Below are 70,291 nucleotides of genomic sequence, written 5' to 3'. Positions count from 1 at the left end.
CACACAGACATATTTTAGGGCTTGCTATACCACTCGTGTAGGAACTGATCTTTAAACCTTTGTTCAAGTTACCTGTTCTGTTAACAGCTATTTTCACATATCTGGTGTGAGAAAGACAAACCACTGTCCCTATTCTGCTTAACATGCAAGGACTGTGGTAACATACACGTCAGAGATGTACAAGATAATCAACAGCTATCTCCCTGAGTGTCTTTACTTTCTAGCAGTCTCCTTTTGACTTCCTCTCAATCACCAAAAGTAAGGTTTTACTGTCAGTGTAAATTACACATTAATATTGTAAAACATTCTCTCAGTCTCCGTACAGTCTACAGCCTTATCAAGCCAAATATATTATCTGACATTTAATTTTCTTTGCAGTTTCATTTTATCCAAAACAAAAATAATGCCATTTAAAACAAGTGTGGCAGCAGTAACAGAACTGTACTCTTCTCTAAAACCAAACTGATGTATACTTTGAATAGAATGTGTTAAGAGAAATTAAAAACCACTCTCACCATTCTGCTTAACATGCAAAGACTGTGGCAACAAACACACCAGAGATGTACAAGATAAGCAACAACTACCTCACTGAGTTTCTCTATTTTCTAGCAGTCTCCCTTAGAAGCCAGCGCTCTTCACTTTAACACTTGTATTATCAGAGCTTTCTCACCGGCCTTATAACTACAGGTTATTGTTGTTTTACCTTCAAGGTCAATCAATCTCAATTAGTCTTTATTTGTATAGTGCCAAATCACAACAAAGTCATCTCAAGGCTCTTTACACATAGAGCAGGTCTAAACCGTACTCTTCAGGTTTAATTTTAAAGAGACCCAACATTCCCACACGAGCAAGCACTTAGTGACAATGGCAAGAAAAAACTCCCTTTTAACAGAAACCTAAGGCAGAACCAGGCTCAAAGTGGGCGGCCATCTGCCTCGACCGGTTGGGGTAGAGAGGAGAGAGAGGAAGGATAGGAGAGAGAAGCACATTGAAAATCAACATTGAAGCTAGTAGGTACGGGACTAGAATCTGTCATCTGGACGTCTACAGGCCCAGATTACCTGTGAGACGAGAAAGCACAGACAACTCCAGGGAAGAAGTTTAGGTTATTGAATGCATTAGTGGTACATGAATGTTAATGGATATATATGGATGGATAGAGAGAGAGAGAGAGAGAGGAGCTCAGTGCATCATGGGAGTGGGAGTCCCCCGGCAGTCTAAGCCTATAGCAGCATAAACTAGGAGCTGGTCCAGGACACGCCTGGCCGGCCCAAACTATAAGCTTTATCAAAAAGGAAAGTTTTAAGCCTACTCTTAAACATAGAGAGGGTGTCTGCCCCCCAGACCGAATATGGGAGATGGTTCCATAGGAGAGGAGCCTGATAACTGAAGGCTCTGCCTCCCATTCTGCTTTTAGAGATACTAGGAACCACAAGTAAGCCTGCATGCTGGGAGCGCAGTGTTCTGGTAGGTACATAAGGTACTATAAGCTCTTTAAGATATGATGGAGCCTGATCATTAAGAGCTTTGAAAGTGATTTTTTTCAAACTCTCCCACTATATGTTAACAGCTGGTATGACAACACTATTAAAACAGTGAATTCAAAAAATCTACTGGCAAAACATGTCACTATATCAAATCACTATATTGGTACCATTGAGGTAGCTGAAGAAGAGGTGGCTGAAGAGTTCTTAAATGGCCAACCTGCCTACATTACATACAAATTCATAGCATGTCTGTATTATGGATTTTATTAATATACAGGTCCTCCAGTATGTATTGACCTCTTCTATCTGCCAGATAATCAGTAACCCTCTTTCTGCTGTCATCAATGAATTATGACACCTATGACACTTAGTATGATGTTGCCTTCATAAAATCATACATAGTAAAACATTTAAACTTTTGGAAAAGTATATGGTAACCTGAGCTGATGAAATATGGCCACATACTAAACTCTACAACCTTTAACCCCTGCTAAACCAGATGTGCAGCAGGTTTAAGTTACACCTCAGTTACAGTGACATCTGGTGGTATTGAGGTGATTTCTCCAGGACGCAACAGCAATAAGGGTTTCAGAGATGGTTTGTTCTAGACAGCACATGTTTAAACCCCTCTTTAACTACAGCCACCTAGTGAGTATGTCAACTGTAATTTTGTATTATTTTTTTTAACAACATAGCACATATTATGCCTGATTTAAAGTTTCACCTTGAAATAAGGAATAGACTATTACTGTCCGACTGATGTTTGAAGATATGGGTGCTGGTATTTTTAAGATATTGATCAGATAAATGCCATTAAATTGTCATCCCTCTGGATTTACTATTTTCAAGGGAAGCATCTCGGTAAGATTCATGCATCATGCATACACAACAACAGTGTTCCCACCACATCAAGACAGAGACATTACGCTTTATCACCAACAGGTGGCAGCATTAGTTTGTTAGATGTTCAACTCAGTCACGTTGTGCAGTCAGTTCAGTAAATGCAGGTTACATGCTCACTTTTTAAATTCTAAAATCTTTGTTTTATTCAGAATCATTAGCATACGTCTTGCTTTGTAAAATTCAAGGCAATAAAGCTGCACATTGTGATGGAGCGAGATCAGTTTATCAAACACCTGTTGTCTACAGATGACAAAGAGAGCTGTATTTTCACATTTAGTTAACACTTTCACTGAGGTCTAACATACTGTTTTCTTCACAGGCTGTATGGGAAGCCTGAGATCATCTCCAGGAGGAAAGCAGAGAGGGGGGACGTGCAAAGCGAAAGTGTCCTTTTCTATTTTATCAGCCTCACATAAATTAGCACCCACTCGATTGATTCAGTGAAGCCATCTTTTGTGAGCCACCCTTTCTACTGACCTGACCCCCATAAATGTAATTGGCAGGGTTACAATTAGTTTTTTTTCTGTTCACAAGCCCGTCATTGGCAAAATAGCACATATTCCTTGTGTTAAAGTGAAGATTTGTAGAAAGACCAAAATTTGGAACCAGTGTTCATATTTCTTTTATCTTAACCATTTCTGAAGAAGTATTCTGATCTTTTACTTAGGTAAAAGTACCATTACAACAATGTTAAAATACACTATTAAAAGTAAAAGCTTTTCATCTCAAATCCTATTTAAGTAAAAGTGCAGAAGTATAAGCAGTAATATATATTTAGAGTCCAAAGAAAAATGATAAATTCTTCTATAAAATGGTCCCTGTAATTGATATATTATTGTAGTTGACATGATTAGATTGTTAATACTGATGTACTAATATGTAAACAGTATTTTTCTATAATCTTAGTTTTTTTGTAAATCATTTATTTTACTTCCAGCCTAGCTATTTAAATGAAACCACCTAAGAAAGGACATCAGAAACAAGGACAAGAGGCCACAACTACACATTGGTTTTAAGGCGTCACAAGCCAAAATAGTTGTAATTAAGTATTGAATTTTATTAGCTCATCATAGTCCTTTGTTTGTTTATTTATTTTTATCCAAAAAGTGACTGAATGGTTGTCAAATAAATACATTGGAGTAAAAAAGTACAGAATTTCTTTCTGAAATGTGGTAGATCAGAACTTATAAAGTATCATTAAATGGAAATACTCAAGTAAAGTTAAAGTACTTCTGAGTTGTACTAAAATACAGTAGCCTATTTGAGTAAAGGTATTTATTAGCTTTTCATCACTGAAGGCCAGATGTTAAGATGTAGAGAAAACTGTCAATAGCCACATCAAAAGCAGGCGGTCGATTGTTACTTTCAGGGATCATCGTAAATTTGAGAAACTTCAGACGCGTGGGACGTTCATTAATACTTTTCATGTTCTTATTTAAACAGGCTTCTTTAAAAAAAATTAATAACGATGGTTGTATTTTATTTCGTTACTTTAGTACCTAATGGAGGGCATTTGTCGGGGCGAGACAGCTGTATACAACACTAAATCCAATCTACAAAATGTAATATGACAAATATTCCTTATTTACGTAATCTGCTAAATTATAATATCTTAATGAAATACATAATACATAATTTGATCGTCTTTAGTTGCAAGGGACTTTATCTGTCTCTATCGCACTGCAACCGCCCTTGTTGGGGAGCTCACCTGCACCGACCCTGCAGTTCCTATTTTTCCAAAAGTTAGTGAACGCAGCATAGCTAGCTCTTCGCCGCTCTTCAAAGATGCAGCAGTGTTTGCTGATTTGACTCAGTACGAGCTGGTGACCTGCACTGGGATGTGTGTGACCGTGTCCGGGCGACTTTTAACATGTGAAAAGAAGAAACTAAGCGGAGTTAACACATTGAGATACTCACCAAGAAACTACCGAGAAAAGTTTTACTTCTGACAAGGGTCGTTGGAGGGAAAATAAGTTGGCGACTTCGGTACGTGAACTGCTTTTTGACAACTTCACCAAATCGTGACTAACAACATTTAGCTAACAAATTACATGTCATAAAGATTTATCTTCAGTGGTTATTCTGCCGATATTAGTGTTGTGTTTCTAAGACAGGATGATGATGATAAACACAGGATTTTTAAAAACGCGTTGTTACCTCGCCTTGAGCTGTCGTTTAAAAAAAAGTGATTCAATTGATCAGATTAACGTTGCTCAATTTCAGCAAAATACATTAAACTAAGGCGTGTTGACGTTACTCAACATCTGCATGTGTGTGTGTGTGTTACTCCCATGTATTGAGCTAAGTATCCCCTCTGGAGTCATGTATTCCTGTGAAACACTGCAGCAAATTTCTCTGCTCCTCCGCATTTGACGTGCATTGCCTGCAGACATTGCATTGAGATGATTTTAGGTACATTTGTTTTATATCATTTCACAATCCCCGAGCATAGAAACGCTGGAGGGGGACGGGAGTTTCAGTAAGATAAGAGATGTTTGTCTTTGGAAGAAAACACTTTCAGTTGAGTGAACTTTGATCAGCTGCTTGCTGGTGTGTATATATTTTGTCTCTTTCCTTTTTCCCTCTTTAGCATTAACTTGTGAGAAAAAACTCACTTCCATGCTGCAACTGAATCATCTGCCATTTCTTCTTGCCCTGCATCCCAGTCCCCCCCCCCCCCCCATAGTACCCCTACTTGGCCCCAACAAACCCAATTGTTTTTTTCTAATGAGCACCCTAGTGAGGATTTAAATGCATGCTGTTCATAGGTCAATGACTTTCCCCACCAGCTGTTGAAGAAGAATGGAGCAAAATCAATCAATTATCAGTGGGAAGTTCCATCTTCTGCTTATTTGACCTCACTTGACCTCTCAGACAATAACGTCTCAACTTTATTTCAGATAAATGTTACCTCAATGCGATTACCAGCGCTCTCTTCCAGGTGGTCCAGACAGGAAACGTGTGTCTTGGATCTCAGAGTTGGCACTTAAGTCCTTCTCTTCGAGTCTCGGTATGCTGCAGCTGTGATTAAAAATTACCAGAGCTGCAGAATGCAAGGTTGGCTTCAACTATAACTTTTGACAACCTGCGTCTGAGCTTCTCATAATTCACCTTCTGTGTTATCGGTGCTTATTTGCTGCTGCTTTGATGAACCCGTGAGACCCTGAAGTTCCAGCTTTTTGCAAGTTCTAGCTAGGGTTACACCGTGAGAGTTAAAGGTCGACTTTAAATTAGACCTGACAACACAGTGTTTGTCTGAAAGCGGAGAGTGTGTGATATATGCGATAAAGCACCCCAGACACCCAAAGGAGGTCAGACTCTTTGTTTTCCTTGTTATGATGTTGACAAGCCCCCATGAGCGCACGAGGGAGCTGGTTGCCCACGAAGATGTGGTGTAATGCACCTTTAAATGGGCACCGTCCAATTCTATTTATTTCTAAACTTGCCATCTAATTTTAACCAGTAGCCCTTTCCTCCCCCTTCCGCACTCTGTAGGACATAATGGTGGACTGCGCACCCTCTTGTTGTCTACCGTTTATACATTTTAAGAACTGGAAGTCTTCACTTGTCATTTGCCAATTAAGATGGTGCTTGCCAACTCCACTTGCCAGGTATGCATTTCAAATCCTGCATTCTGCGGTTGTAGGTCGTCGGTTGGGAGGTGAAAATTGCTATTTCTCCTTTTTCACCACAGCAGGGAATGATTATTCTCCCATTTAAGGGCTATTTTGGCCAGGCTGTACGTGCACCATATGGGCAAAGCTCTTCATAGTGCTCTGTGGGTGTTCATCGGGATGGATCACTTATCGCCACATCTAAGCAGCATTGCTCAGAAATGCAGTGGACTAAAATAAAAGGCCAGTATGTTCTGTGTCTGTGGGGAGTCATGGGTTAGGACTGCGCTTTTGTAGAAGCTGCGGATTTGATTGAGGTGAAGGAGGACTGTCAGGGTTTATTGTTTCCCCCCACAGTGAATGAAGAGCTGTTAGTCTCTTAAGGCCTGTGTGTCAGGGGACAAACTGCAGGAGTAATGTGGGAAAGAGGGCACTCACAGAAAGGCTGTTTGTCAAGGGGTATTTTCTGCCGGGGGTAGACGGGGAAGAGGGTAAGAGAGAGGTCATGCCAGATAAACATTGCACCAATGCTGAAATAATAAAGGTTCTCTGTCTAAGTTAGCGAGTAGGAGCCTGGACCGCCGCCTGCCATGCCAGGTTGGATTTTTATTTGTTCTGAGCGTAAACATCCATCCTGACTGATGGTGGCTTAAAGAAACTCACACCACCATGTCTGACTGAAGACATCCCAGGGGACTTATGTCATACTTCCACATTCTCTCTGGGCCTTGTTGAGTGCAAACGGTGAATGCGACTGAATGCGGTAGGTCTCCGACTGTGAGAGGCAGCAGGAATCTTTTTAAACTATTTTTAGCTCCTCCTCCCATTAACTTGTTTTGGAAAAATCAGTTTGTGTTGTTAATTGTCGCACAAAAGGATGATTAAGTACTCGTTTGTATTCAGATGCCAGTCCAGCCTATATGTCATTAGTTGTCTGCTGTGTCAATTGGCCCACAGATTGGTAGCAATTTTGGTATCCAATTAGGGTCGCAACTAACAATTATTGTCATTATTGCTTTAATCGCCCTGATTATTTGATTTCTCCTTTAAGCTAGGAAATTGTGAAAAATGCTAATCACAGTTTCCTGGAGCCCGAGGTGATGCTATCAAATTGTTTGTTCTGTCCAAACAACCACTCAAGAAACTTCAGTTTACATCACATAATACAAATACTCAAAAAATGAGACGCTGTAACTAGGAAATATGTGGCTTTTTATCTTGAAAAATAACTTAATCTCGAGCTGTATATAAAACAGGCTGAATGTTTGTTTTTGTTTTTTTTGATGAAATATCATGTCCCTTCCTCACTGTCTTGTCTGTGCCCTCTTTAAGCCTTCCTGAAGAGACAGAGAAAGTGATTACAAAACTCTCATTTTCCTCATTTTCCTTCCTCCGTAGACATGTTCCCTGGTTTCACTTCTCTCATAATCTTGACAAGCTGTCAGTGGTAAAAAAAAAAAGAAATACTCCAGAGAGTGATCACCCCCCCAGGGATCTTCTTTCTTTAACACATCAGGTCCAGTGTCTTGGTTCAAGGTGTTAGTGTGCATTTTTTCAGAGTGAGGCTTTTGACACATTTGTGTTGATGACTCAGTATAAATTTCCTCTCTATTTGCATGAGTGCTGTATCTTGGCCAGCATCTGTCCCCCTTAATCATCTGTTTTGTTGTGCTTTAAAGAAAGGAATTCAGGCTTTGACTGCGTGGATCAGCATAAAGCCTGGCGATTAGAGGAACAAGGAAGTTTATCAGCCCATCTGAAGAAGTGATCCATTGCAGGTCTTTTTTTTAATAACCATCAGATTGGCTCTCATAGCATCTGTCTTCCATTAAGGGGCAAATTGCAGATTCCCATGTAGGGAGGTTCACGCTGCGGGTAATGCAGTCATCAGCTGTGGGAACCAAATGCTCTCCATTTGTGTGAAAGGGCAGCTAATTCAAGCACAGGTGGACAGCTTAGTATGAATGTTAGTCTGTATGTAGTGTTTTCTTTAGGATTTGAAATTTGGCTGTACCCCCTCCCTAGGAAAATACGATATGGAATTGCTATATGTCAGCAAACAGGAGGTCGACATTAACGAGTTACGATTGTTGAATTCTGTCCAGATGTGTTAAGATTGTGGGTTGCACTGGTTTACCATATCCTGTTAGATGTTTCCAAACATTTTTCACTTTCTCCACCAAAACCATCTCATTACACCCACAGACGGCTTTTAATGAGACATTAGAAAAATGTTCTTAACACCCATATTTGTGGAGTATATCTAGGTTTTGAGCCCATTAATTTCAGTCTAGCCTCTCATTGACGAAAAGGCAGATTAGCAGAGTTTTGGTCTGGTCATTAAGCAGGGTTAGCTCAGAGGTTGTAGTAGTTGGGATTATCAGAGGATTTTATTGGTTCGCTCTTCACTGAGACAAGTTCAAAGCCTGCCCCTCAACATGAACCCCACTCTGTCAAACTACCCCACCACTTCAAATTCAATTGGCCGAGCTTGAGTGTCTGAGGAGGCTTCATTCATGAAGAATGTCATTGTAGCGGCGCTGCATTGACTGAATGTACATCTTACAGCAGTTGTTATCATTTTTGCTCTCAAAGATTATTGATCCTCAAGCACAAAATGTTTTATATGGATAAAAGTTCAGGTTTCATTCAATGCCCACTGACTTTTGTAGTTTTTTTAATTGAAATATTTTCCAGGCTGGGTCAATTATATTTGGTATGTGAGTCCAAAATTGAACATACATTTCATTTTGGGATAGAAGAATTTATCCTCTTTTCATTTGTTGTGCTTTACAAAAAATAGTTTTATAGCCGCTGAATTATTTTCATGCCTAGTAAAATCTACGTCAGTCCAGGCTGCAGTTGCTGGGATTCTACTGTGAAGCAGTGATCTTAATGTGCGGATCCAGCGCTGTGACTTCTCTCCCTGCATTCCTGCACATCTTAATTGGCGAACCTCCGGGCAGTGGGCTCGGGTTTGGCCTCGGCTGGCCTGGCTGTCAGCTCGGCACAGCGGCCAGTAAATGCACAAGGAACAATGCCCATCCTAATCCCTGAATAATTCCTGCTCCTCTGATCTAGCTGGCCCAAGAATGCGATGTTTAAAAGGCCAGAGGCTCACCAGGAATCACAGGGAGTTCTCATGCACAGTCTTCCATGTTAATTTGCGGTAAGGAGCCAGAGAGGCAGCGATGTGAGAAACTGGCAGCACACTGGCTCGAAAGGGACACACCTCATCATTAAGAGCACCACTGCCTGGCATGAGGGATTAGAAAAATACATGCCACCAGGGGTGAACCTGTATTCTCAGTGGACAGTTATGCTGATAATGAGAGACGTGTTTTGATGTAACAAAGATTTACTTGCAACACTCCACTATTTGTTTCAAACAGGGCAGATTATATCAAATGTATTTGTTTGTGGTAGGCTCTCATCAGCTATTATACGTAACAAGCATTCATAATATCATATTTTTAAGGTAATTTACAATTAAAGAAGACCTACTCAGTATCATTGTAGTTCAAAATGTACTCGCAGAGGTTCACATTTGCTTTGCAGACTCCATTCTTGTCCCTCTTCTGCCCTCCTACCGATTAGCAAGAGCTCATATCACAGTCGCCTGTACATACCTCTACCCCGGCTACACTATACATTACCAAGTGGCTGACATGAGCTAACCCAGAGCAGCGAGCAGGGGAATGGGAGCTATTTCCATATTATATACAGAAAGACATGACTAGACTTTGGCGAGTTTGCCTTGCCTTAGTGAGCCAGCCCAGTGCAGAAGACATCAAGGGTTACTTGACAAAATAATAAGAGACTAACTTACAGTCAAAATGAAACTTAGTGTTTTATTATAAGAACAGTCCAAGGAGGATCAACATGTATATGCTTTTGTGTTTTGTTTTGCCAGTGCCATGCCAGAGGGGTCCCATTCTGCTCTCCACCAGGGCCCAATGGGGGAAGGTAAGATCAATGCAAAATTCTCCTAAAATTACTGGCTACGAACTGACCTGTCTTACAATATGGAGCTGTAATAAGTCGTTTATTCCTACTGGTATATCTGGTTACCCCGGACAGTGCTCTAACATAACACAGAAGAAGCAAATGGAAAAATGCTGGAAAGGGAAGAATAGAGGAAATGTAGAGGCTTTTGAGAGGCCGAGCCGAGAGAGCAATGAACTCCCCTCCTACAGTCCCGGCCTGGCAGAGAGGCTCTTTGTGTGGCTGTGGAGCTCAGCCAACCCACTTCATACAGCTTGAAACCTCTGTACGCTCACACATCAAATCGAGAGTCTGTCAAAATCACTGACAGCTAAGATGGTTGGTCTAGCCAGTGGTGCTGACCTTGTATGCTGGGGGGTTTGCTCAAATTACATATTATTTTAGTGTTCTTTATCTTCAGTCACATAGCCACAGCATTCACACAGGGCCTCTTTGTATCTGTTTGCCTGTTCTGTCCCTCCAGCCCGCACCACCCCCACGCCTCCTCTCCTCTTCGCTGAACACTTTTGGCACCGGGCTTCCACTTTGGCTAAAGAATACCAGTGTGTCAATGCTTCCCTTTTTTCTTCTGCGCCTGTCCCTTTGGTTCAGCCTTGGCCAGAGGAGGCTTTTGGCCTGGGGAAGATGTGTGCCGCCTTCATGAAAATTTGTCTCCTCATTTCCTCAAAAGGCCACTCTGCGCCGACTACACATACCCGCAGCTCATATTGCCGCTCAGATGTCTAGCACGAAATCACCTTGGCTTGACGGAACACCCACTCACAGTTGAAACATTTCCAGACGGATTTTTTGTTTGCGGACCAGTTGGAGTTAAAATGTGACTGACCTCGCTCCCACAGCTGTGGATGGATAGATGGTAATTAAGGGGCAGGCCAGCTGGTAATGTGTTATCTGTGTGAGGTGATGCTTGGATGCTTGTGGTTAACAGGCAGGAGGAATGCACATGGTGAAAGGAATCCCCCTCCACCTCCCCGTCTGGTCAAGGTAAACAACAAAAACATAGTGGTGATCATCCAGCTATAATTGTTCTGAAGGGTCAAAGGGGTTATGAAGTGAACAGAAGCTGATTATTTCACCACTAGTAGGCTTGAGATGGCATCAGCATAAAGACAAATATTTCGGCTCTGCTCCGAGGTGCACCCAGATGTTCTTTTTTAGTATTTGTTCTCAGTGCTTTCCTTTTGAAGTCTTTTTCCAGACGAATTGGATGACAGGAAGCCACAAAAGAGACCTCATAATTTCCACTGAACCAGAACTTTCATCACCGTGGTGGAACGTGAACCAGCATGGTTACAATCATTTTATCCCATAGATGAAATATCTTCCCTTTTTAAAAGCTAGCGTACGTCTAGCCTGTCAATCCAAAGGGCCGTGGCTCGTGGCTCAGGCTGGCATCAACAGGTCTGAGGCAGCATGGAGCAGCTCACTCTCAAAGATAAGGACTCTCTCTGACCTACTTAACCCCCTGGCAGGAATGTAGCTGTGTGTGCAGAATGTACAGCTTTAAAAGGGTTCTGGGGGGGGCGGACGGATCATCTCCATTCTCTGCAGCTTTTCCAGACCAGTGGGCATAGAGTTGTGGACATAGATAGATGATGGCAGGGATGGCTGCGTCTATGAGAGGGCTTGTTAATGGAGCTCCTGGCCTGGAACTCTTTCGCTGCTTAATTGCCTGTGGCGTTAAATCACAAGCAGCCTCAGGTGAGACTGCAACAACTCCTGTTCAGCAAAGTTTTTAAGTCACCGAAACCCCCCCCCCCCCCCCCCCTCATGTTTTGTACTCTAACTGTTTCATATGTTTATGTAAATCATTACATAACACCACTAGCATTGTACCAGATTGTATACAGCCCCACATTCACTGTATTTCATCCCATTGTTTGGCTCAGACTCCCGTACTCCTCACAAAATAATGTATTTTAATGTAAATCATTTTACAGCCCCCCTACAATAGCATTCCTCCTATAGAGCTCTTCCGCTGGATTACCCACATTAGTTACAGCCTTTCGACTCTCTGCTTTGGGTGTTCCTGTCGGATGGCCTCTTAGAAACTCATTTAAACCTATACAACTCTTTATCAGCTTCCTCCACATAACACTTAGCATTCACTTGTGGTTTGGTAAGCAAGAACGCATTCAAAGATTGTAATCTGTTTGCAGATACTGAGCTGAACTACAGTAATGACGTAGTAATGTTAAATGTAGTGCACTTAATACTGTTTCTAGTGATTTATTTAAGCATGAAAAAAACAAAGCTGCTCTGTATTTACTAATGTATGCACAAAAAAACAAGGTGCCAAAGCAGGATGTCAATTTCCTCATTTGAGTGCTGTGTACAGTAAATCTGAAAGTCTGAACTACAAGAAAAACAGCATCACGCCCTTTATAACGCTGCATGTGATAAACAGCTCGATGTGAAGTAAGCGGAGTCCTCCCTGAACTTCTCCCCTCCACACTTCACACAGCTGTTCCGCCACCAGCCTGTCCACCAGTGGACTCTGCAGAGAGGTGCTAAAAGGACAGCTGTGTGGTTGTAGACTGTCAAACTGTTGGTAAAGTTTACAATGGATTCACACCTCCGGGCCTCCGTTGGGCCCAGATGGCATGTGTGTGTTGTCCAGAGGAAATGGTAGATTTGTATAGATGGAGGGCTTGCTGTGTGCTAGTGCCTGACATGCTCTTTTGCTTAGAGGGGGGGCTTGTTGATGGAGGAGTTTCCAAAGTGGATCATCACATGCCTATGCACTGAGGTCAGCTGGCACGGTTGGATCCTTTAAGAGCCAGGGGAGGTTTACAAGATTAAATTTGAGGAGTTTTGTGCTGTTGTTACTTTGAGAAATCTATCTCTCTGAAACATGTCACTCTTAATTGCTGGCGAGGTAAATTCTATCTTTCTGAAACATGTCACACTTAAATGCTGGAGAGGTGACTTTTTTGACCTACCTCACATCTCGTTTTTTTCCTGCGTATTATAAGTGGTTCATCTACAAACATACACGTGTGGTTTTCTTTTTTTTTTCATTTGATATCAGGATTTATGAGAAACTGAAGTAAGATAACGCAGTATTTTGCAACAGCGCTAGCCACCTTCTTTATCATGTCTGAGCATTTCAGGAATCTAAAAAATCTTTTAAAGTTTACACAAGTATCAAGATGTTTAACGACACACAGTAATTGAATGAAAGCACAGTTAGTTTCATTTTTAAGAATCAGAATTCCCCCAAAGCTTCCCAGCACAACCTTTTCGACCTTGACTGTCATTGTGGTATGCAGGTTGAGTTTGCAAGTGTTTACTCAGCCTCTGTCATTCACTGCCGTTTATTTACCGACCTTCAGGCTAATTATTAACACAGCATTAAAAGCTCCTTTTGAATCCAAAGGCAGGTATAAATCAAACAAAATAGTTTGTGGGTAAAAGGCGGTTTAAAGCAGAAACACCTTGATTAGACTTAAATTCATCCCTCCATCAAGGGATAAGAAATCAATCTGGACTCAGTGTCTAATAACCAGTCTTCTGACTCATGCTGTTTGATAATGGTCTGTGAAGACTCCTGGAGGCCCCTCTCTATGCTTGTGCCTCCTGCCCTCCTGAGGGGCAGCCATTCACTGTTGCCAGGTGGGGAGGAGCTTTTCCCATGGGGATCAGTGCAAGACTACCTCCCTCTGTCTCCGAACAGCCACTGGGGGAGGAGGTGAATGCCAGAGGTTGTGGAGGGGTGTTGAAGAAGGAAGTTCTGAGTGGATCTTGAGGGGCGGAAGGACATTATTAACATGTAGCGCAATACATCATTCTCTCTTTATCCGCAAAGGAAAACAGGGTCACACACTGTGCCCTCGGCTTGGAAAGATAAGTTAGCAAATTAGCAGTCTGTTGTTGAGCTAGTTGTTGTAGGGTTTTTTTCTTCTTCCTTGCTCGTGAATGAACATATTCATCAGCCAATTAGGAAGTAAGGTTTTCCACCCTGTTGCATGCTTTAATTTGAGAGGTAAAAGTTGTCTTTATGGCCAGTGGGAATCTCCACAAAATAATTACTTTTTACAAGCACAGTAAAAGGAAACAGATGGAAAGACAGCAAGAATGTGATCCAAACTATGAGTTTTTTTTTTTTTCAAGGAAGGTATGTTCCAAGTTGCAGACTTCACTGAAAACACTTCGATTGATGTAGACTCATCCCAAATTACCGGCACTCGTTAAAGTCATTCATGTGTTAAGGGTATAGAAAAAAAGATATCACAAGACAGGAAATCAAACCGTATTTCATCATTTTATTGTCAATAATCAAGCTGTTGCCTGTGAGGTTGAGGTATTCTGGGGAGGAACATCACAAGGTGTGATTCATTGTCCTGCTCGGTTCAAATTCATCACTGTTTGGTACGTGAGTCACTATGAATCAAGCAGGAGCGGCCGTGTTACAGGTTACTAACAGAGCAGGCAGGGGCTTGCTTTTTGTCAGTGGGATGTCATGTCTACAGTGCTGTCAGTCTGACTCTTTTTGCTTGTTTTTGGTGCTTAGAAAAATGCTCAAAACTGATGCAAATGACAGACTTGCCATAGGCAGTGAATACTTTGAGGAGCTTAGGTGCTTCAGAGCGGCGTCTGTTACCCGCTATCAGTTTTCCAGTGGTAAGAGAGTCCTGTCTGGTGCAGCGTTTCAGCAGCTTTAGGGTGAGGATTTGCATGCTGAACATAGATATAGGCTGTGTTGTTCCTGTTTCTTTTCCCCCTAATTTGGTTAGAAAGCAAAAGGCTGCAAGCCAGACAGGATAGCACAGCAGCAACTTCAGCACAAAGACTAGGTTATTGATTTACAGCCAAACATTGAATTAAGTCCTACTTGGGGTCCTATGGAGTTTGGCAAAAATAGTCATCAAGGTGTGTCTCACTGGGAGACAGCGCCTTTTTTTACTGTGTAGTGCCCACTCATCGTACATCATATTAAGAGTGTGGTTACAGGAGTTACAGCGATCAGAGACAAACTTAAAGGAACAGATTTGGACTTTGACACCTTCTTCTTTCAGGCTTTTTGTTTTGGTGGATGAATCTCATCACTGCTGTCTCTTAAGGTATGCAAAGAATGAAGATAAGAACACGTATCAGTTACAACAGTCAGTGCGTTTGTTGTGATGCTTTATTTTAAACATATAATTAATACAACTTGACAGGGATTGTTAGTCTGTTGTTTTTTGTGTTGAAACCAGCATTATAATCTTTTGACTGACGTTATTATTACCCTTGTTTGTGTCTACTTTGTTTCCTAATACCTGAAGGCAAATAGACACTATGTTAGACAATGCACTACAAAGTTCTTTCCATCCTAGCGTGAGTACAAAACACATTAAAACAGACAGGTACATCGTAAAGTCAGTCTTAGATGTTGGAAAACATAAAACTGGACTATGTCCTCTGTAAGAATTTGCATGGTTATCTGCATAGGCGCTAGTTTGCATGAGCTGATGAGAAAATGCGAGTCACATCATCACAGGATTTTACAAGCAACAACTAACGTCATAGCTACATGCTGTGACTTATCATGTCCTCAGAGGAGGTGGTAATATTTAGCTGGAAATAATTGTTGCTTCGATACGCCAGATCATGTCAGTCTGTGCTATGTTTGGCATGTTAGTGACGACTCCTTAGGTGTGTCTGTTGTTAACTAAGCACTTTTAGGATTGTTTTTACGTAAGCTGGAAGATTTTCTATATAAAGGAACGCTTTGTGTCCCACAGACAACAACCACAGACAGATAAAGATAATTTCTGTCATTACTGTGACTGTTTCCTTTTAGAAAAGTTAATAACCAGGTGTTGGGGGTATTCATTTCAGTGTTCCTCTTCATCTCCGGAACCACCTTATTAGGTACTGCATGTCATTCATATAGCTGTGATGTCAGAGGCAGAGTAGTTCATGAAATGTCTACATTGTTAACCGTCTGCTAGGCAGACTGAAATGGAAACAAGTGTAGACTTTACATTATTAGCTGTAGACTGATTAGTCATCGAGCCCGTGTCAGTGAGTGAATGTCCTGACTGCTTTCAGCCATGAAACACGCATGATGAAATCCTTAAACACCTGCCATACTCGTCACACTCACTAATTTCTTATCAATCGGACAGTTTGCGTCAAAGATCTTGTTTTTATCATGGTTCAAAATCACCTTACGTTTACTTTAACTTTACACTTTAACTCGGTAACTGGTTGTATTAGTGTGCGGTGGAACTGCATTAAAGCAAACTACTGTCCAGGGGATTTGGGTTTAGGGAAGCAACAAAAGAAAGAGGAAGGTCATGCCTGTAGCATTAACACACCTTTGTCTGTAAATGTTAACCTCGGCTTAACAGCCAGGAAACTGGAATTCAAAGAATTACAATGAGGGATTTGGAGGTTTTTTGGGGGGGAATTTCAAGCATTTTTCTTTTGGTAGCAACATTAGTAATCTGTTCACACACAAGCAACTGCTCAAATGTAAACCATTAAGGATGACAGACTAGTTAATGAAACAGTGTTGCTAGTGTATTTGTTGAGTCTGAGTGGACTTTGGAAAACTGCTGGGAATCACTGAGGTTAGAGGGCTGTCTGAAATGTAGTCCAAATACTATACTATCTCTCCAGCCTTGACTCGGTTAATGGTTACATCTGTGAGTTAACAACTGTATTGATGCAGTGCTGAAACAAAGGAGAGCGCTGTGTTGTGTTGAGGTTGTTATACTGTGTGAAGATGTGGTGTGTGAATGAATTAACTGTGCCTTGACTTAAATGGAAATTTTGCTTTGGATCGTATATTTAACCGTGCAAAAGTGTCTCAGCAACTGTGCTGTATAAGTTATGATTTAATAGGTCGGTTCAACGAGCTGTTTAGAAGGAAGATGAAGGAGAGTGATTTGTTGTAAATAAATACAAAAATGGTAAAAAAATTTGAACTATGTATAACACCAGTCAAAGGTTTGAATACACACACTTTGATTGATACTGTAGGTGTGAAGGCATCATTCCCTCATGTATGACCTGTATGAACATTTTGTGGCAGTCTACTCATAACAAATATTGTAAATTAAGTCAAAATGTGAAGTACAGACCTTCACACTAGAATAACACTTACCTGCATGTGTTAAATCTCTCTGATCATATACTGCATTTAGCTGCTGTCAGTATGTGGATTTATGTGCATTTTCCAAAGATCTCCTATATCAGAAGTTTCAAACAACACTTTTCAAACACACAAGACCATTTGAAAGAGTGTGTCTGCTGATGTTATACATGATCGCTTTAGCCAGTTGGTGGTTGAGCAGAAAACAGATGGTTTAAACTAGTCTACACTGCACTCTGCGCCTGTTACGGTGGTTTCTTTTTATAGACCTTTCCCTGTGGTTATTGCCAAAACATCATTGACATTTGTGCTTTTAAAGTTTGAATTCCAAGAATTATTTTTCCTTCCAATAAAGTTAATGGCAACAAATTTGCTGTCAGAAAGCTGGGCATATCTTTTTGATCCATTTCTGTTGCTGAAGAGAGAAATGATGTATGCACGTATGTTGATTCTCTCCCAACAATTACTATTCATCATGGCAACAGCTATCAAAGTAGGAGATCAACAAGATGGAGCATAGAAATACAATCTGTAGATAGAGATCATATTAAATATGACCGTAGGAAAGACTGTGCATAGAACAAAAGTTCATTCCGTTTTTCTCAAGCAAAATCGTGTTATAGTTAAAAAATAAATTTAAAGATAACTGTGATACCAGGCAGTTTGCAGTTCTCCACATCTGACAACAGGGTGGCACAGTAATGGGTACGGCCTTGCCACTGTGGCTACAGATCCCTCAGAGATTAGTGATAAATGTTTGCAGATGCTGAAGAGACTCTGTGGCACCAAGTAAGACCAGACACTCTACTTTTACACTGTCTGTATGATAATGGTTGCTTACTATTTACTATATTAATAGGACTGCAGTATGACTGATGCACATTGGACTGTCTGTAAATGAGTCATAGGAGGATGTAGACTACAATGCAGATTGTGAGTCATCTTTTGTCCAGAGTGACAGGCAGAATGGAAACACTTTGCACTGGATTGCATCGTGAGCTGGGCTTATCGCAGACCTGCACGTTGACCAGGTCATTTGCATTCCTCTCCACGGTCTGTTTCAACAAAGTCACCCAGTGAGTGGTCCATCATGGCTGTTTTTCCCCTGAAACATGTGGTGTGTGGTATCAGACGCAGATAATGCCTGCCTACAGACTCCATATCTGAAGTGGCCAATCAAAGCTGAGCTGGTACTGGGGTCAAGTGTGTGCTCACGTCTTACAAGATTACAAGTCAAATGTTATTCCTACTACTATTCCTCCTGTCCTGTTCCAGCACATCTGCATTCAGTTGCAGGCAGGAATAAGCTATACTAACTATAAAAGTGAAAGTGTGCAAGGGTAGTGTTGATTTTTGGCTGTCTTTAGTCCTTATTGTGCCATTTGCCCCCTTTTCCTTTGACTTGGCACGGACTGCAGTCTGCACAGCAGCTTTATTATAAAGGGATATTGGGTGGGAGGAAGAGGAGGAAGGGAGTTTCGCATGCAGGACACAGCACAGCTCAAAAGTAAAAAAAGTAAGACAGAAGTGGCACAGTAGGCAGATGCCTCATTTTAATTCATTGTGGTGTAGTGAGTGTAATAGCCCACCACTACACTCCCTCTACACCATCAATCCTGTGATTTGTCACGGAGCGTAAACAGAGTTTTCTCTAGTGGTCAGCTCCTGCTTGCCAGCTCATCCGTCTCTCCCAGTGAGGTTTTTGCATGGGAACTGTGTTGTTGGGACAGCGCAGTGTGGATTGTGGAGCGAGCAGTGCAGTGTGAACGAGGCTCTCATGAGCTCAGTACTGACTCATGGAAAGTTTGAGGATGCCAGAAGGTGTGTTTGTATATGAGTGCGAGAGAGTGAATAAACTGGAAGGCAGTTTGATTCTTCATGTGAAGCCCATCATCCAACTGCCTGTCACCCTTTTTTTTCAGGGTCTCATAAATCAAAGACTTCAGGCACATCTCAGGCTCACACATGAAATATTTTTCTTGTTTAGCATAATTTATTCCAAAGAGAGCCATAAAAGGTTGTATGTTCTCTATAAAACTGTATATGGGAGGTAAGTCAAGAGAGTATGCTGGTTAGTAGTGAATCTGTCAACCTCGAACAGACTGCTGAAATACCTTTTCTGTGCAGCATCAGGTTTGTGTTATCAGCTGTGGGCAGCTGACCAATGATGCACATCTAATGATGAACATTATTTAAGTTTAAGCTTGTCAACACTGGAGTAGGGGAGTTTATTTCAGGCTCATGACATAAATTACATCTGTGGGCTCTCAACACCAAATTATGCTCTCCATCCCCACTTGGCAATATCACTTACCTTAGTCATTTCACTCAATGTTTTACTTAATGATGGTTTGTGCCTCATACAATCCAATTTATTAGTCTGAAGTCAATTTAAACAACAAAGCCTCATTTCTTCAGCTTGGCAAAATGGTTCTGACCCCTTTTGCCCTCCAGATATTTCAGGAAATGGAGTTCAGTGCACAGTGGCCACTCAGTGCCCCATTCTCACACTGCTATGACTTCATATATTTAGGAAACTTTTGTGAGGAAAATTCCCCCATCTGGCCAGGAAGGATGTGAAACTGAATATGGATTCAATTTCTCTTAAATTCAGACGTAGCCCAATAAAGACATATAAACAAACCTTCTGGTCACCCCCCCCACCCTCCCCCGCCCCCCCACCTTTTTTTTTCTTCTTCTCATCAGTTTTCCCTCTCTCTGTTTTTCCAAGGTTAGGCCTTCAGCAGTCAGGAGAACAAGAGGAAATGGCTGGGTTTTCCATAGAATACGCAGTGTTGTAATTGGGCAGTGTCAGTAATGATTTGACTATGGCCTTTTACTGTAAACCACTCCTCGTTGTCTGAGTAGAAATGCAGAGACTTGAGCTGTGTTTTATTGATTTCTGGATAATAGTCTATTGTTGCTTTCAGAATTACATTAATCTGACATTCACAGACCACAGACTTTTTCCCTTATAGAGCTGTATGTCATCAGCAAAGAAATACAAATATATAATTAACTAATAAAAATAGCAGTTGTTTGGAAGTGAAATTCAAACCGTGTATTTTAAAATATGAAACACTCTTGATGCTTGACAGGCTGCCACAATAAATTTGTAGTGTCTTTTTTCCAGATGTCAAAGTCAGTTAGATATACTGTTTTTCCTGACACCTCTCTTCTGTCTGTGTTCCCACCTGCACCAGAATCTCCTCAGCTGTCCTCCCCCCTCGCCACTGAAAATGAGTGTGCAAACGTTGACCTGGGACCAGACTGTTACAGCCAGCAATGCGTGGAGCCGCTGGACGGAGAGGGTGAACGTCCAGTGAGCCTAGTGTCCACCCTGTCCTCTGGCTCATCCCGTGATAGTCACAGCCTTTTTGGGAGCACCGTTGCCCTTCCTTCCTCCGGCACCCCGCCCGTCCCGAACAAGGAGGACATAGACTTGGAACTGAGCCCGGCCGTACAGCAAGCAGGGGACCACAGTCCCCTCCTTACTGGCTCCAGAAGCCACTGGCGGGAACATCTGGAGCCCAGGGCGATCAGCAACCAGTGGAACAACAACAACGCCTCCTCAAACAAGAAGGCAAGTGGCAAAATACTCCAAAACCCTGCCTCTCCTGTCGTCACGGACACCATGGCGCCCAACCCAAAGCTGACCTATGTGGACCGTGTTGTCATGGAGATCATTGAGACAGAGCGCATGTACGTCAAGGACCTGCGCAGCATTGTGGAGGTGAGTTGATGTCAGGGTTATGCTGACTGAATTTTCTGTTAGTGACAATTTTTCACTTTCAGCCAAGCATTCACTGCCAGCCAACCGTTTGATATTATAAAGAGTAAATCATTAGTATTCTGTGTATTTAAAGCACATGTTTGACTTGGATTCATATGAAACTGTGACTTAATGTCTGCAGCACACTGCAGAGGTGATTTACTGAATTTGGCTAGCAAGGAGCCAAAATAGGGGAATTGGACTCAATGGCTGTTGAGACCAAATAATGTCTCCTGTGTTCCAAGCAGCTGTCTGTGGTCACAAATGATTCTGGTACTTGTAAAATATCCAATGGATTTTTCTTTTACTTTACCCTTTCAGATCTCCTGCTTTCTAAACAAATAAGTCAGTTGACAAAATGCATGTCTGACATCTGGCAATTGTGCGTGTTGTTTATAGCTTTCTAGCTTATACAGATCAAGGCTGTGGAGCAGTTTATGATCTGGCCATAGTGTTGTATATAAACCATTTTGTGTATTTACAGAGCAGTGAAAGTTTACAGCCTGTAGCCTAGGAAAGCAGATTGTACTCATATCTGCAGTTCAAGCAAAGCATCATAAATGGAACACAGTGCAGGTCTTTCATGGCAGAAACCCCAAGCTTTGTGATCTTAGTTGGAGATAGTAGAAATCTCATCATAGAGATGTAAAGCATGGGAAATGGGCCAGGGATGATATCACCACTCACAGACCACTTTTCTGCCTATTGTGGTATAGAAACAACTTCCAGACAAAGAAACCTCCTCATCCCTCAATCTTCTTTGGTCTTGCATAGAAACTGGAGTACGCTGCTGTCAAACAGTCCCCACTGCACTGATGGTAATGTCTTTAACACGTGAGGTATTTCTGCGACAGACTGGCAGTAAACCAGATCGCACCTCTCCTCACCTTGTCTCTGACTTGCTGGCGTCTGGCAGTTGCTGTAGGAGGGAGGGAGTGCTCCCCTTGCCTCAGCTTGAATAACGGCTTGCTCCTGACAAACACTTCCAGGACTTCTAAGTATTTCAGTTGACAGACGCAGCAGCCCTGCCTGGTCTGGCCCCGGTCATACAGGCCCTGCAGCGAGCTCCAGCCTAGCCTGAGCTCTCAGGAAGCTCCCAGCCAACACAAACCCCTCCAACTTTGCGCCAACTGGAGAAATAACACAGATGAAAGGATAGCAATGGGTTTTTCCATAGAATACGGTGTGGGAACTTATTATAATACAGATGTATCTGTTATCCTTTGTGATTACAGTATGGCTTCAATAACATTGATTCCATATGACTTATTTTAATTTCACACTAAGGCTTGAATCTGACAGATATGTGTGAAACTGTTTCTTCAGCAAACTAATTCAAAGTTTCAGCTCGATATTGACACTGAGCCCACAAGCAGCTGTTGAAGCCGTGTCCATCCTTGCCTTTGGATGTATTTTATCACTCACTTGCAGATCTCTCTCTCTCTGTCTCTCTCTCAACTGTCTATCCATGGAATAAAGTTTTGAGAACAGCTGTTCGACCCAGTTGGTCTCACATGTCTAAAAACATCCCAAACACCTGGCCTGAACACACCCTGAACAATCATACTCAACATAGTTAAAGTAAGAATGCGGTCTGCACTTATGAGCTCAGAAGGAGCTGAGATAACATATTACTCTCAGTGTAATTCTTAAATCTTTAAAAATGTGTCCACTTTGTCCCACAACAGTCCTGCTTATTTTTTAATAAATCACAGCTTTTAGCACTATAAGCTAGGAGACATACACAGCAGTATATCTCTCACGCTATTCTAAAGGTCACGTGTGTGTATGGTGTTCACTCTTGTGACGAGCTTTTCTATAAGCGACTATGAGACTATGAGTCTCCATCGATGACCAACTGCAGTTCATTCACTAGAGTGATATGATGACTGCTCTCTTAATCTGGTGTCCTGCTAAGTGTGTATACAAGCTGTTTACTGATATACTCTTCATTTAGTCTCTGCTTGTGTCTGAGTTTGTCTCTCGTCAACATACTCCTCTGACTGTGCTGACTTGTTTGAAGTTGTTTGTATGACACGCGAGTGTGTAATTGGGCATGGTGATTAACCAGATGTTGGCATATTGGGCTTCTGTGTTTTTAGGATATTTTTATCTACTTCATAATACTCCTGAGACCAAGGAAAAGTCGGGTCCTGGGAGGGGAACAAACTGTGATGATGTTTATGGTCTGGGTACGACAGAACCTCTTCCAGAAGCACACATTGGCCCTTAGTAATAGAACAAATCCTTAAAAGGATTCTTTAAAGATCACATCACTAACATATGAAGTAATGGTCCTTCTTTTTTTGAAATCAGAAAAAGCTTTGAAGACTTGACTATTTATGTACATTAAATGAAAAGGATGTCAGACACTGTAGCAATCAGCTGGATAAATCAAATGTCACATGAAAACAGATTGCTCATCACAGAGAATATAAGGAGGGCACAAGGGGAAAATTGTCTCTCTATTATTATACTCCCTCTGTTGGTAAGAATGTGCAAGTGCTTTACACATGTTACCAAATACTGAAATTTTTTTAATATAACTTGATTACTGCTGTTTTTCCAGGACTATTTGGCTCACATTATCGATATGAGTAACCTTCCCATACGACCAGAGCAAGTGTGTGCTCTGTTTGGAAACATAGAGGACATCTATGAGTTCAACAGGTAAGTCTCCCCTCCCTAAAAAAACAGTGTTACTCAAACATATTTAGAGAAACAGTTAAGCTACTGATTACACTTGAAGAGACAGTGATTTATGGTAGCCTGGCACAGCAGATGAGACGGGCGTTGAGAAATTTTGACTCCCCCATACACTTACTTTGGGTGAGGAATACTTTCACACAATTTGAAGTGTTGAAAATAGGATATGAGGAATGCTATGAATGCATGACGCTTATTTCACTCGGTGCTCCACATTTCCTCCACTGACTCAGAACGGATGCAGTGAGCACAAAAGAGCAACACACACCACAGTAAACACACTTTTTTGCACATATGTGAGAGCCACAGAGATGGTGTTGCAGCCTAGCTTTACATTTAATCATCTTATGTCAGCAAGTGCTTATTGCTGACCACACTGTTTGCCAAAACACACATTAACATTCCTCTCTCCTCTCACAGTGAGGACCCTGCCTCTTAATGCCAAGGCTATCATACAGCACTGACAGCCATATAGGGAAGATTTGATTCTTATTGCTTTTTAATGAAATTCTAACCAGCTGTACAAAAGCAACAGAAAAGATTTTGGATTCGAAGGGCATGTAGTGCCATTTTGGTCAAAAGATTACACCACAGTTAGATGGTTGTGCTCTTTTTAATATATTGTTTAGAAATCAAGATGGTGATATTGTCTTTTTTAATGTCTTGTTTCAGTGAAGGCATGCACGTGTCAGCTTGTGAACAGATGCCACATGTTTACTTCATTTTGCAACACAGTTGTGTCAATTTGCAGGATGTTGCACAGGGGAAAGCAGACTTTTGTTGTGAGAGAGATTAGTCTCTCTACAGTGTTTTAAAAGTGTTGGTCACCCTGCCAGGAATCTCATAGTCCATCTATTGTACACGCTGTACAGTACAGCGTGTACAGTAGATGACCTACTAACAGTATGTTACCATACTATAATTCAAACCTTTGCAGAGCTTACATTAAACTATGTTTAACTGATGAAGTGCCTTGCTTTTATCCAGAACTTTCTGTACTTCATAGCACTTAACCCTCCTTCACAAACCTTTAATATTGTTAACAAAGTAATCATGCAGTATGAAACAATATTGACACTGTGCCCCATTTCAACACCAAGATTTCTGTCATTGTACCATAAACATGGTGACACAGTTGCTTATAGCCATAGTGTTTGATCTAAGTCATGGAACGTGGCGTGATGAATTGTGTTTGATCCTTTTTGTTAACGATAGCTTTCGTGCTAAGTACTATTTTTCCACGAATCCACCCTTCATTTGTATGGCGATGTCACACCATGTAAAAGATTAGAATACCGTATAAATACTGTATAACTCTCAAGATTCGGTTTTCCCAAGCTTGTCTTTGATGGAACTGTAAGCATGTTTAAATCCATGTCAAATGCATGTTTTTCACGCTCAGTCTTGACATGCAAGAAGGCTCATTTTTAACATGTATGTATGCTGCCCTCTAGTGGTGATATTTCTTAACAAGTGTCAAATCTCATCCAAAGCCAAACTTGAAGTCAGTTCCATAGAAAAGCATTAGTATTGATTTATTGATGGTAGCCGGTAGTCATTATTTATTCCTTCCTTTGTGGTTATTGTTTTCCCTTGGAGACATGGCTATAGGATTAACACATCCATTAACACCCAACTTTCTCTTTTTTTTCGTCAGTGAACTACTGCAGTCCTTGGACATGTGTGAGAATGATCCTGTCGCCATCGCCCGATGCTTTGTGGATAAGGTGAGTATGGCCATCTTTCTCACAGCAATATCGGCTCTGCAAGGACATAAACCTTACTAATGTGTTTGTCTTCATTTTGTTTACCCAGAGTGAATACTTTGAAATCTACACCCAGTACTGCACCAACTATCCCAAGTAAGTATCTAGGAAATATTATATTTAAGTAGCCTTTTGTTGATGTTACCAGAGGAAATGTGTCCCTAAATGTCATTCTCTGCTCCTCCAGTTCAGTAGCAGCACTGACCGATTGCATGAGAAGTAAAACTCTGGCCAAGTTTTTTAGGGATCGTCAGGCTGCTCTGAAGCGCTCTCTCCCACTGGGCTCCTACCTGCTCAAGCCAGTCCAGAGGATCCTGAAGTATCACCTACTGCTTCAGGTACTGAATGCCCACAGCGATCATTTTTGCTTCAATGCAGCATCCAGGGCTTAATAAAGTTATGATTCTGTCGTTCAGAATCAACTTGTACAGAAAGACTGATTTTCTTTGTTTCATTGTGCCTAATCTCTTTTAAAGGAAATTGCAAAGCACTTTGACCAATATGAGGAGGGGTATGACGTGATTCAGGAGGCCATAGACACTATGACAGGAGTGGCCTGGTACATCAACGATATGAAGAGGAAACATGAGCACGCAGTCAGAGTTCAGGTCAGCTGGAATCACCATACAAACACAGACCATAGAAAGTGAATGTATATTTGCATGCAGTTCTCTTTCTCTCTCTTCTTCCCTGTTTTCTCTCCTCACAGTCAAACATTCATCCTTTTTGCTCATTTTACCTCTGCTGTACTCTCGAACTCCCTCAGTGCCACTATAACTCTTTGGGAGCCTAGAGGGACCAAAGTTATTTCTTCCATTTGTTATTCCACGTATTTGTTTCTCTTAATAAAGCAGCCCTGTGAGACCCTGTGCGTACATATATATTTTAAAGCTCCAAATCTCAGAGCAGATATTGCCTAAAACTAATCCTCACAATTTGTCACAATTTGGCAATCAAAGCATTCTATCGAGTCTAGTTGAGTGTTCAAGTGAAGACTGAACTTTTTAATTTTTTAATGATATCTTTGGTTTAAGTCATTAACCTAGTGTCTGCTTCACCTTTCTGATTTTCTTTGCAGGGATTTTTTATAAAAATTACAAGTAAACGTTGGCATTTATTTTCTTTCATGCTGAAGGAACCTGGCTGAGAATGTGTATGTGAGGGGGTTTATGCTTTTATGTGCATCTGCAGGAGATACAGTCTCTTCTGATTAACTGGAAGGGTCCTGACCTGACCACCTATGGAGAGCTGGTGCTGGAGGGCACATTTCATGTCCTACGGGCAAAGAACACCCGTACACTCTTCCTCTTCGAAAGGATGCTCCTCATTACCAAGAAAAGAGGGGAACACTACGTCTACAAGATCCACATCTCAGTATGGTTTTTGACATTTTTATTTTTTATTGATCAGAGATTTGAAAAAAAGAATGTAGGCAAAGAGAAACGTGATCTGCGTGTAACAGAAAAATCATATTTTCTGTCTTTTTAAGTAAGATAGCAAATTAATAGCTAACTCAGCTGGGTTTAAACTCCCCTGCATCACTGCACTGATTGTGGTTTCAGTGCTCCACCCTAATGCTACTTGACAGTGCCAAGGATCCCCTGCTCTTCAGTGTCATCCACTTCAAGCATCCCAAGCAACCCCATACAGCGCAGGTAAATGTGAATTATAGTAAACCCGTAACCGTCCACCCTTTTCACCCCTGCAACACAGTTACAGTTACAGTCGCAAAACGGTAATTTAAACAAAGACTATTCATGTATTGTTCATATTTATATTATTGTTTTCAGATAATTGAAGAAAATACAGGCATTTGATGTTTGGGTTTGTCACAATATTTCATTCAAACACTTAAGTGCCACTGCTTTTGACTGTATTATGTCTCTATTCTGTATGCATGCGTGTATTTAGTGTATCTATCGTAAATGGCTCTTTCTAAATGACAAGTGCTTGTTTTTCCAGGCCAAGTCAGTAGAAGAAAAGCGTCTCTGGGCCCATCACATTAAGAGGCTCATTCTGGAGAACCACAACACCATCGTCCCAGCGAAGGTAAACAACCTCGTCGCCTCACACAGGATTTCTCTCCTTAGATACTGTAGAATTGCCTCGTGTTATTATCTCATCATTATCTCTTTTCTTTAAAGGCAAAAGAATCCATCCTGGACAATTCTAACTGTAAGTATTACAAATAGAGTAACTTTTCTTATGCTGAGAGCAATTTAACTGTTGCCGTAGCAACCAAAGATGCCGCTTACAAAAGGGAAGCTGGTTAATTTTCAGAGGAAAATATGGAATGCCCTTTAATTTACCAGGCGTAGCTCATAACCTGTCCATCTATGTGGAGAAAATAGTTTTTGTAATTGCACTTCTGAGTATAATGACATATCTTCTCGTTGCCTAGATCCTGGGAAGTACCACTACAGTCCTGAGAGGCTGAAGAGAGCCGAGTCCTGTCAAGCTGAAGACTTCCATCTTGCAGGACGAAATGGGAGGAGGAGATCAGGTAAAAGACCCACCCCACCCCCACACTCCATCTTGTATTTATAAACTCACAAACAAACATTTCTGTCTGTATCTATCTATCTATGTATACTAAAAAGGTTTCATGTTTAAAAAGCATTCATAATGGAAAATATTGTTTATTGTCCCATTTTCAATTTCTCTCTTTCTAGAGCCTGCAAAACAAATCATAAGGAGCACGAAAGGTTGGTACGTTGTTGTAACATTGGTTGGATTTTGGTAGACAAAAGGGCAGATTCATTAACAGTGGTTTAGTTGAGATCCACATTCTGGGCACCTTCTAGAGACCCAGCAGCCCCACAGCCCACTCCCAAGGTTATTTCCTATCTATCGAATGAAAGCTTGACATGTCTCCATTGCGCTTCTGCTTTGTTCCTCTACAAAGACACCTAAAAAAAAATCTAATCAAAAGCCTCCCACTCCACTGGCCTCACCCATAATGACGTTTAATTATATGCCACATTGGTCGAAGGCTTTGTCATACACAAGCTCTTTTCAATAGTCAAACTGAGCCTTGCCTTCAGATCTGGGCGTCTTCCTGCTCTCATCTTTTCTAATTGGCCATAATGAAAGAGAAAACCTCTGTATTCTTGTCCCCGGTTCTCCTCTGCTCCTGGTCCAGATCAATTTTTCGAACCAGTGTAATGAAGAAGCAATTTTCATGTCAACCTTCCCATCTCGGTGAGGGAGTAGGTCATCACATCCTGGCTAATTGCATCATGTCCAGTTTGAGTCTGTAAGAGGAAAATGTTTCTAATTGGAATTTATCTAATCACAAGGCCTCCCTTAAGTCTGGCCCAGACTAACTACTGCCTCAATCACTCCCTGCTTGTGGAGACAGAGATTATGTCCTGACTGTAATTGTACGAGATGCATATGGTCTTCAGGTTATTTCATCATATTGACTTGAGCATGCTTTTTTTCATAGTTATTGACACTGTCATTTGTTTTTGTTTTTATCATGTCCTCTTCTTTATCTTTCTATTTTTTCATTTCTATTCCAGCTGTTTTGAAGGTGAGTAAGAAATCCATTTGTTGTGTCTTTTTTTAAAACCATGATACGCTTTTTCATTTTGTTGTAGAAAAGCAGTTTATTTAGGTCAGTGTGTTGTGGTGAGATATGGTTTGAGCAATTTTGACTCAGCAGTTCAAACTTAACATTCTAATTGTGAAAGAACTCCAACCAAAAATGAGAGAGTGCAAAACTAATCTTCACAGAACATACTTTGACTTGCCCTGGATTACAAAACCATATCTCACCTAAAGCTAAAGCAGCTTTATGAATACTCCATCCCATGTACAGCCTTGCAATCACAAGATGGCTCTAGCACTGGCCTTGCAATAACAAACCACATGTCTATGACTTCACGCTACAGCATGCAGACAGTGAGGGTGCACTGCTGGGGGATATGTGCTCCCTTCAGCCAGCCACTAGTGTCAGTACGCTGGCCTCCAGTCTAGGCGAGCCCCAGGCTGAGAGGCCATGTGTGGACGATCTCATTCCTATAAGGGATTCTCTGGAGCAGCAAAGTCCTACTGACAGTGACCTGAAACTGGGCTCTACCGGTGATGGGGGGCTGGAGCTACAAAAGGCAGAGGAGGAGGAGGAGGAGGAGGAGGGAGAGAGTTACAAGGAAGATTTACTGATGGGAGAAGACCAGGTAGCCGACTTTGCCAGCTCAGTGCTGGCAGCCATCTCCTGCTGGCACTATAGAGCCAGGGCTTTGCTTTCTACTCACTTCACAACGGTGAGGGTTTCTGCCACCCACAGGTTTCCCATTTCCTGCTCTATTCCACCGGCTTGCCAATATTCTCTGCCACTCTTTCACCCACGCGGGCTCTCATCCCTATCCCGCTCCTTCTTCATAAACACAACCAACTAACACCTGCTACCTTTTGCACTGTGCACACTGAATGTCTATTCGTACTCATGCTATTGAAGCACATTGATTGAAGTTCTTCCAGACTGCTAACAGTGAACTCCAAAACTGTATGGGTAAAACCTAAAAGTCATAATTGGTGCATGTCTTTGATTGTGTTGTTTTCCTTTGGAGTTGAAGGTCATCCCACTGTGCATGCACTTTTGCATGTTCTCCTCATCTGTGTAGTTACAGTGTGCTGTGTTTCATCGTGTGTTTTTTTGGGAGGGGCATGATTGATAATGAAGCCTAAGCTGTTTGAACCATGCATGGATTTGCATTACAACCAGTGGTTTAGTATTCCCTGTAAAATGTTTGACTTCAAAGGTTAATGTGGCCATCTAATTAAATGATCATTATAATAGCAAGAGCTTAGCTCTTTGATAATCATATTTCCTAATCATATTTCCCCTTTTGTTTTTTCATAATTACAAAGTCTTTGTTAAGGTTAATTGTTATACCCCTATTGTTTCTGAATATGTATGAATACATGTCATTTCAATTGGTAGACTTTCATTATAACCATTATAGTGGGTTTTTCAAGGGTGACTTGAATACACAGTAATTATCTAGGAAATGTTTGTCTCCTGTGACAGATACTTCTGCTGCATGCTGCCTCAGTGTGGTCTCTAGGAGCATGGAGAATAAAAACTTGTGTCATGTTTTGTTCCATTAGGATGATCAGAGCAGAGATACAATTGACCTGAAAACAGCACCAAGAGAGGAGGAGGAATCTCACAGCCACGAGGAAAAACATGGGGATGAGGCTATGAAAGAAATTCTCAGCACACAGGTACATTTGTACACACAATCTTTCAGCCTCATTTCCAGGCTTTATTGACATGTCTGTGAGAGTACGTGACTTGTATTTACTGTGTCAGAAAATGCCTGTCTATACTCATGCCTCTAGGATTGCTTAGTTTGTTGCTAAGCCTATTTTCTAAGCTTAGTGTATTTTGTATGACATTCTTTCTGTGACTCGCTCTGTAAATGAGAGCAAGCTGATTCAATACTTCAATAGATAATAAAGTAAATTAAATATGTGCTCTTTGCCATGGGTACAACATCTGTCTGAGGCCATTTAAATCATGCCTGGAGCTATATTATTGCCTTCTGTATATTTGTAGGTCTGCAAATTAAAACTACACACACACACACACACACACACACACACACACACACACACACACACACACACACACACACACACACACACTACTGTCCAGTGGTCAGCACTCTCACTGAGAAAGGCAATATTTGATTTTAGGGGCCAGGTGCAGTTCTTACCTGATTCTTATGGTAACTTAGTGAAGAAGCTCCTGCATCTGAGCAGAGCACACAGCAGGTTGTTATTCTTCCTAACCTTATCTCCACCCCACAGCTCCAAGCCGCATGCTTTGCAAATGCAGGCACTCCACAAGCACAGGCAACACCTGGAAACAAATTTAGATTAATGGCTGACTAGGGTGACATCAGCACTATGAACACTGTTAGAGCCACAGACATCACCATGTTCACTATTTAATTCGCCATGGGGCACAGAAATGGTCCAATAAGGATTTATTATCAACCAAGCTGTGAATGCAATAACAGTGACGTCACATTTTTAATATTGGACATGAAATGGGTCAGTGTGATAAAGCTTAAGTGGGACTCATATTATTTAATGTACGCATCATAAATTGTGGATGCTTTAGAATAAACTGCCAAGTTGACTTTGAAAAGGTCCATTAAGTAAATGTCATACAGAGAGTGCTCGTCACCATAATGTCTCTTTTACTCATTACGTCCCACTTTGTAAACACGCCTATCATGTTTCAGGTGATTGTGGAGGAGCTGTGCCCTCTAGACTGTGTCCCTCAAGAAAAGAGCAGTGATCAACTGGAAACGCATTACTCCCAATGCACTGAGTCTCCTGTCTCCCCTTCCGAAATGCAAGAAGCAGTAACCCCAGAACCTGTGGATACTTATAGAGAAACTGAAGAGGAGGAAGGAGGGAGTGATTCTTCGGGTCTCCATGTGGAGGAGACGAGTGTACTGACAAATGGGGAGCTCTCAGAGGAGGAAGAGGAGGTGTTGTCGGACAATAAAAGCATCCTGCCTTCCTCTGTGTTGGACCAAGCAAGTGTGATTGCGGAGCGCTTCATTAGCAGCCTGTCCAGACGGAGCAGCCTGGTTTCAGAGGACCTGGGTTCCCTGGCCTGTCCTTCACCCCTAACAGACGAGGATGTCTTTAAAAGCCCCTCGGCCTGCATGGACTTGGAAAAAGAGACCCATGTGTTGGCCAGCTCTTCCCCAGAGCTACACGTGATCTCAGAGGTGAATCTGTCAACACCCGTACCTGAAACTGCACTCATCGAAGGGGAGCACAAGTCCACTCTGTCTAAACAGGATCGCCTCCTCATCCACAAGATCAGAAGATACTATGAGTATGCTGAACACCAAGATGCTAACTTTAGCATCAAGCGCAGGGAAAGCCTCTCCTATATTCCAGCAGGTCTGGTCAGGCACCTGAGCCGACAGCTCAACAGTATTCCTCAAGAGCAGGCTGTTCCCGCCAGCCGAAAAGGCCTCTCTCATAGCCGGCCCACTTCCTGGTCTGTGTTTGACCTTCCTGGCTTAGAAAAACGTCAAAAGACTGAAACAAATCAAAAGATTGCACCACAGAGATCAATAGAATCCAAAACAAGAGCTCAGAGTTTCACCGATTCCTCTGCCACAGATGAAGAGTTCAGACCCTCATCAGACATGCTCAAGGTTTGGCAAGACATGGAATTGGAGGAGGAGAGCCAGGAAGTCCAGCAGATTGTAGAGGAGAAAGAGAATGACTCAACAGTACAAGTGACACACGATATCAGCTTTGACACGCCTCAGATTTTAGAAGAGTCTGAAAGAAGCACTTTGTCAGATGGTTCCTCCGTCTCATCACCAACCTCAAACTTTCCACCAGTAGAAGACGAATCTGGTCTGGATTATAAGCCATGTAAACCCCCCATGTCTCAAGATACGAACATCCAGCTGCCTAGGATCATTAGCCTCAGAACGGGTGTGGATGAAGACCAGATCCTACAAGATATGGGAAAAATGAAAAACAAGGTGTTCCAGCTGGCACGTCAGTACAGCCAGCGCATCAAAAATAACAGACCTATGATCTGGCAGAGGACCCGAGAAACCGGAAGTCAACAAGGACTCAAGAATATGCCTGTTGTCCACGAGGAGAGGACACAAATGAGAAAAAAGGGTAAATAAATCACAGATGATTTTCACATTGCTTTCTTTTGCAGTAACTTGCCACTTTAACTAATGTAAGGAGAAAACTGAAAATCATTTTCTGAATGTTTGTCTGTTTTGTGTTTTGTATATATGCAGGTAAACCCAACCTGACATTGGCCTTGAACACTTGTGATCAGGCAGTTATTCATGAAGTGCGTTCCCCAAGTCCAGTACAGACCCCCAGCTCTGGAGCCAGCTCCCAGAGCACAGTAACTTGCCCACAAAGCCCAGAGTCAGACACCTTCCACTGGCCTGACGTACAAGAGCTGCGCTCCAAGTACAAAGCACCAAACAGGACGCTGGAATGCTGTACGAACAAGTGTACTGGTTGCTCACACATGTACAACAGCTGTACAACACTGACAGACTTACCTACATCACCATCTTCTATGACAGAGGACTGGACCGAGCCCCAGTCCAGGCCTCAGCTTCAACCCCTGCTGTGCAGGTGGAGCTCCTTGGACCACATGCTTGGGTCTCTTCCCCTCCACGAAGTACAGAACCTGCAGGACCCTGTGAGGAGCTGCTACACCTCCAGTCAGGTGTCTCTAATAACAAGAGAAACCGGCAAACTCCAAGATGGAGACACTGTCCTTCAGGAGAGCCTAGACTGTCCCACAAAATCAGCTGTCCTGAGCTCAGGGAAAGTTTCCGAAAGTAACCTAGTGAAGAGCTTACGGGAGAAGTTTCAGAGTTTAAGCACAAGCTCATGAACGTGAATTTTGTCAATTTTTATCAGGAACTATCACATGGAAAATATATCTGCCAGTTATCTGACCCTTTTAAACATCCCTTTATCCTGTTTTTTTACACTCAAACTACAAACTTGTCTGCACAATGTTTTCATTATAGGGGGCACTGGGTGATCATTTGTATAGTTACCACAAATTACACATAAAAGGGATATTATTGGTCATTATTTCAGGCTATGAGGGGAAAGTCTTTAAAAAGGTGCGTTGCAGTATTTGTACATTGGATATTTTCTGCACTGTATGATACAAAGTTGATGTAAATTTGTAAATAGTTCCCCATTATCAACTGAAGATGAGGTCTTACTTTATTATTATTAGCATCTATTTTGTTTCCACTTAGTTTTGCTATAATGACTGTAGCACTGTTATCATTTAATCATGTAAACTGTCAGCTGTAATTTCACAGGAAAGCAAAAAGGATCTAAACAAAACAGACTGCTTCTATCGCAGTGATTACAGGCATCTCATCGATGAGAGAGCTCCACTATCAGTAGTCTCTGATCGTATACCAAAGAGTTTCCTTTTAACATTTGTCGACTATTAATACAAATGGTCACAGCAATAATTTGCTTCCGCACCGTCTGTTGCTGCTTCTAAAACTGTTTTCACACATCACTGGAGCTTTATTTTTCTCAATATGTTGTATATTTTTCTTTAATGATATTTATGAAACTGTATATTTGGGAGAGATTGGCCTCATGTAAATACCGAGCAGTAGCAACCCTTTTTACTTTTCCATTCCAGAAAATATATTGTTTATACTTGAAGTTGAGCATATTTTCAATAAAAACAGAAATGGTAAGAGTCCACAGGTGCTTTTTTACTCTGTCATGCATTAATGTTCATGCATGTATCATGACTTTAACATCACTTGAAAAAATATATTAATGTTCCACTGGAAGGAAGGAAGAATGCTTTCACATCTAAGACAGCTGTCTTGATTGTAGAAGATTGAATGTATGAATAAAGAAAAATCAGGACTTTTTATTGCAGCTTGCTGTAAGGACTGACTTCTTGCCATGATGCCGAACTGTGAAATAACAGGAAGGCTTTAAACTGGTAAACAGGATTTTATAAATACTGAGATCATAAGTCCCAGTCCTGCAAAGTGGGGAAAATATTCTGATATTAAAGTATATTTTATAGGCATTTGTTTTACTAAGCAGTTTGTTCTGTTTTGTAAAAGAGTCAAACCATGTTTATATCCTTAAAAGTAAGGTTTTGTGCAGACACATTTTATTTGATGGGGACAGTGCATGTTAATAAACATTGCTTTAAATGTGTTGGAATGAGTTCATCTGTGAAAACTGGCCCAGAAAAATAGCCAGTCCCATTTCTTTAGTTATATATAGATATATAGATGTAGTTTTTTTTAATTGTAACATTTCAGTGTACGGAGTACGTACAGCAGTAGCAGCAGTACAGTAAAAACATAATTCAAGTTATTTAATTTATACAATATAGACCCTCTGCTAAAAAAAACAAAGAAGCACAATTCCCAGACAAACAAAGGGGGACAGTGTCAGTGTCTTCAGCTCATATTAGTAAACCAACTAAACTGAAGAAAAGCTCTCAACAGACTTATTGTTACATCCATTACAATGAATTTCGAGGGACAGGCCTATAAAATGAGCATATATCGTGTATAAATTGTATTTCTAATGAGGTTTAAATTAATTTAACCGTTGATCTAAAGTTGCCAACAGAAAAAATAGAAACAATGACAATACAATTAGGTGGGCGCATGTGTGCGTCTTTATTCATTTTATGTGTGTTTTGCTCTTATTTCAAATGACCGCACAGCCTCGGAGCCTCAGGTTAGTGCGCGCCCTCATGAATCCGCGCGCGCACTTTGGCTCTGAACCGGCTCATCTGTGCGTCAAAGCAGCTGGAAGCGCACACACTTACAGCGGATGTAATCGGGGACTTCCTTCACCGTAAAAGCGTTGTCAGTGCTCAGCAGCTGCCACAATACGCACTCATCAATGAAGGGTTTTACTTTGAACTAATGACCAGAAGCTGCATGTTGTCTCTCGGTTTATTCTATTGACGCTCTTCAGAAATACCAAACCAGAGGAGAGTTCAAGAAGCAGCTGGATTCGGGCATTCACACCAGATGCCAGCAACACCGCATTTTCTCCGGCACATCATCATTTAACTCCACGTTGTTAGCATTATCTTTCATTTCTGGATCGGTGCAAAAACATCCTCGTCTTCTCTTTTTTTTTTAATGAAGGATGGGCTGCGCAATATCTGGTCTGGCAGCAAAAGCAGAGTTTGGAGAGAGAAATACAGATGATGGAGCTGCTGTGCATCTCACCCAGGATCACATTCAGATGATCAAGGAGTCATGGAAAGTTATCCGGGACGATATAGCCAAAGTTGGGATTATTATGTTTGTCAGGTGAGAAACTTGAGCCTCTTCTATACTTGATGTTGCATGAATGAGGAAAACAAAGAAATATTCCTAATTGGCTGATAAACTGGATCAAAAATATTAAATTAATAGAACGTTAAATGGGCATATTAGTATTATAAGGTCACACTGAGTTGCCTTTATAAAGAATGCATGGATTTAAACGGATATTTAAGGTTTAAGACATCATTTTGTGCAAATAAAATAAGCAGTAGTTTTCTAACTTTTGGTTATTGCAGCCGAAAAGAAATCCAGAACATAAAAAACATATGAATGAATTTACTATGACGTCAACATATCACATTTGCTGCCTCGTACACTCATACACGAAGCCCATTAAAGCAGAAAAATGTTTCAGTTCAGCCTTTTAAGACAGCTCTAGTGAAACCTGTGCACTGTGTGATGACCTGCTGGCCCAAGACAAAGAGGTCTGCAGATCCTCAGTGATGGTTACATGGTGCCTGACCTTTTCATACATGTCAGAAACTGAGCATCCCTTCACCTGCACCATGACCCTCTGCTCTGCCTTGTGACCCACAGCTCAGAGCTGAATACCCCTCCTCCCTCCTTATCACTTCATATCACATCTTAATAGCATTATATAATAATACACAGCTCCAGGTCTGCCATATTAGTGTACAATTAAAGGCATCGGCCATCAGGAAAATGCAGTTTATCAATTATGATGATGAGCAGCAACCGGGAAACATATTTGGACCTTTGGCAGGAGAATAAACAAATTAGAGAATGAGGTGATAAAGCCTGACGGGCATTCAGGCTGCTGGATCTAGTAGAGAGCCTAGAAGCCCAATTAATGCCATGTGTCCCCAGGGTGACCTGAACAGTTGAAGAGATTGACCTTCGCGTGTTAGCCTTGAAATTCATGGGCCTCTTGTGCGTCAGGCCCCAGGGCCTCCGGGCTGTCAGGGTTTGTATCTCCTGATTGAACTAGTTGTTACAGTAAAACAGCAAACAGCAAAGACAAACACCTGTTTTTCACCATGTGCTCACTCTGAATTTAACAGACTCAATTTTCTCTTGCAAGATGATGTTCTTCTGTCATACAATAAGACACTGTAAAGACTTCGGTGGGCTCTATTCATGGGTGACAAAATAGCTGTGAGGAAAACCTCCAAGCAGCGCCAATTAAAATTCCACTTGAGCTATAATAGCGCAACACTGTCTGCATTTATTGTACTGTATGTGCGCCCATGTCCAAAAGAGGCTGCGCACACACAATGGAATAGAGTCCTCTCTCTCCATCTTGCTGGTGTGTTGACAGTGGCAAGAAAAATAAGAGCAGCCAATTTCCCCCTGTTGTCTCATCAATGAAGCTGGTGAGCAGGGGATATGAATAGAGAGAACGCACATTTCACAGGCATTTCACCCAAGATGAATCCTGTTAAAGCTTCTCTCTGTAAAGTAAGACATAGTCATGCCAAAAAAAAGCCACTTACACAGAGACCCAAACAAATTCAGTTTATGTCATTCGATCGAGCGTGAAGTCAGAATACTTTGAAATAAATAGAGCCTGAATATTTGTCATTTTATGACACCATAAGCGCAGAACATGTCCGCCACCTTATTATCTGCTTGTCAGAGGGCACCGAGCTACTGATGTTTTTCACAGCAGCCATTAGAGAGACCAACACCTCTTCCAACACCTCTATTCGTCTGTCTATGCATCTCAGGAGGTAACATGTTATAGACATGTAATGCATTTATTCATGAGGATTGTGCTCCATGTTGCAGGTTTAAAAACACATCTTGCAACCTGTGCTAGAGAACACGGGGGGGAAAAACAATAAAAAAGGAGACAGAATAAGTCACTGTTTGACCTGCCACACCCAATGATAATTATTATTAATGCCTGATCAGATTGTCTGTGTTACAGCATTGTAACCCACATACATATATTAAATATCAGTAGTTTAAATTCCATCTAGTATCTCCCACAATAACAAAATCAGTGCCATCAACAGCTGCTCTCAGCTCAAATGCCTGTTTAAATCAAGTTTTAATTATAAAACTACATGCTCGTGTTTTCCAAGTCTATCTCACAACCTTTGATGCGTATCATTATCCTTTATCTCCTCTCTTTTTTTCTGACACTGGCTTCTTACTGAAAAAGCAGAACTACCATTAGCTTTGCATCTCAGTGTGAGCATAATACAACTCACATTCAGACAAGGCAACCATGTATTCTTGTTGCGTAACTAATCACAGGTCCCCCAGCTGGAGACTGGAAGGCTCGTTGATTGGATGGCAGCACGCTTACATTTTCTGGTTAAAGAAATTGATTGAGGTTAAATCAGAAAAGGAAAACTCCTGTGTTGTGTGAGTTGATCAGGAGCAGTGGCTCTATTTGACTAAGACTTCATCCCAGGCTCATCACAGCTCAGAGTGCAAATGAGGGTGGCTAACAAACTCACAGATCTACTGTGGCCTGTTACTGATTGCAGCTGTAGGGTATAAAACTGGAGCGGAAGGTAGCAATGATAACAGGAATCAGGATATGATCAGAATCAGATCTCTATTCAAAGTGTGGGTGGGGGGCTGGGGGATGAGAGAGAAGCCCTTTAATCGTAATGTTGACGAGCTGAAAATTACACATTCACACACACAGGATGGTAGTTGTGTGACTGTCCTCGCTAAAACTCTTGGGGTTATGTTATGGCAGTTGGGAAACTCAGGGGGAGGTTTGTTTTGGTTTGGGAATGAGTGTGACAGGCTGCTCCTCATGAGCGGCGCTCTCACAGGCTCACGGATGGCTGCTTATGCTGTTGTCTTGGTAACAGGTTGTTTGAGACCCATCCCGAATGCAAGGATGTCTTCTTCCTGTTCAGAGACGTGGAGGACCTGGAGAGGTTGCGGACCAGCCGGGAACTCAGGGCGCATGGCCTACGGTCAGTAACAGACTCTTCACACATCAGCAGAACCAGCGCATCTTTAATGTCCAGCAGCTCAACACTTCAAATTATCAGTCATTCATCGGCTTCTGTCATTATGATGACTGGTTGCTATGCAACATTTTGATTTTACAGGACAAGATCCTGATTGTTATATATATTCTTATTGTCAACAAATCTGCAGCATTCAGCTGGCCACTGTCTCCCACTGAAGGAGAAAAACAACTGTAGCTACCAATCATTGAAAACAGCTCACAAATATATAGTTTCATTTTTAGACAAGGTGTAGTGATTTCCTAAAACAGCTGGGCACGTTAGGTTTTAGCAGACTTCACTCTAACAAATGTAAATTGTGTATTTGTTGGGGACTATTTTCAGTTGCAGATTAATACACATTTGGTGCTCTTGTGCAGTGATTCCCAACCTTGTTTTGTACGATGTCGCCTAATAGCCCTATCAGATGAGCTTGGGAACTCCTTCATCGACACCTGAACATCAGTCACTATCATCTACTATTATCATTATTAGTAATGTAATAGTAGATAGTGATCCTGACATTGTTAATGCTAGCTAGCCTTGCTTTTTTTTCCTGTAGATTTGGTCAACTCCTCATTAGTACTTCTACTACTTCAAGTGACTGAAAGTCACACTTGAACTTAGCTTACTTTTATCAGTCTTTGTCAACAACTCGAGACATATTCTGTGCAGGTAGCCTTTCATAGCTGGTAGTTTTTTTGGTTATTGTGACAATAAAGATCAGCGTCACACTAATTTGTAATCCTAATTGTATTTTCCTCCAAAACACAAATACAAAATATGGATACTTTTTTTTTTCAACATCAAAACACAATTTCTGTTTTTGCAAATCATCAGAACTACTCTGCAAACTTTCCAGGTAGCCCACCAGCAAGTATCCACTAAAATACAAATGGTTAGGAAACACTGCTCTCGTGAGTCATTGCGGCATCATGACTGTGTATGTGGGACTGACTCAAAATAAACTACGACCATGTTCATTGTTACTGAAAGAACACCATGGCCCACTGATGTGTTTTTAATAGTTTTTGGACAACAATGGAGGTCTATGCCTGGACAGAGGTTAAATCAGGCTGTGGCTAGAGGGAATACTTTTGTGTAGGATCAATTTATTGTATTTTGTTCTTTTTATTGGATTTAAAGAATGTAGAATATCACACGCCTTATCCTTTAAGATCATTTTCTCTCTCTCCAGGCACCACTTTTTTTTTACTGAAGTCACTGGTGCAACAACACATAATGAAACTATGTTGCATACAGCACAGTGTGAGACACAAACCATGAGATAAGTAGCAGAGAAGAACACCTCAGGTAGTCGGATCATTATAACGTTGCTTTCCACTCCACTGCAGATGGAACCTGTAGCATCTATCATGAGCACTTGTGTGTTGTTTCCCAGTATGCATCGGGCCTCTCTGTGTTCCTCTACACATGAGGCCAAGCCAGCCAATTACTGCCTGAGGACCTGAAGGTACAGAGGCTAGCGTGGCATTGCAAATTCAGTGATAAGGCCAAATGGCCCTTCAGTTGCACTCAGGGACATTAGTACAAATGTCCACGGTGGCAGTGAGGCAGAGGTAGAGAGCTAAACCAACTCTAACCCTTTGTTCCATAATTATCTTCAAAACTGTCACGCACACGTGTTGCAGTGATGCCAGACACACCTACAAGCAACAAAAGACAATCAAACACAACAAAATCGATCCTGTGGCGTTTTATCGAGGGGTAAATGTTTTCCTAGGGATAAAGTATTGTACAATCAGTTGGGTTTGCATCAAGTGTGAGCTAGATTGATAGATGCGCAATCAATTCCTGTTATTTTCTTGGCTTTATTTGAGTTGCTGGAACTGAAAATGTTACCAGCCTTTCAGCACAAAGGAGTGTCACACCTATCTACAATGGAGGGGTATCAACTGATAGTCGCCTCCTGCTAATTCACGATTAACTGGTGGATCAATCAGGCCGAGTGGTCCATCCTGAGTGTCTTTTTCCTCTTTCAGGGTGATGTCTTTTATCGAGAAAAGCGTGGCTAGACTGGACCAGATGGAGAGACTGGAGGCTCTGGCTCTGGAGCTTGGAAAAAGCCATTATCATTACAACGCCCCGCCTAAGTACTACAGTGTAAGACCCCGCTGATCCCAGCAGTGCCGAGCTGCTGTTTTTGTGATGCTTTTTTGTTTATAACAGAGGACACATGTTCTAATTTCAACTGATGCTGCAGCTCTTTATTAGTCTAAGCACTATACTGAGACCCCTAAAATCAGTGCAGCTGAACGAACTGACCCTCTCCTAAAACCTGCGAAATGGAAACGCACCTACTCTTGCAAATAACAGTAATAACAATGTCAACTGGATACTGAGGCATTAGCACATCAATAAGTATCTTACATAATTATTTTCCAGTATGTCGGAGCAGAATTCATCTGTGCTGTACAGCCCATCCTGAAGGAGAAGTGGACAGCTGAGTTGGAGGAGGCATGGAAGGTAGGGAGTGTCATTCAGCCTCTCCGTGTGGCCTGTGTGTTTCCTTCTGTGGGTGTTAATTAGAGACACTGGGTGAAAGTGTCTTGTGAAATAGGCTTGATGTGTGCAACCATCATGTTAGCAGGGATGGTTTGTGTCCGGTGAGTTCTGTACGTCTGCGCCTACAGCTGATATTACTGTCCTTCAGAGGCTCAGTTTGAAAGTTAGAGAAGATACTGGTGTCATATGAAACTAGACAACCTTGACCATTCATCGGTAACATGTCATGCTAGTCAATGCTCAACACTTAGGCTAAATTCTTTGCAAGGGAACTGGCATGGCCATTTCATCTCAAGATATGTGAATGAACATTTGTTCCATACCTACCTACATACCCACTTTATATTAATCCCATGCAGTTTTGAGCAAGAACCTACATTTTTTTGCATGCAGTATAAATAAGTTATTTCCAAATATTGGAGCCACTAAACAGTCTTGGGGTTGCATACATTTGTTATGACTGGAAATGAGACTTATTGTGACCACTAGGATAATCACAAACCACAGACGATCAGAGAATGTATGGCTGTATTAGGTATATGGACAATAAGGGGGGTTTTAAGCAAGTTCTACTTACAGAAATTTCTAGATGTCAATTGTTTTTGATACCAAATCATAGAATTACATTTTCTGTGGTGTTCCTTAAGGTTTTGGTGTCTTAATGTGGTATTTTAGACCATTTTTTATCAATTCTTTAGTGGTCAAAAATGGTAACATTTACCAAATCTGTGTAACAAATGGTATCAACCCAAAAACTGGCACAACAATTTATGAGACATAATTGAGTATGTGAATGGCCATCATATTATATATAAGCCCGTATACACTCTAGGCGCCTAACCAAAACATTATTACAGATTTATGACTAGAAGAACTTGACACACAGTGCTGAGCTGTATCTCAAATTAATCTTCAGGTTCCCAGCGTTCAGACGGGTAAAGCAGCGGGTCTCTAAGGGTTAATGCGCCATGTAACGTCGAGATGGAAACCATTGCAACACAAGCTTGACTGATGTGAAAATTTACATCTCACTGAACCATACACGAGAATATTGAGAAAATGGAACACGGCTCTGTCACATCATGTTACAACATTTTAAAGGGCTATAAAAAATATATTTGTGGCTTCTGATTTTTTTTTTTTTTTAAATCACATTTAAGAGAAAATTTTGTTTTGCAATTATTTGCACCTTTTAGACTCTGCATATTTGGATCATCATGTTATAAGAAAGAAAATATCCTTAACAGAAAAAAATTTTAAAAATAAAATTTAAGGTTACATTTCTGTACATGTACCTCTTTCAATGGATGGCCTCTGCTGCCCTCTTGTGGTTAAAAGCATGTCCTTCACCTGTGAGGGAGCTCAGTTTAATGTGTACTCTCTGTGATCCAGACTATGTTCCAGTATCTGACCGGCTTAATGAAGCAGGGATACCAGGAGGAGAGCGACCGACAGCAACACCTCGCAGCCTCCCCGAAAGAAAAACCAGACAAGAGGAACACGGTGCTATGAGATGCTTCGCTCAACCATAACTCAAGATTGTTTTTACGAGTACAGCACAGAAATGTGTTCATGTATATAATGTAACTACTGTCTCGTTTTCTACATTGCTCATGTATACCATTGCTCATTGTTTGCCATTTTATCAGAATGGATAAGAATAATGCAGTGACATTTAAAAAGCACTTTATTTCTGAACGTAAATTCCACCGCAGTCCTCTTCCGTGAGGTCAGGACTCAGACGCATGACAAAACAAATGTTGACCAAACATGCTGCCTTGTAATTGTGATCAACAGAAATGATGTAATTAGACTTACAGCCAATACTTTGTCTCTGTATTCATAACTCAAACATGCCTTTCAGTAAATCTACAACTTTCAACTTTTTTGTGCTATTTAACTCAATCATGACATTTAGAAACAGTATCTCATTCGCATTCAGATGAACTGAAGCCACATTAACTGAAGCTCTACCTTTATTGGTGTTTAACAATTCCAGACAGCCAGTTTGACAGCTTGGTTTGGACAAGGAGCAAACATAATATTGTCTTTTAGAGGGTAAAATTAAGACATAAAATAAAGTTTTATCCCCAATATCGAGCAATGTTAAAATGAAATTGGTTAAAAATATATCAAAACAGATATGATTTAGTTCTCTTTTCAAGCACCTTTGCTGAAATTTTGACGTTTCTGGAAAAAAACAAAAAATTAAACATCCCTCTTAGTACAGTTGATTTGAAACAAGCCAACAAAACTCACTGGTCAGCCATGAATATAACATAAATAGGGACTCTTACAATTAAATAATATGAAAGGCAGTTAATCATTGTACTCCGTGGATTTGGCTCCAGAGCTGAGACAGCTGTTGATAACCTGTTTCCGAAGCAGATTTGGTGGAGTTTCAATAAAGTTGGCTTGCTTCGTTTGGGATAGAAGAAATCCTCAGCTTCTCTGTTCCAAATCACCGCTGGCACTGAGCGGCCAGGGAGGAGACATTACCATGCAAACAATGGCAAAAAATCAAAGCAGTCACCAGGTAGATGAACAGTGATTCTGAGGCCTCAGGTAAACTGGGGGGAATGGCTGGGTGGGACTGCAGACCAAGTGAAGCCATCTCCCCATGCCCTCAGATGGTACTGGCCAGTTTAGGTACCCATGGTCATCTTAAGAGTCTATTGCTCATTGGGTGGCTTTGGTTTTCTTGCTTTTGCTTTTCTTATCTTTCTTCTTAAGTCCATCCATGTGAGCTCTAAGGAGGTTGGAGTATGCCTGTAAAAAGGGGTTTGTGTTAAGTCACAAGCAGCTCACTGATCAAAGAACGAAGAATCTTTTATTAACATCAAGTAGACCTAATCAAGATAATATACATACAGTGACACAGGGTATTAAAATCAACTTACCATCTGAAACTTGATTACTTCTTTGGTGCTGACCTAAAAAGAAATGCAAGAAAAGACAAGTAAGTATTAACAGTTTCTTAAAAATATAACAGCAAAAAAACATACATCTTTAAAAGCAAACAAAGCTCACCACTGTGCTAATTTTCTTCTTGCCATCAGACGCTCTGATGAGACATTTATTGTCTGCTGGCTCAAACGACTCTGAGTGGCCCTTTCTAGGCGCCGGCTTGGTCCTCCCGTCATCTGAGAGAGGAAACACACATTGTGTTGCATTTTTAAAGCTTAACCATCTGATTTAATCTTGAGGATCAGTGCCAAAAATCAGGGAGGGGCCTACTTACATTTCTTTAGAGTGATGACAACACTGCCAGATGTTCTGCACTTCTGGAACAGCCGTGTGAGCTCTGTGAGGAACTAGAGGATGGACACAGATCTTAATGCTCCAAAAATGACCCTTGAGGTGCTGCAGATGATCACTGTACTAAGATTTGAAACAACACACTTTCCCCAAAGACACGGGTTGATAATAAATCCAGATGCCAGTTTAAGTACACTTAATGTAGTCTAAATATAAGATCATGAATGTTATAATGATCTTTTTATTCGTTGAAGCCGTTTAGTGAGGGCTTTGGTTGTAGTTATTGGTAGTTTAGGAAGCTGTAGTTTGTTTATGGTTGAGATGAATTTTGTTGAGTAACACTAAGGGGCGTTTCAGATATGTGTACTGTACCGTGTTCATATTAATGGCCTAGACAAGGTAATACAAACATTGCAAGCTGTTGTATTAAACTGTATTGATTTTTGCAGTAGCTAAATGATGTGATGTTAAGGAGGACCTGGCAGTTAACCTGCGTTTTGCCATAAACCAATACAAGTCTACAAGTACACGGGTTTTATACAAATCACTGCTAACATTTGCTAACTCATTAACTTACTGTTGCTAACTTTGACTACTAACTAGATTTAACAGGTGTCTATGTAGGAGATGTTAACTTTAGCGTTAAGTCTTTTGATTTTAACAAAATATTCAACCATTTCCACGAGGCTTTACGTTGCAAAAGCCACTGTACGGCTGTCAAAACGTCCGAAAGTAATGAAACTGTACACAGCTTTAGCAGTGTTAGCAGGTTAGCTCATGAGTCCGTTTGACGACTAGCTTGATTAAACGATGAACTGATTCAGACACGGACGGTTTTAGTTTGATAGTCGACAACCACACACTTACAACAGCTAAATACTCGTTAAATCATATTTGTTCTTACCGAGTCGTTTTCAAGCAGCACCATCGTTGTGAAATCAGTCCAGCTGTAGCGTTAGTTAGTGAGTTAGCTCACTGGCGGCTGTGTGAAGCACACGTACTACACAGCCGGGAGCTCCGCCCTGCGCCCGCACTGCGGGGGCTGCACAGCCGACACAGCGCCATCTAGTGCAGGGGAGGGGAATGACACCCACAGACCCTGAATGCCGAGGGGAACATTTTTCATGTATTTACATCTGAAGGGAAAATCCAGAATAAAATGTTGCTCAGTGTTTCTTTTTCAGTGTTTTTATACAGAGCAAGAAATCGTTGAGTTTCTGGTGCGAACAGGACATGGAGGTGGAACAAGGCATCTGTCTGTTCAGAAATTACTATGGAGGAACTGCTGGAGACTGGAAAAAAAGCATTCAGCTAAAGGACCAATACTTTATCCAAACTTGCAGCGAAACAGACTGCAAGATTTCAAAATTCGTTTTAAATGGGAGACAATATGATGGTGACGACTTGCAAGCAAACTGGTAATGTCTTTAGAATGAAGTCCAAGGTTAAAATACTTAACTCATCTAACTCCTGTACTCCTTCCACACAGCAGAAGCAGAAATGTTCAATAGGCGATAGGCGTGTGCACCAGACACTTTCTTGTGAGCACGTGAAAGTTTCTGGTGTGCACAAGAGACCCCCCCCCCCCCCCCCCCCCAGCCGTACCAGTGAAGTGCTTAACAGTAATTTCACAGCTTTCTTATCAAACCCTTTTCACAGCAGAAATTTTGACATGTTAAAGAAGGAAAAGCACAGGTGTAAATAATATAATTTGACATTATATAACATGTCAGTGTGTGAAGATGCCCTTCAGTGCCCTAGAACAGGCTCACCTTAAAAGAACACAGCCATCGTTAGTGTAATTTGTTCCCCCTGTGCCTTTCCTTATTTGATATGTCAAACTGTCTGCTGTGAAAGGTTTGATAAGAAGATTGTATCATTGTACTGTTTTATTTCAAAAACAGGTCTTGGTATTTGTATATTTTGGTTTCTAGATATGGCATTTTGCAAAAATGATTATTACATTAATTACACATTTCTTTTTGATTATTTTATCAAACTAAAGTGACACTTCTGTAATGCATCTGTCCTGTTTGATGAACATGGTGTTGTTTGGCTATTCTCTTGATAAATGTTACTATCTACAGTGCTGCAAAGGGTAGTTAAAGCTACAAAAACATATTCATAGCGACAACACTACACTGCAAAAAGCATTTAGCAGTAGAAATTTGTTCATTGGGACTATGTACAGTGTTAAACATAAATGTTACCATTTGATGTACTGTACCACAGTTCGCTTATAGTTTTCTTTTAATCAGCAGTGAAGTCCCCCACTTTTGTCAAAGGACTGTAGCAGTTGTTCGAGCCCTCTTTGTTTTTTGTCCATTACAGTGAATTAGTGACTCCCGCTTTGGTTTCTGTCATATATCTTATAATTACACAACATGTTTCATAATCACACATACAGACAATCAGCTTCACACTGTCAGTGATAAAACAATAAATCTACATACAAGTTACATTGAGAAGTCAGATAAGTGAGGATGGAAAAATGAAGAATGTACATGTAAGAACTGTGCAAACCTTAGTCACACAGATATAAAGAACCAGTTCAGCTGTTGTTGCTGGTGTGATGTTTGCCCTTCTGATACCGTTGTTTCATTCATAAAGAACTTCATCCTCTTTTTCAGCTGTTGAATATTCATACTTTTGCTTAATAAACAAAAAAATCCAAATAAATTGTTTTTTTGTTTTTTTTACATATAGATGATATAATAACCACCACTATGGTTTAATTATATTTCTGTTAAGCTTTTATCTTCTATCATTTTGATAATGCACAGTCTGGGTGGTGGCCCAGGTCAGCAAGGTTCACTGCAAACTCAGAGTGCCAGTCCCGGTCAAACACTGCCCTGAGCTGGCTCTGCAGGGCCTCAGTCTTCCATACAGGGTGTGGAGCATGCTGGGAAATCACTAGACCCACTCCAGCTGTGGTCAGAAAATAGTCCCCTGACCAGTTGGAGGTACCTGCGTAACAATCGATCAATTATTAACTGATTCACATACAATAAATGGCCCTCTAAACACCTGAATGCACAAGATTTGACCTGCTTGCAACAGTAAGTATGCATAAATACTAATCCTGAAAGTAATGTCACTCACCAATGTAGGCTTCTTTATCAGTCACCATGTATTTATTGTGGTTGACTCGAGAGTATGGAATATCAGACTGGTTTCCCACAGGCACAATGTACAATTTCTGTAAAGAGAATGATACATGAACACAAACAGACAAATCATCAGGAAAGATGTTTGTTTCCATCTATTTCATTTTGTGTCTTACTATTTGAATGTTGATATGATGCTTAGAGCTGTCCATCGAGGCTAGGGACTGAAGGAAGGGCAGCATTGCTGGATCAGAGTCCCGGCCGCAGCTGATAAGCATCCGGATCTTCACCTCCTTCTCGAATGCAGCAGTCCTGATGGCGTCATCAATGAACGGCCAGTATCTGTTCAATCAAAAGTTATACAAAGTGAGAAAAATAAAGCAAAAGAGATGCATAATTCGATGGAAACAAACATTTTCTTTTGAGGGTCAGGTTCACCTCCGAGGCCTTTCAAAGAGTGTGGCGGGAAAGTATTCCATGACGGCTATATCAATATAGTGATGAGCCTCTGAGATGATGGAGAGAATCGCCTCCAGGTCCTGAGTCCTCGATTTAGGACAGAACGATGGTGGAGAACCCTTGTAAAAAACACAAATATGAAATAACACCACTAAAAACTAAAATATTTGACACATAAAACGGGATTTTTCAGAGACTGTAAACATGTTACACTCACTGGTCTATAAATAGAGACAACAGCCTGTAAAGAGGGAAATGAGACTGAAACTTAAAGAACTCACTGCAAGGTAGAGCCTGCTGGAGACATTACCATCTTTCACCAGCAGGGGGTGATGTTTGTTGATGTCAGTGTCATACTTTGAAGGCCAGGGCTGTGGTAGGGAGCTGTTGGGCTGTCCCATCACCCAGTAAGACTGGAAGATCTTATGGAGGTCCTCTGCTAGACTGGAACAGTTGTAGATCACCACTCCCAGTTCTTTCACCTACACAGTCAAATGTGAATTATCAAATTGTGAGATCAGTGTTCAAATGAAAAACAAGCCCTTACATGTGTAGATTTGCGGTGTTACCTGTGTGAGAGCTCTCCAGTCCATGTTTGCACTGCCAATGAACACATGTTTCCTGTCGACTATCCAGAACTTGCTGTGGAGGACACCTTTTGTCAGGCGCCCAAAGTCCACCGCCCTCACCTGAACTCCTGCAGACATATCAGGAAAAGAGACTAGATTAGCACTGCAAGTAAAAACACAATATACTGAATGCAGATTATGAGAACAAGAGAGTCTGTTCCAAACCTTTCTGTTTCAAGATCTCTAAATCAGTGGAGTTTGTTTTAAAGGAGGGAATGCTCGTCACCACTCGGACAGACACATTCCTTGACGGCAATGTTTCAAGTTGCTCCAAGATATCCCTTCCCTGCCAGGAGCAGACAGAGTATTATGGAACTTCTCATCAATACAACAACATATTCAACTATGATTATTCAAGGAGGTGAAGATGCTTTAGACCAATATTTTCAGGTGACTTTTTTTTAATTGTTAAAAACTTACAGGTGCATCAGAGGAAGAGTTAACGTTGATGTCTTCCCCGGTTAAAGTCCAGTAGAAAGAGGCCACATCCATTTGGTCCGTAGCCATGGAGATAAGGTCTTTCCATGCTTTTTCCAGAGGGATCCCAAATGTTACATTGGCTTTAAAACTCATGTGTTGAGGAATGCTCTCCACGAGGGTCATACTGCAGGATAAACAACCACATCTGCTGAGTGACTTCTCAGGAAAATGAAACTCAGAACATAATGGTGCAGCTTTGAAAAACAAGAAACAACAGGTTTGTTTAAACATAAAAATATTTATGACCATGACCAAAATCCAGATTTCCTACATTAATAACAATTACAAAAGATTAATAACTACACAAAAGATTAGATAAACAACCTACATGGCACCTTAAGGCAACCCAAGAGCAGACAGTGGAAAAAGCATACAGTTTCTGTGTGTTGTAGTTGAATCTGTATCATTAATGTTGTGGAAAGGAAGCAACAATAAGCTGCTTTTGAGGGTTCAACTTTTATTACTTTATAAATACTAATAAACTCATCTATCTACGTGTTAGACAGATTATTACCTGCATTGGTCTGTAGTGAAACTGCTCCCACCAGTGTCTCCAGGGAGTACCTCATGATCTTTGGGAGCCGGTGGTCTCTTCAGAACAGCGATGGCGAGCAGGATCCCCAAAACCACCAGGCAGCCCAAAACCACAACTAACATTACACAGCTGGTCGACCTCTAACACCACCAAGCAGGATATGAAAACAACTCCAGTAAGAGAATGCACAAAACAGAGTGAATAGCTTGATGTATGTTTGATGAAGTCCTACCCTTTTGTTTGAGACATCACTGTCACTCAGGCTTCTGTACATTTTTCCTTTCTAGAAGTTTGTCTATTAAAAGTTAAAAAGCAGGAAATGACCCATTTGAACAGAACAGTTTGAGATCTGCTCCGACAGCCAAGAATAACAGAACTTACTATTTCGAGATTTAAATGGTGTAAAGTTAAGTTTGGTTTTCAAAGTATTGAAAGCAAAAGCAACTCACACAAAGCAGGTACTTCTCCACTGGAAGAGCTCACAAATGTGCGTGTTTCTCCTCCAGCTTTCACCCTGAACTGAACTGAGTGATGTTTTTGGTGACGAATATATCACAGCACTGTTCCTGTTTTTACTTTCATTTCTGGTTTGGAGACATATAATTACTTTAGAGGAAATTGTGTTGTTAGTGAAAAGAAGAAAGAAAAAAATCAGACAGAGCAGATTTGCTAATCAAATTTATTTGAAAAAAACAAAACATGAAATCATCTTCTAACAATTTACACAAACAACCAAACATAGAGACCAACCAACAAGACAGCAAGATAACAATATAACTCTACATGAAAGAATGTGTAACCGAAATTGAATATGAAAAATGGGACACAAATTTGACACACTAGACTTAAATTTCAGCTCTGACTTTCTTTAGCTTGGACTTAGATGGAGTAAAGCAAAAAAGGGGAGATAAAATCCCATAGAAGATGAATAGCAGCAACACTTTGAGCAAGAGGAGTCAAAGAGGACAAACATTCAATTTCTTGCCTGTAAACAACCACTGTGCTTGGCTGCATGAGGCATTATCTCACACAGCTCTGTGGCACTTAGAGGAAACTTCCCGATTACAATCACATGTACAAACCTGGACTGGGAAGAGGGGAGAAAAACTTGCTGGTGAACTGGATTACTTTCTTTCCTGCTTTAGCCTCAAAATCATCAAATGTTTACAATCTTTCACAGGAGAGTAAAGGCTTTCAGTTTGCAGCATATACGGTTGAGGGGATAATGTACTCCATTAGTGCAAAAGATTGAGAGGTATTCTGTAGGAAATATAGATTATCTTTAGATATTTACAGACTGACGTCAACATCTACAATTTCTACACCTCAATGGGAATTTACATGACTTCTCCTGTCATGTGAGGACCCATCATGTGACTTCAGAGGAAATGTCAAACATGCATCACAGTGCTCTGATAGCTCTTAGTGTATAACAACAACCATATGGATAGTTTAGGTGTGGTGTGATATGCTCAGTAGCAGAATACTGTGTCACTGATAAACACAGATAAAGGAGTCTCATTCTTGTCAGTCGTTTTGATTGTCTGAACAAGTTTAAGCCATTTGTGTTTGATACAAATCTTATCTAAAAGTATAGGGCTCATGAGGAATGACTGAAAACTAATTTGTAGTGTTTTACAGCCACTTGCATTTCTGGTTGCCCGGTGACTGAGCCCCTCCCTCTATTCGGACCACACATTCCTGAGGGATTTTCACCCCCAGTTGGACAAAATAGATGGTGTCAAAGTACTGAGAAGGGCGTGAACAGAGTCGCTACACTGAGATATGTTACCAGAATAAATACACACAATTGTGAATACAACATTACTTGGTCTGGCACTTGAGTCTACCAACTCTCTATCAAAGTCATCTTGTTTCAGTTATAAATTACCACAAACGTCTCACAAAAATCCCCTAATAAATACTTTTTACATTCTTCTCTAAATCTGGTGAACAATGAGGAAAGTGGCAAACAAAAGACATTAACATGAAAAAAAGGGAAATGCAACGGGGAATTACTGAATATACACAGTACACCAACAACTGCAAGCTGTAACTGCAGTTCTTTTCTACTTAGAACAAATATCTATGAATAACTTCTCAAAAATTTGATTTGTCACTAAACACGGATATCTTTATAAGATTTCCCTGAGTTGATTATGCTCAGGCTGGTTTTCAATTAAACCGAGTAATTTCATTAAGCTTTCAAAAATCAGCAATGTTGGTCGTATCATTGGCAAATAACGAGGCTGATGTCAAACACACACAGAATCAAGTATAGTTTTGAGGTCCGTTGGAGGTGAAATAGATCTATTTCAATATTATGGTTCTTCCTTAAATCACCACCTCATATGAGAGCCTCACACCAAGTTTATTTTAAGGGCGTTTAGTGCAGGCTTGCCTGTGTGTTACACCACTGAGTACAGTGAAGGTGTGTAGTGCCCATAGTGTAGAGGTGTGAATGTTTGGATGTGCAGGAAGTTGTTGGTTTCACTTCCCCCTCTTGGTTTCACTTTCTGCACAATGGTCCAGCAGCTGCGTTTGTAGCAGAAGTTCAGGACGGGTGGAACCTGTGTGTTTGTGTCATCTCAAACTAAATATCCCTCTCTGAGATCATCTGGTGTCACAGCCGCTCTCCTGACACTCTCGCTGGGCCTCGGGCCGCCACCTCGTTTGGAGGCAGAGTGGACTGTTCTCCAGTCTCGCGAGGACGATGATCTGGAGAGCCGAACTCCAGACGATGAGGAGGCCCTGGTCTCTTCAGGCCCACCGGGCTCCACGACTGTGTTAATGACTAGAAAAAGAAAGAAAATGTAGCTGTTTGTTGATTTTTTGGGTTGACTCAAAAGCATTATGATGATAAAATTATTTATCATGTGTCTATAATTAGTTGGAGTGACTTACCCTCAAGTTGTCTTTGAACTCTCCTGAGTTCTTTCAAAATAGATGTGATTTCCTGAAATACAGATGTCTGATTTAGGTCAAATGCACAACAATCACTGACTTATATTTAGCTTGAAAATGTACAAAAGGTCATCACCAACCTTGTTGGAGGTTTTGACAACTGGGACCTCACTGTCAGAATTAACTTTGGACTCAATTTCTTCCCAAACATCCATCCTGTCCTGAAACAGTACCCTGCATACACAATACCACATTCAGTTGTTAGACTTCTTACAGTGTTCTTTAAAAGGGACAATTCCCATTTCTGTGTCCAAAACATTATTGATTTAGTCTGGAAAACAGAGCATAGGAACCACTTGGGCCTACATAATTGTATTGACTTTGTAAAACTAAATCCAATCAAGGTGTCCTATAATGTATATATTCTTCTTTGCTATCCTTTAAAAAAAAAATTAAATAAAGACAGGAAACACAATCTCAGAACATAAACTTTCAAGTATCAGTGTTTATTCTGCACCTATTCTACTCAAAAGGCTACAACTCCTGAGAGTTCTCCTCTCAGTCACACATTGTCAGACAGACTATACGTCTCCATATAGACTCAGTCAGTTAGACAAATTTAAGATTATTAGCTCTGCAGTCTGGCTATCAGGCAGGATCAATACTTTTTTTTTTTTTTTTTTTTTACCAAATCCTGATTAATTATGTAAAGGAAGGTTGTTTATATACGTGTGTGTGTTGCCTGCTTTATGAACATCTTACTTAATTTTCTCAGCGAGTTGCTCAGTGTTCTCTCTGATGGCTGCGATGATCTGAGACACTGGATTCAGCATCAGATTGTCAACAATGGCCTGGAGGATAAATAAAATACTTAATAACAAACTCCAAGTGCTAGCATCAGACATTTTACACAAGGTTTTGTCACACCTCTTCTCTCTTCCGAGCTCGCTGCCTGGAGCTCTGTTCACGGTCACTCAAGTTCTGGTCTGTGTCCATTGTTGATGCAGAATTTGGTGGGACTCTCTGGTAGTTTAATCCAGCCTCTGGAATATGGTGAACCAGCTGCAACATAATTAGACTTTAGAAATTAGTCTTCTATACTGACTTCTACATAACCGCACCTGATCTGGGGAGCCAAAATAGAATAATGTACTACTTAAAAACCTGCAACAAAATCACTGAGAGGTGCTTCTTTTTCAACAAAAGAATGTAATTCATGATAAGGAGGACAAAAAAAGACCAATTTGGTGTTTTTGTGTTGTAGATTAAGCAGAATAATGTCTGATGTACCTGTTCATGAGCGGTCACTGTGGAGACAGGTACGCCGCTCTCCATTGCAGAGCTCTGAGGATCACCGTCACCCGCCACATCATGAATCTCTCTGGCCAAGATAGCAAGGTCTTTAGCCAGGTCTTGACTCAACCTACCAGAAAGGGAACACATATAATAAGTGATGGCCAAAAAAAATAAAAATAACATAGACACAGACGTTCCGTAACAGTGATTAAAAAGACCAAAATGATATAGGAGAGGTAGCAGCTTCTGTCACTTATTATTTTAGTGTGACCATACACACATCAAAGTCAGTGATACTAATGTAATGCTTCTGCCCGTCCAATATTCCAGTAATAAACTTAATGGCAGTAAATGAGGCATGGTAATTCAATTGTTCAATTTCTATTGTGGTATTGGCTATCGAGTCACACATGAGCCCTTAATGGGAAAATGCTTTCAAATAAATGCTAATGGCTGCATCAAAGTGCAAGTGTGGCTCTAGTAAACACACTGATGTAACCATCTGTAATATTCAAACACACTCATCTCCTGTCTTACCGTGCAATCTCAGCACTGTGGGAGGACCAATTGTGGAAGGCGTCTCCCTCATGGTTCTCGTCCTCAGAATCTCTGCAGCGAGGTTTCGGACGGAGCGCGACCACCGGCTGGGACCGAGGATGACTGCGTGGGCTATGAGAAGCTGAGGAAGGTTGGGAGCGTTTATGTTTAGGAGTGCTCTGGTTTGAGTCGTACTCCTCGTCTGAGGTAGAGGTATAGTCAGAGCCTTTCTGTCGTCTTCTGGAACCTTGGCAGCGTGAATTGGTTTGAGTTACAGAGGATGAGGATGGATGAAGTGAGGAAAACAGGAGAGAAAGAGATACCATCAAAGTACACCGCTAAGAAAAATACCAATTTTTTTTTACATGTTGTCACAACACTCCCCAGAATAAGAGACAGAAAAGATGCTGTGGAAGTGCTCATTTCTACTGCAGAATTTTACACAGGCAAATGCAAGTATTTCTTAATTTCTTTTCTTGATTTCTTACATTTTTTTTCTTCACAAACTCAAAATGAGCATGGTGACTTCAACAGCACAGCAGTTTAGTATTGGATAAGAACCACACTGAGAACAGTGTTATGCACCATTAAGCACATTATGCCAAATACAGAGGTAGTATTTTAATTATCATGGCCACAATATTCTCATATAACAGGATTGTAAATAAAGGCAGGATTGTAGATTGCCATGCACCATATGAGAACATTGTGCAAATGAACAAAATCTTATTTTATCAAAGGTATAGTAGCAAGAATGTAGGTGTTATTGGGTTAGAGTTAGTAAAAAATCCTGAGTCAGTTCCCTTCACACAAAACTTAAATTGAAAAAGTACAGAACTTAAATGTAATTTGCTGAGAAATACAGTAGAGGCCTATGAATGTATCAAACCAGTTCACCACTGTAGTTCATTGACAGACCTTGTAACGCTTCACTCCAGGCATAAAGTCATTTCTTATCTAGGATACTGGTTCAACTAAAACACGAGTAAATTGTTATAGCAGTCAGATATTTTACACTTAGTGAAACAGGTATGTGTATGTGTATGTGTATGTGTGTGTGTGTGTGTATGTATGTATGTGTGTGTGTGTGTGTGTGTGTGTTTGTTTGTATTACTCACTTGCTGTGCTACTGGCATATTTGGCACTGCTGGAACGTACGCGAGTGACTGGTGTCCTGTTGAGAGCTGCTTTCTGTGGCCTTTCTACAGGTTTCGGGCCCGGAGCAGAGGCCCTGCGGACCGAGCTGCTGCCATACTCTGTGCTACGGTTGGAGAATCCTGTGCTCTTGCCTGTCCACTGTGGGGTGGAGGAGGTCTCGGTGTCGCTGGGTGTGTTGAATGAGCTCGTCCGCTTACGAGGCATCGCCAGCATATCCAACCTGGAGAGTTTCTTGTTTTCCTGGGGCTGCTTAGCTTGGATGTTGTCTGCCTCCTGGGACAGCCTGTCAGTCTCAGTACCCTCGTTGTCAGAGGCTTCGCCAAGGCGAGCCCTCCGAAGCATGGATGCCCTGGTGGGTCTTGGGGCTGACAAGCTGTTAGCGCGAGTCAACACTCGGGAGCTCTTGGTGTCCTCCTTTTGAAGGGACACAGTGTATTTCTTGCGGGTTTGGTGGGTGTTTGACTCTTGATCAGAGTAAGGTACACTGGAGCTGTGAGGGTCATCACTGAGGTCTGTGGAGCCGCGTTTCCCAGCACTACGTCTAAGTCCAACTGGTCTCCTCACAGACTCAGTTTTAACGTTGCTGTCTGTTCCCTGAGAGCGCCGTTTTTCTGACAGGCGCTCAGAAGTGGAGGACTGGTGGTTTGAGTCCTGACTAGCTATACTGGCTGAAGACCTCTCCCTGTGAAAGCTACTAATAGAGGGTTTTTTAGTCAGTGTGATTGGCTTGGTCTTATTGCTATGCTGGCTGACTGTGCTGGAGGTATCTACATCAGACTCCCCAGAGAAAGAGTCCATTATAGGAGACGGAGTTGTTTCTGGTTGTCCTGCTTGGAGCTTGGCCTCCAGAACAGCCAGAACATCTTCTGTCTGTTTGAGGTAAGAATGAGTGTCCTGTTTGCAGGATCCCTGGAATAAGTTGGGGTCTGGATCTCTTTGAGGAGGCTCACTAGAGATGTTGGGCAATCTGGCATTGCTAGGCCGCTCCTTGGTGAAGCTCTCTTGTCTGATTAATGGGGATACTGTACCTTCTTTAAAGTCGTTGCTCTGTGTCCCCTGGCCCAGGATTGGAGCTGACATGCTGGGCTTGACTTTCCCAGAGTCCTGGTTACCTCTCTGTTTGGTCAGGGTGGCCGTTGAGAATGTTTTGGTTGGTTGTTTTCTCTCAGCCTTAGGAGTGTTCGGTTTTGAGCCTCCTCGTTCTGGTCGGCACACAGCCTCCTCTGACCCGATGTAGAATGATGTAGACTTGGCTGGGAGTTTGGGCTTGTCCTCATTTTTCTTCTCTTCTGTGTCTGACAGCAGTCTCCTCTGCTCAATGATGGAACTGTCATCTGACTTGCTGGCATCACTCAGACTGTCAGGCTCTACGTCATCCTGCACTGATAACCTATGAATGCTTTCCTGGGACCTGGGGGCCACCAAACTATTCTCCTCTACATTAAAGGTTGAATGTGGGTCATAATGAACATGAATGCTGGGAGCTGGAATGTCATTCTTCTCCCCCTGCGGTACCTGGGGCAGGATGCGTCGAGCTCTTGAGCCTTCAGAGTCACCGCTGTCATGGCTTCTGCTGAGCGTCGCCTTGTGGACGTTTGTACCTCGTGCTGAAGTGAAACAGTTTTAATGCATATTAACCACACATACTGAAACGGAATATCATTCATATTCATCAGGGCGTCTCATTAACATTTCAAATAGACTAATGTCTCGTCAGGTGGCTTACCCCCTCCTGACAGCTCCATCTGGGAAGGGGTGTCAAAGAGGCCAGACAAAGGGCCAGATTCTGTGTAGCTGTCTGCCAAGCTGGCCCAGCAAGACATCCACTTAGGAGCCCCCTGTAACACTGCACCTGCTGGCTTTACCTGCATGAGAAAACATAAAACTTATTCAGTATCCACAAAATAGATAAAATATAATTGAAGAAAGTACAGATTCCCTTAGTAGGAAACAAATCTAATATAATGAAGAGAATAAGATGTTTAAGTATATAGAACAAGATCCACAAAACCATTGATTTTTTTTCTTTATATTTGGTTAGAAGAAAAAACTGAACAATGAGAACCCAGAATCTGTGCAATGAGGCAAATCTAGAAATCAAAAGAGAGATACACCATAAAAGGGAGGAAACACCAAGGAGCCAAATCAAGACAGCAATGCATGCTGATTTACCCATTTAAATGTTTATAGCCTACTGATCCAACAAATTCATTAGTTGCCTTAAGAACTGGTGGTAAAATGATTGATTATTCCACCTATTTATGGATCCCATCCTGAACAGGAACGTTTACCTTTAACAGACTCTGTCCCTGTTCTGGAGTTGGCCTCACCTCCCCACAGCTACTCTGCCTATGCTGCTCCCTGCCCTGAACAAAACCAGGCCTAAATGTTGCTGATGTTTCTGCTTCAGTCTTGTTGGTTCGCTCTGGGCTCTCAACAACACCAAACACCTGTCAGGAACAAAGCATTGCAAGTGGATGAGTGCAGGAATGGAGACATTGGGACAGCCAATGTCCATGGCCCATTCTGAAATGGACTTTGTCCCAAGAGACAGATGAAGCTGATGAACTGCAAAGCAAACATTCTGATTGAAGTCTCATTTCAACCGATAGTGATCATTCAAACATGACAAACATTAAATGTAGAAAGAAACTTGCCTGATCAATTTTGCTCCTTGCCACTTCTATCTCTTTATCTTGGATATCAGCTTCAACGGTGTAGGTTCCTGCGTCACTCAGACTGTCCTCCTCTTCGTTTCTGGGGCCACCATGGGGGCTCTTGACTTCCATGCTCTGAGATGACAGGGGCATCACTGGAGCTTTGAGGGAAACAGGCTGGTGGATAGGGGAGGAGGTCTGGGGCTGATAGGGAGCATTAGATGGAGGAGGGCTAGGGGACCCCTGATCAGACTGTGATACCACTTTCGTCCCCTTTTGGGATTTTGTTGGGGGACTGGTTGTATTTTTCTCCCAGGTGGCAGTAGAGGCCTGCCTTGTTTGTCTAAGCAATTCAGTACTAAATTCCTGGGTGAGTTTGGATCTCCGTCCCACACTGCTAAAAGGCCTTGCAGAAAGAGAGGATGAAGAGCGAGAGGAATACTTGCTACTGATCCGGTCCTCTGTCTTCTCCCTTCTTAGAGAGCCAGCTCTTTGGGGACCTGTGGAAGCAGAACCCTTTAGGGGGATCGTATATCTTTGGGTTGGGGGAGTGGTGGAGGCTGAAGATTGGACATGTTTCTCCCCATTTGGGCTCAAGCTTTTCTTTGTCTTCTCCAGCTGGGCCCTGAGGCCTGGTGGATCAGGCAGGGCAGTGTTACTGGTGAAGGACTGGGAACGCTTCTTTCTTGAGTTATCATCAAAGAACTCAATGATAAAGGCTTGTTGAGGATCAGCCTTGCCAAGACTGGAAAGGGACTGAGACTCTGGAGGAGAGTAAGACAAAGGCTCCTCAGAGTCAGGGGAGAAGCGTTGTGGTGGGGAGGCTCTCAGGGGTTGCGGAGACACCTGGGACCCAATCTGAGGTTCTGATTGTAGAAAATCTTTTCCATTGGTTGCATGATTCCCTGAATCACTTTGAGTACCATCCTCACCGTGGTTTTCTGATGATGGAAGGACAACAAGTGAGCTTGAGAGTTGACACATTATTTCTATTAAAGCCAGTCTTAGTAGACATAAACAGACTTTGCATAAAAAGACTCACCCTTGGTCATCTTTAGAAGTGACGGATCACTGTTGGTGCTATACGTGTCTTCAGTCTGTGACCTCTTCCTTATCATGCTAGCATTGCTTTGGACCAGCCAATCAGCAACTTTGCTTTCTGCTGACATCATCTCAGTGGGTGTGGTAACAACATCTATGGAAGGTAGTTTTCGCTGTTGTCGGAAAGAGAACTTAGTCACGTGGTCCTTGATCTTAATTTTGCCTGGTGAGCAGTCATCAAATTCAATGGTGAAGGAGGCATGGCTTTGGACCGCAGAAGGTGTGGTGGTAGAGGGGACAGACTGGGAGGGATCTGGACTGTCCTTAGTTGGAACTTCATGAACTTGCGACTCAGGTTTCTTAGGAGAAGGCTGCTGGTGCTCCTTTGTTGGGATCTCAAAGTAGCTGGCCTCCCTGCGGTAGGAGAAGATGGACTTGGCCTGACTGTCAGACAGAGAACCATTGACCTCATATCTGGACCCATCTTTAGCAGGCTCTGTTAGCGTTAAAAGATGATGAGATTACAGTAAATACACATTTCAGAAAGCATTAATGATGGTTCAACACATTGTAATCCACAACTACAGAAAGAATACTATTTAGACATTAATTATAGAAGCATATCTATGTGATATGTTATTTTGTTTCAAGTTCCTAAAACTCAAACTTCAGAAGTAAGAAAAGAAACTGATTGAGATGATTGGAACGTCACAGTTACACAATCTCTGAAACTGGGTACCATGAATAACACGCAGATTCCAGCTGTAAAACTGAGAAAACAAATCAGTCAGTTGCTCTTTGGGTGCCAGTTGGATGTGGCCAATATCACTTCAGGAGCTCAGAGTCCAGCGGAGGGTAGCTGAGCAGGAATAATCTGTTTTAGCCTGGGCAACATGAGGCAAACAATCACTGTTCCTCCCCCCTCCAGCAGCTTAGTGGGTCATAATCCATCACGAGGCAGACAGGCACTACCCACTGGCCTGGCATAGTATGATCTGGCTAACCGTCCACAACTGGCAACCAGAGACCTGCCTTGGGCTTAACACCATCCATCTCTCAGTGACCCATACAGGGCATCGGATAGCAATGCCACAGAAAAGCATGTCATTTCAAATTAGGATCAAATTCCCACATGTGGGAATATCCAATCAATTAGAGGACAAATAACTCTGCAGTATAAAATTATGTTTAGCTTTAAATATATAAACACATCAGTATAAATTAAGCCATAATTAAGTCAGTGGCTTGTACACATAATAAAAATACAAGACACATTCTCTGACCTGGAGACTCCTGTTCTGGCGATTTTCCACCTCTGTTGTGCTTGTTGTTGTCCTCATCCTCCCCCCACCAGGATGGTTGGCCGTACAGAGGAGTAGGCTTGGATATCGGAGAATCTGTGGCAGCTAAGAGACAAACGCACAAACATAGGCACAGACACAGACACAGACACACCATTAGGTACATGTCTACATTCGAGCACAGGGAGCAAAGGCAAAAGAAAAGAAAGAACTGAAGTTTTTCAGTCTCTTGTATGAATGAGGCAAGACGTTTAATGTTAGTCACATGATAAAACAATGTTGTGTCTGGGTTTAGTCTTGCGACAACAAAATGTTACATAATATTGGGGCTCAGAACAAAATAGTGTTACACTACCCATAGCCTTTGGGGGGTTTTTGTTTTAAGAGTTCCAACACATTCCCATTAGATGAAGAGAGTAGGGTCATGCTGTGATACCAACTGTATCATTCAAACCACCAAAACATAATCCTTTTCATGTGAGTCAGGATGGAGCTAATACTAATCTTCAAAAAGGCAAAGACAAAAACACAACATGATATAAGATAACTGCTACTTCAATGGTGAAGCTTCTCGCAGAAAATGATTCTTATTACTTGCAGACTAACCTGCGCATTTATTCTGTATAAAAGTGAAACCAGGGGAGTGAAGGCCCTCATGCCATGGCTGAAATGGTGTTAAGCTGCTGGTTTGCCAGTCCACACACGCCAGCCAGCCTATATGGCACTAATCAGATAATCTAGATGCTTGTTGTCATCCTGATAGATAGGCTAAACAAGTGCTCTAGGGGTTTAATGTGGAGGCTTCATAATCCCAAACATCAGAAGCACTTCACTACTGTTGCCTTGGACACACACAATAAGACATCAACACAGTGATGAGAGAAGCAGAAGGGCATGTTACCAATTCCTTTCCCCTTAACCAATCCTTCGCTTATAGCTTAAGAAAACAACTAAAGCGCACTGAGCAAAGCACTGAGCTACGTTGAGTTTATTATTTTTAACCAAGCAAAGACGACCACGAGATAAAAAGCTAAAATCATGTGAAATCAAAGACTGTTGGTAACTGCAGTACTAATTGCAGTTGGTGGTCAGTTTCAATTTCTTATTTGTAATGAATATGTGGTCTAATAGAAATTCCCAAACAAACACTAGTTTCAACCCAATCAAAAAAACTTTTTAAGTGAATGTTTTACATTAGCTTACTATGGAAACTTGGACAACTTAATAAGTCACTCAGTGAGCAAAGACTTAAAAAAGATTAAGAATAAAGACATTTTACATTGTGTAGTACTGATGTGGACTGTATTAAAGAACACTGTGGACTATCCCTTTCAAGCTCCTGTAGTGAATACTGAGGAGCTGGGATCCAGTCAGAGCAAAGCAGGACTGACTGAGTCATGCACTGTACAAGTGTCCTGCCCTGCAGACAGCTGGAGAATTGGACACACTCCACATCCTGTACAGCTGCAGGGGAAAACAGGCAAGAGCACACACAGTAAAGTTATACATAGCTCTATTAGCACTCAAGTAAGGCACAGACTTGTACAAGATTTGTGTAATTAAAAGAAAACACACAAAAAAATCAATATGAGACACATGATCTGGGAAAGGCAAAAAAAAGAAAACGTCAAGGCCTCCAGTCAAACAAATTCAGCCAAAGAGAGACCATTTGCATGAATTCAACAGAGATATGTTCAGGCTGGTTGTGTAGCAAAGTGCAGGACATTTCCTCTCTCACTAGGAGGAAAACAGCAACAGACATTTTGAGATGTGTTCCCTTGAATAAACAAACTAAAAGAAAAGAAAGGCTGCTGTTGTCAGGGACTGAGTGTATCTCTTGTTATCTGCGAGAATAATCTAACCCAATCTACTGTAAAAGTGTGAAACAAGTGTAGCCTTATTTTTTTCTAGCACTATAAAATACTGTCCTTATCTTCTTGAGACTAGTTATCTCATTGGTGGACTGGGTCACGACAACACAGGCCAAGGCTGCTGTCACACTGCATGGCCTCTAGTAAACATGGTTTTTGGGTGAGCATGTGCAGTGAGGAGTGTGCAGTCACAGATTTACAGGATCTCTGTAGTTAGCTGTTAGCTACAGACGATACAGCCGCACGCTGCCATCCTGTTAGACATCTTACTAAATTGTCCAGCAGCTCAATGACACATTTGTAAGCCACGTTGAGGGATATGAGCCCAGTGCTGGAAAAATCCTATTTTAAGCACTAGTTGTAGTTTTCCCTCAAAGCTCACAGGGGCGATTATGGAGCCGAAAGCACGAGAATTGCTAAATCAACAATTGGAATGGGTTTTGTCAGTGTGAATGAACTTCATTCACACAGTGCTTCTCTTGAACGAACAATTCTCTGACTGTTCCACTGATGCTTATACTGTAAATCAGGATCCACTACAGTTCAGGGCAAAGAGGGCATGAGAGCCACTGTGACTATTAGAAGCAATGAATCCAGAAAACTTCCAACACCTTTATGTTTCTTCTGTGACACATGTTGAACTATTATGGGTGTGCTTGGCTGCACCCCACCTCTTGTCAGCAGATAGGCATGGCTGACAGAGATAAGACTGCATGTCCTTTACTTTTCACCGCTTAAGTTGTCTGGCAAGCCTTTACTTATGTACACACACACTCTCCGGACTCCTGGATGTCAAGTTCTATTTCTTTACCGACACCGTGGGATTGTAGCGTCGGCCTCTCACCTCACATGGCAGCTTAATCTCACACCAGGGAAGCTCTTAATAAAAGATGTCAGAGTGGCTTTATCAGGGGATCTACCATTAAAGTCGTGCAACACATGTGGACACAAAGACTTCCTCTTCCTCGTGCGTATGAACACGTTATTCAAATCCGCTTTAGTTTAAACATTTTCTCTCAGGCAACAGGAGCAATTAACTATTTGTGTTATCATAACACCTGCTGCCTTCCCGGTAATATCTGCTATGGTGGAGTGTGTGTGGACTGAGTTGTTTACCTGTGAGTGACTGGGCTCTTCGCTCAGTTCTGTCCTGTGGCTTAACATTGGAAATAGCATCTTTGCTCTTCTCTGAGCTCTGGAGCTGCTGTTTTTCCTTCACCTTGGCCTCCAGGGCTTTTAAACTAAGCTGCAACTGGCTGGTGTACTTTTCATGCTGCACACAGAGACAGGAGGGAAACAGGATGTGAGAAACCTTGTGCCAACAATCAGTACCGATGTAACTGTCCTAACACATATACAGTGTAAGGAAGAATATCCACCAGGGACTTCCTCCCAGTGTTAGCTCCTGTTTCTTATTGTTAACTATTGATACTTTCTACAAAATGTATTTACCAGTTTCAACTGGTAGAAATGAGTGTTTACACTTAATTACAATTTGCATCTTTTACATTAAAATAACAGATATTAGGTAATTATACATTATAAGTGTACGCCTTGTTTAAGTAGAATGGGATTTTAAACTATGTGACCATTTCCTCAAAGGACAAAACAAACAAACAAAGGAAAGAGGCAAAGCATCAAAATGAATATTCATGATGACCAAGGTATTAGACATAGGCAGCAAACAAGGCCTGTTCCAACCCTCAATTTATTCATGTGTTTCAAGGCAAAGAGTTGATCATAATAAGTGACAACTATTGGAACAGGAACTTGACTGACTGAGTGACAGGAGGGTGTGATTAACAAAACACATGATGCTTAAAATTGAAAACTTACTGCAGCTACAGCAGAGAGTTTTGACTATAAGAAAATATTTTTAAAAAGAAAATAAAGTTAGCAATATAAGGATATTAGAGTGGACTCTAATAATTTAACAGCAATAAAGATTTTTTAATAGGACTTTGTATTAATTTTCTGATATATTGAGGGCTAAGTGGTCGGTTATTTAAAAAAAAAAAAACATTAACTGATCATGAAAACAGCTCTGTACAGGGATCCATGTCAAGAATTTCTCCCAAAAGCCTTTTCAGCACTGCAAGCCTTAAAAAGGCTTATAAAGTGTCACTTACTTTAAGAGCTTCCTCTGGGACTTTGTGTTGACTCTTCTCCAGGATATATACATGAGCATGTGCAGGAGAAGTTAAAGTACAAACATACACTGATTTGTATATATATGTATATTAATAATGGCTCAAGCACTCATCACCAGGAAGATGTTTGCTTGCACAGGGTCTTAAGTTCTGTGTTGGGTCAAGAGAGGTCAAAAGTACCTTCTTATACTTTTTGAAAAAAAAGAGGGAAACAGATAAGCATTATAGACTTGTTGCAATTCAAAGAAGTTCATATCTTCAGCGACCAATTCCTTGAAATGTGAAACATCACATGCAGCGTGTTGGGCTCTGGTAACAAACATTCCTTCATGTCTCTGCTTCCTAAACTGCTTTCCCACCCTGTTATCTAAACTAAATTTCACCATTCATGGGTTTTCTGCTGTGGGGGTCAAAGGGTCCACAGTTGACCATAATCTGAAACCCCTGACTGAAAAACCACAGGGGATTAACATGCCGATAGAGCCTAAGACCACAGAGGGAAAAGAAAATGTTAAATATTTGTGACTGAGCGGCTGCCTACTGCTAGCTCATTTCAGTCTGGGTTTCTAAACACCAACATCGACTAAATAGCAGAAAGCAATGACAAATCAGTAAGAGGCAACTAAAATATATTATATTATTATCTATATAAAAAGGATATCATAACCGAAGCGAATGACATCTGAGAGCTTGAGGATGATGTAAGTCTGGTCTGGGATTCTGAGGTCATTCACAAATGTCTGCAAAAACAAAGAAAAATATAACATCAAAGCTCACAGTATCACTGGTTATCAATGAAGTGAAGTTGTTGACTCACAGGTGACAGGCTCTCTAATTCCTAGTGGCATGCACCCAGATACTGTAAGGTGCTTTGCAGCTGGCCCTTTTCCCGCTGAAAGTTAATCCACCAGCACATTAAAACTCTGATGAGATTATGTTGTTATGCAATGGCTGTCTTGGCTTTTGTGGAATGATTAATGGCCAGGTGGAAGTGCGGAGAGAAACAGAAAAATAAATAAACACAAATTCACGTGCAACAGTAGTTAAGCTATTGATCAATTCATTTATCTTCTGCATAAACTAACAACTGGTGAGACAGAGGTTTATCTTCAGGTCACTAAATATGAAGAAACACAAGCTAACGGTGCACAGTGGAGAGAATGGGGAGAGCAGACCTTCTTTAGTCCAGATGAAATGAAAATAATTGGGGAGGGGGGGCTCAGCCATGTTGAATTTCTGTTACAGGTCTTTGCACTGTTCTGCTCTGATTAGTTTGGCTGCTGTTATAAAGGCGAAAAGAAAATGAGAACAATGAATGGTTTCTCCCTCTGCTCCACTCTGGATTTCATTGGGATAAGGGTGCAATGAAGTGGCAACAGAGCAGTGAAGGGAGAAGGGAGGGGGGGGGGGGGGGGGTGCAGTAGAGAGAATGGGAAGAAAAACGGGGGATCCAGGCCAGCAGGAAAATCCAGTCTCCTGATTACCACTGTTCCTCCAACCGTCCCCGTATCTGGCACACAGAGACGTATTTATGTGCCGGGGGAATTGTTGTGGGCTCGAGGCTGGAGCCTTCAGGGAGCCCAGCGGCTGGCTCCTTTATCACTCCAGGCCCAGGCAGGTTGTCTGAAACTAGAGGTGGACTCACTCACCCCATTCAAACTGCCGAGGTCCTTCACCATGTGCTCGTCTGTGTTTGGGTCGTAGTTGATCACGGCGTGCTGTTTGTCCACACTTCGAGACTGCAAAGTAAAGAGACAGTGAAGAAAATGTCAACGTCATTCCTACAGTGTGATTCTGATTCAGCAGCAGTCTTTTGTTCAGGGTTTGAGAGTCGGTGCAAACTCTTCAAAAAGTTCCTCCTAGCAATAATTTGTCCTTATGCACATGCTCAACCTGCCATTGATCAGGGAGAAAATGTGCTTACTTCTAAATATGCTTTCATCAATTAGGTACAAACTGAGTGAGTAATTCAGACTGACACATTCACCCCTTCTTTCTGCTCATTAACTGCTCTGGGGCCTTCTTGTCACAAAAATCACAAAGATTTTGAGGGTGACTGCCAAACTCATTTGCAAAATGACCAGCGTCCTTCAACAGTCCATTTATAGGGATGTAAAAAATCTTCTACACCAGCCACAAACTGGGATAAAGAGAATTCAGAGGTTGCATGTACTCTCTTGTGTTGTCCTGTCCACTCAGTGCCATTTCAAATAACTTCTTTTAAAACAGTCCACTGCCTGAAAAGATGTGTTAATCAATCAATAACCTGTTTGATTAGTTTAACTGTGCAGCATTAACAATTCAAAATTCCTGACTCCAACGGCCCCTGGCTGTTTGACAACAATCTGCTTCACTTTGCCCCCGTTATCAAAAGAGAACACGCTGGCTCTGGCACTATGAAACCATAAACACACCACTGACCTAGAGACAAAACGCAGGCACTAATAATGTAGCAGGCATATGGTCTAATTGCCGGTCACGGAGAAACAGACATTTATCAGACACCAGTTGTCATGGAAAGTCCAAACATTCATGTCGAGGCTCTGGGCCATGCTATTTTATGTGACTTCACTTCCACTCAATGTCTGCTGTGAGCCAAACACGACCGTCACAGAAAAAAAGTTACAGACATTCAGGCTTTAGTATGAATGGGGCAAAAATACAGTGAACTAAAGATTAAAGGGTTCAAGACAGTTTGTGGCAGAGACTGATTGTGTGCTAAGTAAAGAAGCAGTCCTCAGTGCATAAGCAGAGCAACAGAAAGTGTGCATCATCTCAGACTGGGAGAAGCTGAGGTCTTTTTCAGGATCCGGTGACGCCTAAATGTGGACACGAGCAACTTTTCAATCGGACCGTCCTCTGTGGTTGGCAGGGCTTTACTGAGCGTAACGCACTGACTGAAGAAAAGTATAAACAACTTCCTCTGGGGCAACATTCTGCCTTCACTGGCCTAAATACAGAGGGGAGAAAATGGAAAGCAGAATATTATACAGAAACCACAGAGACAGCACGGAAAAAACAACCAAGTGTTGTTAAGTCACTGTTTGAAACGCTGTCAGGGGAAACTGTGTGAGGCACGTCACCAGGTTACGCACACAAAGCATGCAACCTCCCACTGCTGTCTCACATACTTCTGTGACTAGCTGTCCTGTCAGACATCAGTGTGGGGTGATGAAACCCCCCCCCCCCCAGAGCATTTTTGACAGATGATAGCGAACAGCAGTCGGGATTCATTTGAGACACTCTGCTGGTGTTTGCTGTGTCAACGCACGCTGCTTTCTTCATAACGTGAGCTAGGTCATGCCTCTTCAAAACACATAAGAAGCCACGCACCTGCAGCATTAGCTCACAATCGTCACGTCCGACGAAGATCATCTCCCGTGGCAACCGGTGGCGCGTGCCAGAGCTGCTGACCAAAAACCATGATGTCACACTCATGTTGGGGCCACGAGTCAGGAACTTCTTCGCATCCTGGGAGGGAAGACAAAAAAAATACATTTTTAAAAAAAAAGGGAGAATAAGGATGGCATTTCAAATCATAGTAAAAGAAAGATGAGGGTTGAATGACTGGAATATGTGAGGTGACATTCAGGAGGCTTTATCATCATTCAACACATGTGTTGCTAAATAATGCTGGGTGTCTCTCCTCTAAAAACATGCACAGATTACTGAGGGGAAATTATCACATGACCTGTGCAACACCTGTTTATCCAACCATGTCTTGTGTTGCTGTTTAACTCCTGAAGTAATGCAATGAATTAACCTCTCTGAACATATTTGGAGTGCTGGTGAGTCAGGTTTACAGCATGTCCACACAATGCATACGATTAAATGAAGAATAGGCCTGAATAGACCTGAATAGGAATGTAGACCTCTTTATAAACACTGTCTTTATAATTTTAAGCATGCTGGGTAACCTGTTGCAATGTGGCGCCTCTGAGTAACGTTAGCTAACAACACTTCCTGTAACACTGAATAACTTAACAGTGTTGCCAAAGGAATATTAGCCAGATATAGCTTGTCATATCTTTAATAAAACATATGTATTGTCTGGTAATGGCACCACATATATATATAGCTTTAAATGACACCGGGGACAGCGGTGATAGTAAGTATGTTTAGCTAACCTTTAGTGAACCGTCAGCTGGACTGAAACAAGCTATTTTTTTCCCCAATGATTTGCTCCCACCGAGGACGTTACTTTACCTTTAATGCTTTCTCCGTCTTACTCCTGAGTGAAGCCAGTGTTTAAGTGGCTGAAACTCGACGACCGACAAGTTTCTCAACACGACAAGAGGAGCAGGTAACAGCGGACAGGTAAATGTCGAGCACACCCTCCTCTTCCTCCGGGAATGTCAACCGGGCGAAACTCTACGACGCCTCTGCTCCCGACACGGTGACGTAGCTGAAGAGTCCCATCAAACGCGTTACGAGCTCGACCTGAGAGGAGCAGCGGAGGGAGGAGGTCTCACTATGTGCGATTTACCGGTGCCGAAAACCTCTCGTGGCGGAGGAGAAAAAGACAAGCCGCACGCCCTCTAGTTGTATTTTAAAATAATATTTCTCTCTGTCTTTGTATATTTAAGAATATGAATATGTGGATTTTAATTACAAATGGTGTTAGGCTTAGGCTTTTTAAAATGTATAATTGTTATCATATTTAATTTAATATGAAATTCAATTTAATCTGCAAGGGGCTTGTTTTGTCATAGGACAGATTAATTGGCTACAAGGAGATACAGGCTGCTGTCATCCACTACCATCTGACACACTCTGATAACTTTCTGTTTATACTCACACACCCAAACAAAATTGCACCACTTAAGCAAAGATGCATGGTCAACCATTGGATCACCTCATCCTCTTGCACCACTGCACTGTCTATTCTTTATTTCTGTATTGAAGAAAATTAGCCAGTTATCTTTTGCGCAATCCATGTTCATGAACGCTGCAGTTTTTCAATCCCTGTACCAAGACAAATTTGCAACCTTGATTATTTACATTCTCCACTGTTAAAATATTTTTTCTCTACGTTTTAAAACTTTATTTTTAATTCTGTTTGATTTGAGACCCGGGCCCTGTTCCATAAAGCAGGATTACCAAATAAACCAGGTTTATTTCGTTAGTCTGGCTCATTTTCCAGCAGATTCGGTTCCATAAAGCAAACTCAGCCTAGTTCAAACTCAGTTACTACGGTAACTTATGCTGGCAAACTAACCTGGT

General features: G+C 41.6%; 5 protein-coding genes across 5 annotated transcripts; 2 read left to right on the top strand and 3 right to left on the bottom strand.

Moving 5' to 3' along the window:
• The first annotated feature begins 4,195 nt into the window (after nt 1-4,195).
• LOC134001427 (pleckstrin homology domain-containing family G member 3) lies at nt 4,196-35,084 on the top strand. The gene is made up of 19 exons (XM_062441045.1): nt 4,196-4,376; nt 9,918-9,970; nt 20,297-20,826; nt 23,435-23,535; nt 25,229-25,298; nt 25,387-25,433; nt 25,525-25,675; nt 25,814-25,945; nt 26,529-26,711; nt 26,900-26,992; nt 27,300-27,386; nt 27,482-27,512; nt 27,739-27,840; nt 28,010-28,042; nt 28,862-28,872; nt 29,234-29,605; nt 30,453-30,569; nt 31,598-33,017; nt 33,146-35,084. The coding sequence occupies exons 2-19, from the start codon at nt 9,922-9,924 to the stop codon at nt 33,760-33,762; spliced, it is 4,146 nt and encodes a 1,381-aa protein (XP_062297029.1). The 5' UTR covers nt 4,196-4,376; nt 9,918-9,921; the 3' UTR covers nt 33,763-35,084.
• A 954-nt stretch (nt 35,085-36,038) lies between these two features.
• Nucleotides 36,039-43,197, top strand: xgb (x globin). Its single transcript, XM_062441043.1, has 5 exons — nt 36,039-36,205; nt 39,016-39,123; nt 41,163-41,283; nt 41,566-41,646; nt 43,078-43,197. The coding sequence occupies exons 1-5, from the start codon at nt 36,039-36,041 to the stop codon at nt 43,195-43,197; spliced, it is 597 nt and encodes a 198-aa protein (XP_062297027.1).
• Nucleotides 43,198-43,354: 157 nt separating this feature from the next.
• srp14 (signal recognition particle 14) lies at nt 43,355-45,955 on the bottom strand. The gene is made up of 5 exons (XM_062441044.1): nt 45,848-45,955; nt 44,927-44,999; nt 44,716-44,828; nt 44,586-44,618; nt 43,355-44,454 (listed from the first exon to the last, which is right to left on the bottom strand). The coding sequence occupies exons 1-5, from the start codon at nt 45,869-45,871 to the stop codon at nt 44,365-44,367; spliced, it is 333 nt and encodes a 110-aa protein (XP_062297028.1). The 5' UTR covers nt 45,872-45,955; the 3' UTR covers nt 43,355-44,364.
• Nucleotides 45,956-47,119: 1,164 nt separating this feature from the next.
• LOC134000896 (5'-3' exonuclease PLD4) lies at nt 47,120-50,644 on the bottom strand. Its single transcript, XM_062440403.1, has 11 exons — nt 50,603-50,644; nt 50,386-50,448; nt 50,133-50,293; nt 49,559-49,742; nt 49,304-49,424; nt 49,079-49,206; nt 48,791-48,991; nt 48,489-48,628; nt 48,227-48,392; nt 48,046-48,142; nt 47,120-47,910 (listed from the first exon to the last, which is right to left on the bottom strand). Exons 2-11 carry the CDS (start codon nt 50,425-50,427, stop codon nt 47,708-47,710), a joined length of 1,443 nt encoding a protein of 480 aa, XP_062296387.1. The 5' UTR covers nt 50,428-50,448; nt 50,603-50,644; the 3' UTR covers nt 47,120-47,707.
• A 190-nt stretch (nt 50,645-50,834) lies between these two features.
• On the bottom strand, nt 50,835-69,486 carry cep170ba (centrosomal protein 170Ba). Its single transcript, XM_062439715.1, has 19 exons — nt 69,275-69,486; nt 68,402-68,539; nt 66,718-66,807; nt 65,730-65,808; nt 65,048-65,106; nt 64,035-64,191; nt 61,030-61,152; nt 59,748-60,242; nt 58,679-59,646; nt 58,340-58,498; nt 57,775-57,913; nt 56,009-57,655; nt 54,891-55,137; nt 54,348-54,480; nt 53,985-54,119; nt 53,820-53,908; nt 53,198-53,291; nt 53,058-53,109; nt 50,835-52,947 (listed from the first exon to the last, which is right to left on the bottom strand). The coding sequence occupies exons 2-19, from the start codon at nt 68,504-68,506 to the stop codon at nt 52,742-52,744; spliced, it is 4,977 nt and encodes a 1,658-aa protein (XP_062295699.1). The 5' UTR covers nt 68,507-68,539; nt 69,275-69,486; the 3' UTR covers nt 50,835-52,741.
• Between the last annotated feature and the right edge of the window lie 805 nt (nt 69,487-70,291).

The sequence above is a fragment of the Scomber scombrus genome, chromosome 19, assembly GCF_963691925.1.
Source record: "Scomber scombrus chromosome 19, fScoSco1.1, whole genome shotgun sequence".
Classification (NCBI taxonomy): Eukaryota; Metazoa; Chordata; class Actinopteri; order Scombriformes; family Scombridae; genus Scomber; species Scomber scombrus.
The sequence above is the reverse complement of the archived record's forward strand: the minus strand, read 5'-3'. Positions and strand labels throughout refer to the sequence as shown.

Bases quoted from the DNA above. Each gene is read 5' to 3' on its own strand.
- LOC134001427 (XM_062441045.1), top strand. From the start codon at position 9,922: ATGCCAGAGGGGTCCCATTCTGCTCTCCACCAGGGCCCAATGGGGGAA. The intron at 9,971-20,296 runs GTAAGATCAATG...CACCTGCACCAG, and splicing joins CCAGGGCCCAATGGGGGAAG to AATCTCCTCAGCTGTCCTCC. The intron at 23,536-25,228 runs GTAAGTCTCCCC...TTTTTTCGTCAG, and splicing joins GACATCTATGAGTTCAACAG to TGAACTACTGCAGTCCTTGG.
- xgb (XM_062441043.1), top strand. From the start codon at position 36,039: ATGGGCTGCGCAATATCTGGTCTGGCAGCAAAAGCAGAGTTTGGAGAG. The intron at 36,206-39,015 runs GTGAGAAACTTG...TCTTGGTAACAG, and splicing joins GGGATTATTATGTTTGTCAG to GTTGTTTGAGACCCATCCCG. The intron at 39,124-41,162 runs GTCAGTAACAGA...TTCCTCTTTCAG, and splicing joins CTCAGGGCGCATGGCCTACG to GGTGATGTCTTTTATCGAGA.
- srp14 (XM_062441044.1), bottom strand. From the start codon at position 45,871: ATGGTGCTGCTTGAAAACGACTCG. The intron at 44,619-44,715 runs GTGAGCTTTGTT...ATTTCTTTTTAG, and splicing joins AGAAGAAAATTAGCACAGTG to GTCAGCACCAAAGAAGTAAT. The intron at 44,455-44,585 runs GTAAGTTGATTT...CCCTTTTTACAG, and splicing joins AAGTAATCAAGTTTCAGATG to GCATACTCCAACCTCCTTAG.
- LOC134000896 (XM_062440403.1), bottom strand. From the start codon at position 50,427: ATGTACAGAAGCCTGAGTGACAGTGATGTCTCAAACAAAAGG. The intron at 49,425-49,558 runs GTAAGTTTTTAA...TGCTCCTGGCAG, and splicing joins ACTCTTCCTCTGATGCACCT to GGAAGGGATATCTTGGAGCA. The intron at 48,393-48,488 runs GTGAACCTGACC...TTGATTGAACAG, and splicing joins CTCTTTGAAAGGCCTCGGAG to ATACTGGCCGTTCATTGATG.
- cep170ba (XM_062439715.1), bottom strand. From the start codon at position 68,506: ATGAGTGTGACATCATGGTTTTTGGTCAGCAGCTCTGGCACGCGCCAC. The intron at 66,808-68,401 runs GTGCGTGGCTTC...TTTACTTTGCAG, and splicing joins ATTGTGAGCTAATGCTGCAG to TCTCGAAGTGTGGACAAACA. The intron at 58,499-58,678 runs GTCATGTTTGAA...TGTTCCTGACAG, and splicing joins TCTTTCTACATTTAATGTTT to GTGTTTGGTGTTGTTGAGAG.